This window comes from Panicum hallii, chromosome 6 (genome assembly GCF_002211085.1).
Source record: "Panicum hallii strain FIL2 chromosome 6, PHallii_v3.1, whole genome shotgun sequence".
Lineage (NCBI taxonomy): Eukaryota > Viridiplantae > Streptophyta > Magnoliopsida > Poales > Poaceae > Panicum > Panicum hallii.
In genome coordinates, this window is record NC_038047.1 from 44,371,698 (window position 1) to 44,440,499 (window position 68,802).

General features: G+C 47.0%; 7 protein-coding genes and 2 pseudogenes across 11 annotated transcripts; 3 read left to right on the top strand and 6 right to left on the bottom strand.

Moving 5' to 3' along the window:
• Positions 1–209: 209 nt before the first annotated feature.
• LOC112896786 (large proline-rich protein BAG6-like) lies at positions 210–7,438 on the bottom strand. Its single transcript, XM_025964918.1, has 17 exons — positions 7,303–7,438; positions 6,767–6,896; positions 6,462–6,579; positions 5,787–5,882; positions 5,457–5,500; positions 4,955–5,023; positions 4,729–4,872; positions 4,578–4,647; positions 4,354–4,505; positions 3,525–3,689; positions 3,372–3,443; positions 3,147–3,288; positions 2,067–2,579; positions 1,694–1,947; positions 948–1,559; positions 704–859; positions 210–608 (listed from the first exon to the last, which is right to left on the bottom strand). The coding sequence occupies exons 2-17, from the start codon at positions 6,893–6,895 to the stop codon at positions 534–536; spliced, it is 2,811 nt and encodes a 936-aa protein (XP_025820703.1). The 5' UTR covers position 6,896; positions 7,303–7,438; the 3' UTR covers positions 210–533.
• Positions 7,439–7,489: 51 nt separating this feature from the next.
• LOC112896788 lies at positions 7,490–12,711 on the top strand. 2 transcript variants are annotated; one of them, XR_003229545.1, is made up of 7 exons: positions 7,490–8,406; positions 8,510–8,659; positions 9,842–9,971; positions 10,055–10,126; positions 10,210–10,348; positions 10,917–12,083; positions 12,191–12,711. XR_003229545.1 is itself a non-coding variant. In XM_025964920.1 (6 exons), exons 1-6 carry the CDS (start codon positions 7,517–7,519, stop codon positions 11,621–11,623), a joined length of 2,088 nt encoding a protein of 695 aa, XP_025820705.1. In that variant the 5' UTR covers positions 7,490–7,516; the 3' UTR covers positions 11,624–12,711. The 2 variants fall into 2 exon arrangements, 1 of the variants encoding a protein (XP_025820705.1); XM_025964920.1 differs by having other exon boundaries at positions 10,917–12,711.
• Positions 12,712–16,732: 4,021 nt separating this feature from the next.
• On the top strand, positions 16,733–20,349 carry LOC112897626 (ankyrin repeat-containing protein At5g02620-like). Its single transcript, XM_025965974.1, has 4 exons — positions 16,733–16,927; positions 17,179–17,722; positions 18,292–18,701; positions 18,872–20,349. Exons 2-4 carry the CDS (start codon positions 17,326–17,328, stop codon positions 19,748–19,750), a joined length of 1,686 nt encoding a protein of 561 aa, XP_025821759.1. The 5' UTR covers positions 16,733–16,927; positions 17,179–17,325; the 3' UTR covers positions 19,751–20,349.
• A 1,686-nt stretch (positions 20,350–22,035) lies between these two features.
• LOC112898470 (la-related protein 6B-like) lies at positions 22,036–26,297 on the top strand. Of its 2 annotated transcripts, none has more exons than XM_025966803.1 (10): positions 22,036–22,512; positions 23,641–23,722; positions 24,295–24,389; positions 24,717–24,779; positions 24,852–24,928; positions 25,006–25,096; positions 25,201–25,248; positions 25,332–25,400; positions 25,540–25,674; positions 25,760–26,297. In XM_025966803.1, the coding sequence occupies exons 1-10, from the start codon at positions 22,129–22,131 to the stop codon at positions 26,018–26,020; spliced, it is 1,305 nt and encodes a 434-aa protein (XP_025822588.1). In that variant the 5' UTR covers positions 22,036–22,128; the 3' UTR covers positions 26,021–26,297. The 2 variants fall into 2 exon arrangements, with proteins under 2 accessions (XP_025822588.1, XP_025822587.1); XM_025966802.1 differs by having other exon boundaries at positions 22,037–22,512; positions 25,537–25,674.
• A 194-nt stretch (positions 26,298–26,491) lies between these two features.
• On the bottom strand, positions 26,492–28,451 carry LOC112898471. Its single transcript, XM_025966804.1, has 5 exons — positions 28,342–28,451; positions 27,755–27,959; positions 27,529–27,604; positions 27,320–27,443; positions 26,492–27,200 (listed from the first exon to the last, which is right to left on the bottom strand). The coding sequence occupies exons 2-5, from the start codon at positions 27,933–27,935 to the stop codon at positions 26,571–26,573; spliced, it is 1,011 nt and encodes a 336-aa protein (XP_025822589.1). The 5' UTR covers positions 27,936–27,959; positions 28,342–28,451; the 3' UTR covers positions 26,492–26,570.
• On the bottom strand, positions 28,338–29,528 carry LOC112898385 (annotated as a pseudogene).
• A 15,358-nt stretch (positions 29,529–44,886) lies between these two features.
• On the bottom strand, positions 44,887–55,711 carry LOC112898386 (annotated as a pseudogene).
• Positions 55,712–58,545: 2,834 nt separating this feature from the next.
• Positions 58,546–64,998, bottom strand: LOC112897994 (putative disease resistance protein RGA3). Of its 3 annotated transcripts, XM_025966400.1 has the most exons (5): positions 64,697–64,997; positions 63,718–63,814; positions 60,058–63,652; positions 59,706–59,911; positions 58,547–59,086 (listed from the first exon to the last, which is right to left on the bottom strand). In XM_025966400.1, exon 3 carries the CDS (start codon positions 63,613–63,615, stop codon positions 60,067–60,069), a length of 3,549 nt encoding a protein of 1,182 aa, XP_025822185.1. In that variant the 5' UTR covers positions 63,616–63,652; positions 63,718–63,814; positions 64,697–64,997; the 3' UTR covers positions 58,547–59,086; positions 59,706–59,911; positions 60,058–60,066. The 3 variants fall into 3 exon arrangements, with proteins under 3 accessions (XP_025822186.1, XP_025822185.1, XP_025822187.1); XM_025966401.1 differs by having other exon boundaries at positions 58,546–59,086; positions 60,049–63,814; positions 64,697–64,998; XM_025966402.1 differs by lacking the exon at positions 63,718–63,814 and having other exon boundaries at positions 58,548–59,086; positions 60,058–63,464; positions 64,697–64,995.
• Positions 64,999–65,382: 384 nt separating this feature from the next.
• LOC112897996 (putative disease resistance protein RGA3) lies at positions 65,383–68,708 on the bottom strand. Its single transcript, XM_025966404.1, is given in 4 exon segments — positions 65,383–65,986; positions 66,627–67,298; positions 67,301–68,070; positions 68,513–68,708. Coding segments are annotated over 3 exon segments (1,449 nt in total). The 5' UTR covers positions 68,013–68,070; positions 68,513–68,708; the 3' UTR covers positions 65,383–65,921.
• Positions 68,709–68,802: the final 94 nt, after the last annotated feature.

The following is a 68,802-nucleotide window of genomic DNA, read 5'->3' on the forward strand; positions in this document are numbered from 1 at the left end:
CTGTTAACTTGTTTTTGGCGAGGAATCTTGTGCTCTTTAATTTAGTTTAAAGGAAGGGCACTGAATCCAATCCAAGAAAGAGGTACTACTGGCAGCACAACTATAGGTATATAACAAGAGTACTAAAAGTAATTAACCAAGCCATTGTTAGTTTATGTTAACCTACCAAAGATTTTAAGTACAGTACAACAATCTAAGGAGGCATAAAATTGGGCAAAGCAACAAGAACAAACAAATCTGTCTAAATATTCAGATCCACCATTACATAGATATCCCTTGCCAAATTATCCACAGAATCCAAACAATTCCACCTTTCGAACTAGCTGTATCTACCACTAGCAAAATTGGCGAAAACCATTTTAACCACGGTATGCAATATGCTGCACCAATATCTCAGGAAAAACTATAATGCCACATTTACACCCACTGGGCACCTCATCACGAAAACACCCCCAACAAAGCTTTAGTTCTGCTTTTCCATGTTAGCGAAAAATTTAGCGGTGAAGGGCTACACAACCTTGCCGGTCAATGCTTCAAGACTGGCTCCCTGGCTGCGATTCTGACTGTAACCTCTGCCGAACTTGTTCGACCAGGAGTTTCAGGTAGTCCTAACAAAAGCAGCGAGTTTGGGGGTTATTATATCCAGGTAACGTCAAATAGAAAACAGTGTGATAATGCAATCGAAGCAGAGCAGAATGCATACATTGGTAAGCTCGGGATCACTGGCAAGCTCTTCGAGCATGCTCTGAATGCTGTCATCTTCACCATAAGCCTGAGCAGCAGTCTCAAGGACGGCGCTGAAGATATTCTCTGGAGATTCATGTTGTTCAATGCTTTGTCGAGCTTGACGGAGATTAAGCTGCCCAAGGAATACAAAAGGTGAGGTTCATGTTATTCAATGCAAATAAAAGCTATTAATTTACTCAGCGCTCAACGGAATGACTTACCTGAGAGCTGCTGTTGTCTAATACATTTCCTCCTGCAGTGATACTTGACCGACGCTGTGATCTAGGTTGCCCATTATTTGCACCAGCAGGAGGGGCTCCTGCGCCACCAAGAACTTGGGATACAACGGGCATCATTTGCTGCAACATTCTAGACAAATCCATGCCACCTTGCCCCCTGCCTGAACCAAACATGGCCCCAAGGTCTTGCTCATCCACATTCTGCACAATATTGCTTATTGTATCTACAACAGCAGGGCTCTGTAATCCTTCCATCACGCTCCTCATGTCAGCACTTGAGCCCCCTGCTTGTGTTGCCACGTTTGACAATAGGTTGCCAAAAACTGGGTTGTTGAGCATACCAGATATCATGCTGCCAAAATCATGTTGTCCTTCACCACTCTGTCTTCTTGGAGGAACTCCAGTAGGCTGTGACCTAGAGGATGGAGGACCAGAGGTGGGGGTGTTGCTTCGGCTAGCGTTAGTATTTTGTGAAGCAAAACCTTGCAGAAACTGCTGGGCCACTGAAATAGCATCTTGGCTTTGGCTGACTGAAGATGAATCTCTACCAGAATCAGTTGTGCTCCCAGATGGCTTCGCTGCTCTGCTCCGTCTCTGCAAGTGTTGTTGAAAGAAGCAATTAAACAATAGCAAAACACAACAAACTCCTCAAACATATGACTTGTGGATATATTCAACATCAAAACGAAAACTGATAATAGAATCCCAACAGGCTAAAGAATTAATACCATTGGAATCAGACCTCCACCAAGACCTACAGGTTCTGAGCTACCACTTGCAGAATGCTCAAGAGATTGTGAACCCACTCCATCCGAGGATTTGTTCTTCAGCGCAGAATTTTCTGCTGATGTGCTCGAAGGAACATCAATACCACAGGGGCCTGTGGGGTCTCCTGATAGGTTGGTTCTACCTGCACTGGTATCTTCCAATTGTGGATGCTGATGTAAACCATCCTGAGATGGCAAAGTGGAACCGCACGTACCTAACCACAGGAATGGTGAATACCAGTAAGATGTCAAGAAAGAACTCACAACACCTTTGCCAAAAAGATCACTCATATCTAACTGCACTTTATTAATTAAGTCTGTCCGTGATTCTAACCTGAGGGATCATTCTGCTGTGGCGTAGTGGCTGGGGTTGAAGAACTCAGCACACCAGCTCTGCTGTCTGTGGTCTGGTTAAATCCCTGGTCCGCTGCACTTTGTGCTGATGAAGAAACCTGGCCTGGTGCATTGGCTACCTGTGCTGTCACCTGTGCTACTATAGGTGGAACACCACCTACAGAAGCTTGTGGAACAGCAGGTGTTGAATTTGGTTGAGCTCCATTGCCCGCTGCTGTCTGAGAACCTTGAAAGGAGGCTGACTGGTTAGGTACGGCAACTTGACCCCTCACTTGAACAGGCAGGAAAACACTTAGAACATGGTTTGGAGCCTCCACTGAGGACCGTGCTGGAATAGCTGCAACAACTGTTCTGGTTGGCAATCCACGTGTTCCAGCTGGGTGACCTGGTGGGTTACTTCCTTCAGTTCTTGCTGCATCTTGGCGGTTCCCGTTGGTAGCCCCTTCAGAAGTGGTGGTGGTACCAGCAGATGAACCACTTGTTGCAGATGCACCTAAGTTCGGGAATGAAAAAAGAAATAATAGTTAGGGGAAGCTGACTAGACACCGATGTGGAAGATCCAACAATCTGATAGAAACAAAATATAAATTTCCACGTGTGAATGAACTCCAGGATATACCAGAAGAAACTCAAGAACATACTGATCTAGCAAGTAGCAAGTACACTCATGACGCCTGTCAAATCTGACAGATACCGCACCCAACACTAATGTGAACTTCAAATATACATAATATTACACACTTCTGTCCAATTCATGCCAGCGGATCGGTAATATAGATTTACAAGGTAGATCCAATTCATGATATTAGGATATCAATTATGAGATGATAAATATCTAGCGTCTCAAACAAATTAGGAATAACTGTATAGTGTAATTAAGAAATACATTAAAACAGTTTTTAATGCTGTGAAGAGGCAAGTTTATTTTTAAACACAACTTATGATCATCTAACGATCCAATACAGAAACAATTTGTTCAGAGGAAAAAATTCTGGCAGCTTCCTGCTCTAGCTTGAGACCATAACAGGAGTGAAAAAAAATAGATGAAATGTGACCTTACCACTACTCTGGACATTAATATTCCGAAAAGGATCTCCGAAACCAGATGACCGAGAAGGATCAACTACACCAAAAGCACCAGAAACTCCTCCCAGAACTGGTATGTTCGAAACTCCAAAAGGCGGAGTGTTTTGAAAAGATGGCTGCACAAATAGAGAAATGTGTTGCTCTGATTAGAAGGCTCTGATCATCAAATTTAACATGGAAAAGGTGCAACAATTGTCACCTGAACCATGATTGGATTTGGTCCTGTGGAGTTTATATAAACAGCAGGCCCGGAATTCACAAAAGCTTCAGACTGCAAAATTAAAAAAAATTCAAAATGGTGACGACATACACAAAGTTACATAACACGAAGGAACGGAACAATTATGCATACAGGAGAAAGCCCTGTTCGAAGCATCATCATTGTCCGACCAAGCTCAAAAAACATAGCACCCAAATGTTGCATTGCAATTCCCAGCTGAACCGATTCAGTCTGGATCTCACGACGAATAGATGCATCCCCAGTGCTGCCATCTTGCCGAATACGTTGTGCGACGTGCTGAAATATAATATTATGTATACATAAATGTCACAAATATTTCCAAGGGAAAGTTTTCATCTATCATTCAGGAGTTCCTCAAAAAAAAAACAACTTAAAGATATCCAAAGAAAAGTTTGCATATATCAGTTAGGAAGTCCATAAGGCATCTTTCAGATAAATAAATAGTATCTAAAAATGTCCTAAAAACTGAACCGTGCTACACAACATCACCAAAGCATCCAAAAAGGAACAAACAAAGCCAACATGGAGAAAATGTTAAGGCATACTCAGAAAATCATGCAGACATTAAACGATAAATAGTCTTCGGGCTTCAAAATTTAACCTTGAAGCCCGGACATAGCTTATACCTTCACTATAAGCCAGGGTTGCTGTCCAAGGGTGGTCAAGAAGAGTTTTTTCACTAGTCCTTCAGTTTATATAGATTCCCACAGAATAGCACAAAAAGACAACAACCCAAAATATGTGAAAATTGTAGTAAATGTGTTTGCAACGACCACCCCAGAATAGAATGTGTAAAAAATGCAGAGTATAACTAGGGAGGCAAATATTTTAGATGAACAAGATATCAACCTCAAAGCGTCAAGAGGTAAATCATTTGATGATTGATTAACATTGCAAGGTAAAAAGTACATAGCACAGACACAGAAGAGAAGTAACATACAGAAAGAGCAGAAGATGCGCTGCCACTAAGAAGTTGTTGGGCTCGCTCAATAACTGAAGCCAAAACCTCAGGACTTGGAAATCTTGGGTTAACATTGGCATCATCTGCTGTTGGTCGTTGCTGGCCTTCTGAATCCCTGGATGGTGGAGTACCTTCACAGAAGAAAATATCAAGATCTTTGATGGCAAGGAATGAATTAACCAACTGTAAGAAAAATATGATACCATTATTCTGTAAGACTCGGTCTACGCGTTCCATGTACTCCGTAAGAGTTGTCAGAGAATCCGGAATAACCTGTTACCATTGGTTAAAGTCAACTTAATGCTACACAAACAGAAATACAGGAGCAAGAGCAAGAAAGCACAAAGTATCTACCATGCTGCGAGGAATAGCTCCTGGTTGAAGCTGTGTTACATGGATTTGATGATTCGGAACTAAGAACCCTGGTTGTGCTGGGTTTACTGGCTGAGTTCTTCCAGGGACATTATTCGCCCCTTCTGGTGCAGTAGCCAAAGGAACCTAATAAAGCAGCCATAAAATAACTAAACTCTGAGATGTCTCAGGTACCCAAATTAGATCATGAGAAGAACTGCCTTCTTACCGAAAATGACGTATTGGTAAGACCACCTGACATCGCAACACCCAAGGAACCAAGAAGATCCCGAACACTCTGCAAATAGGAGAAGAGTTAGAGGGCATTGTACCATTTGACAAGTCAAACAATTGGTTTATATTTTGGCAATATACAAAACGCTAGACCAAAGCATAAACCCTAGCCATGTCATCCATCATCCCATCAGAATGCAAAGCCTCTATGGTTTGTTACAAGAGAATTAATTAAAAAAAGGAATTAAAAAGGTACAGTACAAATGTAGACATAGGCCCCGTTTGCTTCAGCTTCTAGCTGCTTTTTAAAGGCTCAATTTTGAGAAATCCAAAAGTCCGATGACTCCTAGAATCCTGGACTCTCGATTCTCGGATTTGGATTTCTCAAAATCGAGCCTTCAAAATCGACCAGAAGCTGAAACAAACAAGGCCATAGCCATGAGCCAAGCAAATCAGGTAGTTTCATGGAGACAAACCCAACAATGAGAGAATCATACCCTGGAAATATCATCCAATAATCCTCCATTTGCAGCAAAATTTACTGCACAAAAAATGAAAAATGTTTTATCAGGCCCATGTCCAGCATCTTATTGTAGCTAAGCACTAACAGGGATCAATTAGGTTCAGCACCAACCTAAGCACTCACTATTCAACATTACTTAACACAACTAGCAAATTTTTGCAGCCCTTAGACTGAAGGTTTATTTTTCTAATGACAGATATGCAGAATAAGGCACCAAGTAGGCAACATATCATGGAAGCATATCCAAATTTTAGAACAGATGATGTAGCTCAGTAGCTGACACAGCAACTGTAGGATGACTTACCATTAGCATGTGTGTTTCCTTCAGAAGTCCCAGAAGAATTCTGGCCCTCAGCTGCACGACGAGCAACCAGATGCAATGTAAATCCATCTTCCAAATCTTGCGGTTGTCAAGGATACAGGTGACAGAATTCAGATAGAGAGAAACAAACACACAGGAAGGTAAACGACGCAACAAAGCATTTGAAAAGCTGGCAAGTAGGAAAATGGAAAAAAAAATGTTTTACACAAATCAAAATTTTCAATAGGAATTTATATGGAGGTAATCTCCTTTATGAAATAACAAATCCAACCACCAGATGATGGAAGACAATAATCTAGCACTAGCCTCCGCATAGTATGAAGCATTCTGCATAGGGTTGCATGAATTTCAGCTGAGAATGCACTTGATATGGCATTAAACAACCTACTAACCAGCTTACAAGCAAATATTCTGATTCTGCAGGTCAGCAAATCACCCTAACCTTACAGTTCAGAACAATAAATTATTTCATTACTAACCGATCATTGCACATAACTAGGCAATTAGGGGGGAAAGGGTAATAAGGAAACATGCACTCAGTACGGCTTACAAAGTACAACTCATCAAAACGATAAGGGTGACGGAAAAGAAGATGGTTCAAGTATATGCTTTATAGGCTTATAGCCTTGGTGCAAGATGCATAAGCTGAAAGGATACGGTATTCTGACAGGAGGTGATCATCCTTCAAGACCCTTCCTCTAAAAATCAACCGCTGCTGATCCAGAGGAACACCAGTTGCATCAACTATCTTCTCCTTAAGGACCGAAACAGGCGCCTAAAATTGTGACGGTAAGTTCTTCCAAAATATTGGCGCTCCTCTGATAAAAAGGAAGAAAGAAGCATCCTAATGCTAACTACATGAACTAAAGTTCAGCATGAAAGGTATGGCCTATTACTCCACAATAGTTCAAACAGACGGACAGACGCACACTAAAATGCCAAGCAGGTAGGAGAGTTCTCACATTCTTGTTCACGCGGAGCTTGTGGACTTGCGAATCCAGGGTCTTGATGTTGATCTCAATGGTGGTCTCTGGATCATCAGCTGGTTTCGCCGTCGAACTGCTGGCGCCATGGGGATTATCATCAGCCATCCTACACAGCAGGAGAGATGGATACACGGATCAGGCGCCGCAAAACCCACAAACAACTCGAATGCTCAGGCGTCCCGTGGAAAAGATCAAACTTTTCGCTAGGCTTCCCGTTCCCCCACGCTAACCTATGGAACCAGCTGCTCCCTGCTACGCGTGAGCGTGACCCCCCTCGAGCCTCGCCTAGATGTATCTAGAGCGCCGACGCAGAGCGACCCGATCGCACCACGGAGGAGCGGAACGGAGGAGATTCCCGGGGCGCCTCCGCGGCGGAAAACACAAAACCCAACGCAATGGAAGTGGAAGCGAGATTTGGATTCGGCCGCCCACGGACGCAGCGAAGAAGCGCGGCACCCTAGAACAAGCACGAGCTCCAGAACAACCCGTCCGAGAAAGGCAGGGCTACTCACCGAGGTGACGAGGGGTCGATCCCAGTCCGGCCGGACGGGGGGATGGGCGGCGGCGGGGAGGATGGCGACTCGTCTCGACGGGGGAGGACTTGGGCGGAGAGAGAAGAGACTGGGTTGAGACTTGTGAGGGAGAGGAGAGGAGTCAGCGAGAGGAAGATAGCCGATACTTGCCTTTGGGCGGAAAAAACTTGCTCTCTAAAAGAAAACAATAACAATGCCCGCCGGCTCCGCCTCCACCTCCACCTCCGCCGCCGCCGCCGCCGCCGCCGCTTCCACGCTCCTGCCGCGCTGCCACTCCCTCGCCGCAGTCAAGCAGCTACACGCCCATTTCCTCTCCCACTCCAACCGTCCCTTTCCCTACAACCACTTCCTCTCCAAGCTCCTCTCTCTCCCCTCCGCCACGGTCGCCGTTACCAATGCTGCCTCCGACTATGCCCTCCTCCTCCTCTCTTCCCACCCGGCCCCCACCGCCTTCTCATACAACGTCACGCTCCGCTTCTTTGCCTCCTCGCGCCCGGGCACCACCCTTCGCCTGTTCCTCCGCATGCTCCGCTCCGGGCTCCGCCCCGACGCCTACACGCTCCCCTTCCTGCTCCTCGCTGCCGCGCGCAGCCCATCCCGGGCGCTCGCTCACTCCGCCCACGCGCTTCTTGAGAAGCTTGGACTCAGGGACCACGACCACACCGTCCACTCCTTGATCACCATGTACTCCTACCTCGGTGATCATCTTGCTGCGCGCAGGGTGTTCGACGGAATTCCCCACCGGGACGTCGTCTCATGGAACTCTATGATCAAGGCATACGAGCGGGCAGGGATGGTGGCTGAGGTGGAAGGGATGTTCCGGTCGATGGTTGCAGAGGGTACGGTGGCGCCCAACGGGGTGACAGTGGCAGTTGTGCTCACGGCGTGCAGGGATGCCGGCAACATGGTTCTAGGGAGGTGGGTGGAGGAGTGGGTGAGGTCTGCAGGGATGGAGGTGGACTCACTCATTGGCTCGGCGCTTGTGGGGATGTATGAGAAGTGTGGAGAGATGGCAGAGGCTAGGCGCGTGTTTGATGGCATCATTGACAAGGATGTTGTGACGTGGAATGCCATGATCACCGGGCAAGTCTATGAAAACATGCTTATGTTCTTATTGCTAGCAAATATAAATCAATAATCACATTTTTAGCTTGATAATTTACAAATGTCCTATCAGATGATGCAGGTATGCGCAAAATGGCATGTCAAATGAAGCTATTGCATTGTTTCATAGCATGAGGGAAGTGGGGATGCGTCCAGACAAGATAACCTTGGTTGGAGTCCTTACATCCTGCGCTGCAGTTGGTGCTCTGGAGCTAGGGGCTGAACTGGATAGGTACGCCTCAATTAGAGGCCTGTACAACAATGTCTATGTGGGGACAGCCTTAGTGGACATGTACGCTAAGTGTGGAGATCTTGATAAAGCCATACAAGTCTTCGGAAGTATGCCATGCAAAAATGAAGCCTCATGGAATGCCTTAATCTGTGGGCTTGCCTTTAATGGTCGAGGCCATGATGCCATTCAGCAGTTTGAACTGATGATAAATGAGATAGGGCTCCAGCCGGATGATATTACATTCATAGGAGTGCTTTCTGCTTGTGTGCATGCAGGGCTACTTGAATATGGTAGGCGTTTGTTCAATTCCTTGACACCTGTGTTTAAAATCATTCCCAAGATTGAGCACTACTCCTGCATGGTTGATTTATTGGCACGTGCTGGGCATTTGGAAGAAGCATGGGATTTTGCTGAGAAAATCCCTGGAAAGGCAGATGCTGTGATGTTGGGCGCTTTGCTTGCTGCTTGTCGGAAATGCAGAAATGTTGAGGTCGGTGAGAGGGTCATCAATAGGATTATGGAGCTGGAGCCATCAAACTCCTGGAACTATGTGGTGTCATCCAAGATATACGCAAACTCGGATAGAATGGATGACTCTGCTAAGATGATAGGGTTAATGAGGGAGAGGGGTGTCAGCAAGACTCCAGGTTGCAGCTGGGTTGAGGTTAAAGGCAAAGTCCTTGAGTTCTATGCAAGCACTGAACTACAACATGGTGCGGAAGATATGTATCAACTCATGGCCATACTGGTAGATGAGATGAGACTTGAGGGATATGCTCCAAACCTTGATCTGGTGTAGCAATGCAACAGAAGTGTTGCCTCTTCTTGAAGCGAACGGAAGGATCTCTAATTTATTATGAAAGGAGAAAAGTGAGAGTGGAGATTATGAAATGGAAGAAACAGAAGTGGATACTATGTTTTTTGAGCTTGGTCGAAGAATGATGATGCTTCGATTTTTAGGATGCTTTGGTGATGTTGTGTAGCACGGTTCAGTTTTTAGGACATTTTTAAATACTATTTATTTATCTGAAAGATGCCTTATGGACTTCCTAACTGATATATGCAAACTTTTCTTTGGATATCTTTAAGTTGTTTTTTTTTTGAGGAACTCCTGAATGATAGATGAAAACTTTCCCTTGGAAATATTAGTGAGATTTATGTATACCTAATATTATATTTCAGCACATCGCACAACGTATTCAGCAAGATGGCAGCACTGGGGATGCATCTATTCGTCGTGAGATCCAAACTGAATCGGTTCAGCTGGGAATTGCAATGCAACATTTGGGTGCTTCGAACAGGGCTTTCTCCTGTATGCATAATTGTTCCGTTCCTTCGTGTTATGTAACTTTGTGTATGTCGTCACCATTTTGATTTTTTTTTTTAATTTTGCAGTCTGAAGCTTTTGTGAATTCCGGGCCTGCTGTTTATATAAACTCCACAGGACCAAATCCAATCATGGTTCAGGTGACAATTGTTGCACCTTTTCCATGTTAATTTTGATGATCAGAGCTTTCTAATCACAGCAACACATTTCTCTATTTGTGCAGCCATCTTTTCAAAACACTCCTTTTGGAGTTTCGAACATACCAGTTCTGAGAGGAGTTTCTGGTGCTTTTGGTATTGTTGATCCTTCTCGGTCATCTGGTTTCGGAGATCCTTTTCGGAATATTAATGTCCAGAGTAGTGGTAAGGTCACATTTCATCTATTTTTTTTCACTCCTGTTATGGTCTCAAGCTAGAGCAGGAAGCTGCCAGAATTTTTTTCCTCTGAACAAATTGTTTCTGTATTGGATTGTTAGATGATCATAAGTTGCGTTTAAAATAAACTTGCCTCTTCACAGCATTAAAACTGTTTTAATGTATTTCTTAATTACAGTATACAGTTATTCCTAATTTGTTTGAGACGCTAGATGTTTATCATCTCATAATTGATATCCTAATATCATGAATTGGATCTACCTTGTAAATCTATATTACCGATGCGCTGGCATGAATTGGACAGAAGTGTGTAATATTACGTATATTTGAAGTTCACATTAGTGTTGGGTGCGGTATCTGTCAGATTTGACAGGCGTCATGAGTGTACTTGCTACTTGCTAGATCAGTACTCTGTTCTTGAGTTTCTTCTGGTATATCCTGGAGTTCATTCACACGTGGAATTTATATTTTGTTTCTATCAGATTGTTGGATCTTCCACATCGGTGTCTAGTCAGCTTCCCCTAACTATTATTTCTTTTTTCATTCCCGAACTTAGGTGCAACTGCAACAAGTGGTTCATCTGCTGGTACCACCACCACTTCTGAAGGGGCTACCAACGGGAACCGCCAAGATGCAGCAAGAGCTGAAGGAAGTAACCCACCAGGTCACCCAGCTGGAACACGTGGATTGCCAACCAGAACAGTTGTTGCAGCTATTCCAGCACGGTCCCCAGTAGAGGCTCCAAACCATGTCCTAAGTGTTTTCCTGCCTGTTCAAGTGAGGGGTCAAGTTGCCGTACCTAACCAGTCAGCGGTAGACACTGCCTGGACATACCCGGCGGCAGAGACGACGCAGACAAGGAGGCGGTGGTGCGGGCGCCGCTCGACGGGAAGACCAGCGAAACTAGCACAACAACGTGGGGAGACGGCTCTCGCCGCCGCCAAGAAGACGACGGCGATGAAGGGCGCATCGAGGAAGTCCTCGCTGACGACGATGGCATTCGACGACCCCGGAGAGCCACTTCGAACTGGTGGCGTGGCGCCGGATGCCACGCGAACTCGAAGCCGCCGCCGCCGCCGCGACATTCCGTCGCCGCCTTGGCTACACTTCATGAGACACATGACCTGCGCAGCGCCCCGGAGGTACCTGCCCGCCGACACACTGGATCACGACGAAGCCATTGGCCGCCGGAAGAGGAGGCGCAAGTTGATCCAACTTTTTGCATTGAACCCCCTGAATCGGATCGCCGACGTTTTACAATAGACTCCCTAAATCGGATAGCGGTTATTAATCGCGATCCGAACTTTTATAGAAAACCCCCCAAATCGGATCGCGACTATTAATCGCGATCCGATTTTTTGCAGAAAACCCCCAAATATTTGCAGATTAATCCCGTCAGTTGCTTCAGCTCTCCCCCATGGCATCCGTTCCCGTCCGCCGGCGGGCGGCGGCGCCGCCACAAGCGGCCGGAGTTCTGGTGGTGGGAGTATCGCCAGATAGCACATCTCCCTCGTGCTCTCCCTGATCCTTTCCTCCGCCCCTTCTCGTCTCGGTACGGCGCTGGACGGAGATCAAGCGCGAGCTGCTGGTGCTGCCGCGCCGTGGCCACCGTGCGGACGGAACCGCACCGACCTGCCCCTCGATCGGGAGTGGGCAGTGGCCCTGATTCACCGCTGCGCCCTCATCCTCCTCAGGCCGCCTGGGGCCTACTCCATCAGTGGAGGTAAAGACTAAACCTTTAATCGATTTGATGCCAAGTGAAATCGCTTGGATTTGGGTGTGTTCTGCATCTTTTGCTTGCCGCTGCTTGCGTCTTGTGAAGCGATGCAGTTAATGGTTGAAACATGGTTGATGGTCTGGCCAATCTCGGGAGCATCTACGTACGGCCACATCAAGAAGCAGTTCAAGAAGATCAACAGCATGGCTGCCTCTGACATAGAAGGGTGCAGGGTGGTCGAGCTTTTGGTTGAAGCAAGAGAGATCGCCATGTCTATGCTCGAGTCGACATTGCACTTGCACCTCCTGTCAAAGCAGATCGCCAGCAAGCAGCAAGTGGTCTCTTGTCCAGAAGGCGTTCCAGAAGAAGAAAATCGTGTGTGCGCAAGGAGGAGCAGTTGCAGATGTTGGAGTCAGACGTTTCTGATCTCGAGAGTAGAGTTGAGACTTTGTTCAGGACACTAATCCATAGCAGAGTTTCTCTTCTGAACACACTCACCTTTTAGACAGATCACAGACTCCCTGTGACTAGCATCCACCTTTTAGAGGATCTGCTGGTCACCGAAACAATTTTGATGTATATATGAGAGAAAGTGTACAGAAATATCCTCAATTGGAAGCAATGTTTTGGACCATTTCCTGCTGTCAATTTTACTGGTTCTATTCTTCTTTTCTGTTTCCTAACTTGGCACGGATTAAAACAGAACTTGCTACTAGATGGCCACTGTTAATTTAAAAATGAGATGCAGCTCAACAACAGGTACAAGATCCATGGGAAGTGAATCTTGCTCTCCTTAACCATGAGATTTGAGCTTGCTATTGATATTTGTTCGAATGTCAGATGGAATGGCCTAAAGGTATACAGTAACTAGCACTAGGGTAAGCTGACATGCTGGTTCTTGCTGCCAGTACTAATTCATGGCCATTTGATTAAGTTAGACCTTATGCACAAGAATATGGAGCAGCTTGCCTATCATCTTGAAACTGCTGACAATGCAACTTGTTGAGCTTTTCGCTTTTTTCGATGAGTATTTTTCTGGACTTTTTGGTGTTGACAGGAAATACAGTAGCCAATTTATTTCTGAATGTTAATCTGCAAGCCATTGAGCATGTCGCACCAATGATGGATCATTTTGATGTGATACCGAATGACATTGTTCAGAAAGTCCATGGCAAGTTCCCTGGTGAGCAATTCTTTGTCTAAGTCAACATCTGTTCTTCACAAAAGCTAATCCAGTAATGCTTCAACTCGAAAGATATACTCACAAAAAAACGAAGCAGCAGCAGCTTTGACTTTGCTTAGCGGTGACAAGCTGACAATAAGCTCTGGAGAATGGCCTCGCGCACTGACCCGGCCTTGTATCCTGTATTCCCCACGTGCTTCGCGTGCCAGCAAGCTTCGCTTCCAGATGATGGAAGAATGAATTCGAGGTAGCCGTACGTGGAATTCCATGGAGCCATAACTGGCAGCATGCTCGATTGCTCGTGATGATGTGTGACCTGACCAAGCCTTCCTGCCTTCAATTCCCCCGCATGGAGGAGCAGTCTAGCAGAGGAGAGCCATCGAGGAAGCGAAACTGACCATGGAACTCTCAACTCTGATGGTTTCCACTCACTGTGCATCCTCCGCCGGATGCAACTAGTCGCAATCATCTTGCTGTTAACTTGTTTTTGGTGAGGAATCTTGTGCTGTTTAATTTTAGTTTAAAGGGCATTGAATCCAATCCAAGAAAGGGGTACTGTACTGGTAGTACAACTAGTTGGGTATAACGAACTAAAAGTAACTAACCAAGCCATTGTTTAAGCCATTTCTAGGGTGATCCGACAAGCAGCGAGTTGACTGGCCCGTTGACTTGTTAGGCGGCACCGCACGCTTTGGCAAGAAACTAAACGACTGCTTCCTCTAATTTTATTTATATATTGTATTAGGTTTGTCCTAAGTCAAACTTAACCAACTTTGATTAAATTTATAAAAACGAATAATAATATTTACAATACCAATTTGTTTCATTGAATCCACCATAAAATATATATTGACAGTGTATAGATTGGATAGTACAGTTATTACTATGTTTTTTATAGATTTGGTCAAAGTTAACCAAATTTAACTTAGAACAAACTTAATACGACATGTAAATAAAAATGGAGAGAGTAGTGGGCGACAGAGAGCAGTAGTGCTACTGTGTTAGGATTAGTGTTAGGATTAAGGAGTTTTTTAAAAAAATTAGGATTAAGGAGTTCATCACCGGCCTCGCTCCCAGGGCCTGCTGCCTGCTGCTGACTATTACCAGTCCACAAGTGGCAGCCAAGATCCAACCGGAACCTAACTGTATTTTTTTTCTTTGAAAGATAAGGATAAAGAAAGCAATAATCCATGGCTAGTTGCTGCCTGGTAGTACAGCCGTAGCCGTATGCAGGGGGCGCGCGTGGGAGTCGTGCTGAATTGACCGAAACCGCGGAGGTCAAGGTTGGCCGGCTACCTCAACGGATCGCCGGTATTCAGTACTGAGTAGTGTCATCAGTGGAGCAGTACGTGGGGGTTTGTTTGATTGCTTCTGACGACGGGGACCTACGCACACCGATGCATGCATCCATCATCAGACACCACCAACTGCAATCCCCCATGGCTCCATGGCCATTGCCCTGTGTCCGTACCTGCCTGTCGGTTCCTGCCTGCATGTGTAATCTTTGCTTGCCTCCTTCCCATCCAATGCATCATGCATCTTTCTGTTACACAAGCAGATTAGTTTAACAGCACTGGATCACTGCATATCCTGTTTTCAAAAAAGGTCTGAACCACTGTCAGATTGGCGTTCTGTTTCCCCCTAGGAAAGATCAGTGTTCCTTCATCAGTAGGTACACGGCACCTCTCCGACCTATCAAGATTATCCGAGATACATAACCACTGTTATCTTAACCTTAGATGCTGCTACGGCCACGCAACAGGTAGCCACTTGCCACAGAACAAACACTGTACTAACTGCTGATCCACGTGTGGCCCTGATTAGCTGCTTTTGGCCGCTTTCCCATCTCTGAATACTATACTGATTCTGCTCATGGGGCGCAGGCAGCAGCCGGGCGTCCTTAAAGAATTGTTGCAGAGTGGCGTTAGGTGCTGCTGTAGCGATGCTAATCTCGCGCATCATGAGTTCATGACCCCTGTCGCCTACATGCAAATGCAAGGATTATATATTAGGTGCTCTCATCAGGGGGGTGGGGGGCACCTGCACATGATGCACCTAGCAGTTATTAGTTTACATGATCCTGCGAGATGTCTGTCACAATCACATTATTTCGTTTTGGGACACAAACATATATGCTCTTCTCATTAATTGTATAAGCCATCAGAATTGCATGAGCCACCCATGTAATATGCAGCAAAAATGATGCAGTCTTCAATCTAATCCAACAAAATTCACACATCCATAACATGTATGTAACTGAATGTACAAAATGTATGTTTCCACTACTTCAAATTATGAAGTACTTCAATTTTACATTAGTTTTGGAAGAAAATAGATAAAATTCTGCCAACCTAAAGGCACACTCCTACTATTTAAAGGAAATACATCTTTTTTTTGTGATGACAGAGGAAAGGAGACAGGAGCCACATGCATTCTTGTACTCTTCCTCCGCCATGAAACCACCACCATGTTCTTCCTTGCTCTTTCCCTATTGATCATGCCTTGGAAGCTTTCGGCTGCAGGAGCCCACACACGTGGGGCCCGAAAATCCAGGACATAAATATACTACTAGCATCACTCACCACGGTGACATGTGGGCCCGGATGCATAATGCTGAGAGCCAATACCCGATCGGCATCACGTGTATAAGTGTGTAATGTATGGTGACTTTGTTTTTTTATTAAATCCCAGTTTGTTTATCTGCTTTTGCTTTTGCTTTTACCCTAACTCGTGAATGTGATGGCCGGCCGGCAACTTCCTGTTTGGATTGTTACTAAAAAGATTTAGAATATGTAAAGAGAGGTTAAAGGGAGAAAAGGACAAACGTCCACTAAATTTTGTTTATGCTTTTGTTAGTGATGTAGTACGTACAATATGGTAGTGTGCTGCTGACCATGTAAACAGCAGCTGTTGCACACAGCTCGCTGTTTAAAACCATTTCTTACACTAATCAGCATTGTTAGTTTACTGTTTCATTGCAAGAGTTACAAATACAGCAGCTAATCTTCAGAGAAAATGTGAGCCAGCTACTAAACCATACTGTTACAACAGTGTACTAGCCTCTCTGAAGTCTGGACAGTGATAGTTGATCTTCCATTGTTTGCAGCTTAAGGTTAATTTGAAACGTTTCCATATTTAAGGACAACACTATACCTTCTTACAGTTACTGTAGTTCTTCTCCACAGTTTCCAATCAAAAGGTATTGTCATACCATTTTGATTTTGTACAGCTGTTTTGTTTCTCTATATTGGCCTTTTACTCTTTTTATTGATTGAGTTAATGACAGAGGCATAGAGCACGAGAAACCAAACTTTATCCGAGAGAACAACCACAAAGTAACACTAATAGGAAACGAAATTTGCAGCCAATAGACAGCTGCCAAGTAGCATAATAATTTATTTCCAGAAAAATTAAAGGACCCAACCCTACCAACTTGTGGTCAGGGTGGCAATTGGCATATTTGTTCGACAGTCTTCTCTCGTCAGCGGCGGCGGCCAGGCAGAAGTGGCGAAGCCTGAAAGTGAGCTCTACGAAAGAGAGAGAGGCCAAACCAAGAAAAGCCAGGAGCAGGGACCCGACCAATATCTCCACCAGCAGTCCAGGACCTTGGTTTCGTTCCCTGCTTCCCTCATTGGGTGGGGGTGTTGCGGTCGCTGGTGCCAGAAAGGTGAGGTTTTGGAGGACTCTTTGGATGATTCGTTCGATTTTTTTCTTTTCTTTGGGTTCTTACATTCTCGAGCTCTCTGGCCTGTTCTTGGTTCAGTGGGGAATGGATTCTGTAATATTCTCGTTTTATTTCCCTTTCGTTATGGATTTCTGCATTGAAATTCATTTGTTTTGCGTCCATTTCAGTTCATGCTCTCAGTCAGGATAACTGTGTAACAGCCGGAATAAATGCAAATGGCTTTTTTTTTTCAGTACCAGGCAAAGTTGCAATCTTTGGGGAGTTTGTTGAGGAGTCGCATAGAGTTTGGTGAAGCAAAGGTTTCCGGGATTCGTCAAGAACGAGGCATCGCAATCTGAAGCCTTCTCCCGGTTCAATCTAGTCTCCCATCGGATTCGGCCATGGAGCGGCAATCCAGCATCCGGTTGGGCGCGCTGGAGAAGCTCAAGAGCTTCCGGGGGATGGAGAAGCAGAAGAGCTTCCGGGGGATCATGTCCCTGGAGCGGCGGAGCAGGGACAGCCCAGGGAAGCGCGGCGACACGCCGCTCCACCTCGTGGCGAGGTCCGGGAGCGTGGCCCACGCCCAGAGGATCCTCGCGGACCTCGACCGGGCGCTGGTCGCCGAGATGGCGGCCAAGCAGAACCAGGACGGCGAGACGCCGCTGTACGTCGCCGCCGAGAAGGGCCACGCCGAGGTCGTGCGCGAGATCCTCAAGGTCTCTGATGTGCAGACGGCCGGGATCAAGGCAAGCAACAGCTTCGATGCGTTCCACATCGCCGCGAAGCAAGGCCATCTTGGTAAATTGTCATCTGCCTTTTGCTTGCCGTCAACGTAAAAAAAAGTCTATTCACAATCAGTTTTCTTAGCCAAAATAGTCAATCAAATGATGATTAGGGGTTATGGAATGTAAATAGAATTTGGACAGATGATGTTGCATGAGTTGAGACTGTCCTGTTGACTGTTGACCTATTTATACATGTGATTATCTAGGCTTAGAAAAGTGATTGTGCTGATCTTGATTGACTCAGAAAAATACATGTGCTCACTTGAAGAATGATTTATTCAACAGTTCTTTTTTGATCCACAGCAGCAGTATGCAGTCCTAACACCTAACATCAATTATACTACTGTGACTACCTTTTTTCATATGGCTGAGAATAAACATCAATCCTTTTCTTGATCTTTCTTTAGTCTGTTCTCCTAAATAAATTTATACTGTGATCTATGCTAAGTTGCTTGTGTTCCTTTTGTGCACGATGATGATGTGACTATTCGTTAGTTGACATGAACCACATGTCAGTGGACAGCGAATTGCAGTGGTACCAGTACTTTGATGGCTAATAGTCTTCCCATCTTGGTTTTGCAGAAGTTCTGAAGGAGATGCTGCAGGCTTTTCCTGCTCTTGCCATGACAACAAATTCTGTAAATGCTACAGCTCTGGACACTGCTGCAATTCAGGGCCATGTTGATATTGTCAATCTTCTACTGGAAACGGATGCTAGCCTCGCCAGAATTGCGAGAAATAATGGGAAAACAGTTTTGCATTCAGCAGCAAGAATGGGCCATGTGGAAGTTGTAAGATCATTGTTGAATAAGGATCCCAGCATTGGTTTAAGGACTGACAAGAAGGGGCAAACAGCACTGCATATGGCTTCGAAAGGACAAAATGCTGATATCGTGGTTGAGTTGTTGAAACCTGATATCTCAGTTGTCCATGTTGAAGACAAACAGGGGAACCGACCTTTGCATGTTGCTACTCGCAAGGGGAATATCATTGTAGGTGATCACATTTTGGAATGTCTTTTTTTACCTTCTACAATTTTCTTTATCATTTGCATACAATCTTTCACTCGACGAACCTTTTTATTAGGATAGTTTTGAGCATAAAGCTCGCCAACTTTTGGCTTTCCGAATTTTGGCTCATATGTGACTGTACTTCCTTACAGATAGTGCAGACTCTACTATCAGTTGAGGGGATTGACGTGAATGCAGTTAATAGATCTGGAGAGACTGCATTTGCCATTGCTGAGAAAATGAACAATGACGAACTTGTTAACATCCTTAAGGAGGCTGGTGGAGTAATTGCAAAAGAGCCAGTACATCCTCCAAATTCAACAAAGCAACTCAAGCAAACAGTCAGTGATATCAGACATGATGTCCAGTCCCAGATCAAACAAACACGCCAGACCAAGATGCAAGTCCATAAGATCAAGAAGAGACTCGAAAAGCTCCATATTGGTGGGCTAAACAACGCCATCAACTCAAACACTGTCGTCGCAGTGCTTATCGCCACTGTCGCCTTTGCTGCAATATTCACCGTCCCAGGAAATTTTGTAGAGGATCTTAGCCAAGCACCTCCAGACATGTCCCTGGGACAGGCATATGTTGCAAGCAACCCGGCGTTCATAGTCTTCCTGGTCTTCGATGCCCTGGCTCTCTTCATCTCACTCGCCGTCGTCGTGGTTCAGACCTCGCTGATCGTGGTGGAGCAGAAGGCCAAGAAACGTATGGTGTTCGTGATGAACAAGCTGATGTGGCTGGCGTGCCTCTTCATCTCGGTGGCCTTCATCGCGCTGACCTATGTCGTGGTGGGGCGCGATGACTGGTGGCTGGCCTGGTGCACCATGGCGATTGGCACTGTGATCATGCTCACCACCCTTGGCTCCATGTGCTACTGCATCATCGCCCACAGATTGGAGGAGAAGAACACAAGGAAGATCAGGAAGGCATCCGCGAGCCAATCCCGAGGTTCATGGTCCCGGTCAGTCGACTCGGATGAAGAGATACTTAACAGCGAATACAAGACGAAGATGTACGCGCTGTAGGATAACAATTACATGATGATGGATTCGTTGTACATAACTGTGCTGTTTTACCTGATGATACCGGGCAGCATTCTCCGGGATAGAACTGAAGCTCAGGATGATGGAGCGGCTGGAGCATGGTATATGTGTTTAGCTGAAGGTACCTCAGTGCCAACACGAGGGCATTACCTTTCAGCTGACTTTGGCTGCCTATTGCATCTGCTCCTGGGTGGAAATCTGCTGAAGCTGTGTAGCTCGCTTGCACCTGAAACAGTCAATGATGATGGAGGTAATTCAGTTAGAGTAGAATAAGAGTTCAGTACCAAAGTGTAATGGTCATGCATTCTGATCTTGTGCACGATGATGTAATGGGTTGCATTCATCGATTGGCTGAACCCTTCTGGGCTGGTTGTTTGCTGCTAGGGGGCCTTGGGGCCTGGGGCCTGTACCTGTAGGTGACACAGGGTCTATGTATTGATGACATGAAAGTGATCAGTGATCGATCACACGGAAGTTTTCCAGGACTTGGCTCTTCGTCACGACTAGCCTAGACGATGATCCTGTAATTTGTCGACCGCAAGAATTAAATGTGTAAGCGCGAATTTGCTGCAGTTTGGTCAGATTTTATTTGGCCAAAGGGAGGATGATTTTATTATGCTGCAGAAAGTCAAATTAACATCAGAGGAAGCAAATCATGCATCTGAATACAAGATCAGGTTTTTTATTCACTCACTCGAACAAGCTATCATGAAACTATAGAAACAAACACATCAGAGACTCTTGCCGCTCCAAGGAACAAGGGGGAAATCTAAAATGATCAAGTCTGACAACTGAAAAAATTCATAGCAACTTACAGACCCCATCCAAAACGTACTGTGATATATCATTAAGGAAAAACTCATCATGCTTAACTGGGTATTCCTATAAAAACATAATGACAAAATAAAATCAGAGCATCGAATGGACATCCCTCAAAGATCCATGAGCCCATAAACAATCAGTGCCGTACAATATCAGCGTGGCATTCACACCAAGCTCCTGCAACGGAGAAGCAATCATCAGTAATGCAACACAGAGACAGAAGTTTGGCACCAACAGTTACAAGGAAAAGGTAAGATTTGGCAAGTCATACCTGTCTGAACTCTGAAGACCTGCATGGCCTGGCCGTCATCGATCGGCTGCATGGAGTGCAGATTTCAGCACTCGAATGGCCATGGGACTGTTCTTTAAGAATGGCCGTGGGTGCCTAGGCACCCGGGCCCAAACCAAAATTCAGTTATTACCATCAATTTTATTTTGACAGTCTCTTGCTCCAATAAAGCAAGCATTTGGTTTCCAGCACTCCCTAGCACCACAGTGTTTCACAAGTCCCATTTTTTCCAGCTTCAAATGTCAAAAACCTGTGCACGTAAGAGAGAGAGAACCGGAGCAAAGAATAGCAGCCTGTAAACGTGGCCTCTTGGGCCATTCCGACCGGGATGGGGGCCTCTTGTACAAGGTTACGGGCCTTCCCGGAAAACAATAAACGGGATGAATACAAGTTTTTTAATCGCCTCAAAAGTGAAAACGTTATCTCACAAAACGGAATTCCTCACAAAAACAGGTACCCGATCCAGCGATTCTTCTGTTGTCGGAAATGCGAGCTTTTTTCTCCCGTAATTTTTCATATCTAAATATTGACATAATTAATAACCTAGATAATACCTTTTGTTACGATGGAGAATAAAACTTTTTGTGAAAAATATGCACGTGATAATCAGCCGCACTTATCAATACCCAACTATCGAACTTATTTCTTTCTTCATGTATTCACATTTTTTTTACTTTACCACTCCACCATAATTGTAGTCTCTATTCATCAGATCAGTAATACTACCATGCACAACTATAACCATCGAATCGGTTACATAAGCTTTAACGTCCATCATAACTACTTGCCATGCAACTACTTTCTATTTCATCCGAAGCGTTTACTTATTACCATGGTAGTTTTGCTTTTACTCACGGTAGAGAGGAAACTACTTCCACCTTAAACCTTATACTCTAGAATGGTAACACCTCCGCTTGCCGCCATGGCTCATCGCCACAAAAAAGAATCAAAACTGCTAGCGAGCTGTCGAGAGGTTGTTCATGTAACCTTTTAAATGTCGTATTTGAAGTAAAAACGGCGCTAGCTGTTACAAATGAAAAACCCTACCACACCACATGGACGGTGTGCGACTCTAACTCTAATCCATCCATGGTTAAGCTAAACCCAGGGTTAGGAAAAAGCCGCCCTTTGGAAATTGGAAACCGCTCCTCCTCTTCTCCCACTTCGTTCCATCCCCAAGTAAGCCTGCGAGCAAATCAGACGAAACCCTCCTTGGCTTCCTCCCCTCCCCTCTCCTCCCCGATCCCCCATGGCCCAGGACGAGACCCCGGAGCCCTCCGCCACCGCATCCGGCTCCTCCTCTGCCGCCGCCGCCGCCGCCGCCGCCGCCCCAGCCGCCCGCCTCAACGCCGCCGCGCCCGAGTTCACCCCCCGATCCACCGCCCAGCACCACGGCAGCAACCCCCACCGCCGCGGGTCTCACCACTACCAGCAGCACCACCACCAGCCGCATCACCACCACCACCACCTGCCGCACCAGCACTACCAGCCGCGGCACCAGCAGCACCACCAGGGCGGCGAGGATGAGGGGAGCGCCGCCGCGGTGGGCGAGGATAAGGAGGGGCCTGCGGGCGCGGGGCAGTCGCAGCAGCCCCGCCTGAACGATGCCGATGCACGGAAGGTCGTCAAGCAGGTAGCTTTCCTTGCACCGCGCGCTCGATTACTTCGCTATCTGCCTGCGCTGCTGCATCTCCATGTCGATTGTGAGCGGTGGGGTGGTGCGAATGTGGAGTGTCGCCCGAACCTAGATCCTTGTGTTGGTGAACTAATCGTAAGGAGTGACCTGATGCGCTTTAGTTTTGATTGCTTGCTTGCTGCTTCAGAACTCTGTTGGAACCTCCCATGTATTGGAAAATTTTGATTTTGAGTTCTAGATGCATTCTCGACTGACATGACTACAGGGTGCGACATCCCTCGATTTTGATATATGGCTTAGAAGAAGTATCTTATCGACTTATCATCATGTTAGGTTTCGTAGCTACTGCTAGCAATATAAGATGATGGCGCAACTGTAGCGTGGCACGGTATTCATTAGTGAGGAGGGGTATTTGGATACAGAAAACTGGAAAATAGTATGTCAGATTCAATTTCTTAGGTAACTCATGAAATATTTTTTTCTTGGCTAATGCTACGTGGTTCATACTTCATGCAAATCCATTGTATGGCGGGAAGGGAACAGGCTACAATTGCGTTTGAGTTTGTTAGGGTCGAGTGACAGGTGGTGGGGGCAAGGCGGGAACTTAGAGCAGTTATAAGCGTGCATGCCAATGCTTGGTAAACACGTGCAAGTCAGATTCATCCGTTACTATTAGGGTATAGCAAATACGACAAACTACAGATATGTCGTGTTTCAGAAATTAATTTAACTTGTATCTGGTGCATGCATGGTACGTGGAAGCGTTACGTTACTGTTTTCTATTTTAGGACAATACTCTGGAAAATAGAAAGACGTTAAAACATGCACGATTTCACGACTTTCCTGCTTTGCTCTTTCTGAAGCGATAATAGAAGGTTGGAGTTATAGATTCAGGTAAAAAGGATCATGAACAATGGGAAACAGCTTCGCTTATTTATTACTGTTTTTATTTTCTTGATTACCTTTTTATTTATCTCTCAAATTACTGGAAACAAGTCGGCTGTACTAAATTCACTTTTAGGCTTTTATTGTTTCCCTTTTATAGTTGCTCATTCGTCGGATGCTTGATTTCCATCTATTTTACTATGTATCCCTTTGATTAAATGTATTTTGACAATGTGGCAGGTGGAATTTTACTTCAGTGATATCAATTTGGCCACAACTGAACATCTGATGAAGTTCATCGCTAATGATCCAGATGGATTTGGTGAGTTCATCTGTGTAATTTCAAATAAGCTACCCAATCAACCAGTCTCGTGGTATATAACAGTTTTGTTAGACAGTTTATTATTGTCAAGACCATTTGAAAATGCACTATAAAAGTAGTGTCTATATGATGTTCTAAAAAAAGAAGCTATTTTTCTGCTATGTTTCTGGTACATGTTCCCATTATCCGATCTTTGTTTGTTAATTGATTATTTTCATGTATTACTGTAAGTTATGAGTCTGGGGGACTACCATTTGCCAATAATCATGTTATGCTGAACTAGCAGCACATTTTTAGAAATGGGCAAATGCTATACTGAGCTATTTCTATTTTTCTCGCATTATTTGCCATTCATTAATGGTAGCTGTCCACCCTTCAGAAAGGTTAAGATGTGCTAGTGAACTATCCAATGCCTTTTCTGCATTCTTTGTTCATCAAACAAAACTTTAATTCTGCCATGTCAGCAATCAATGGACATGAATTGACCAAATGCTCACCTTGATATCTCAGTTCTGTTAGATTTTTATTTTCTGGTGAGTGGTGATATTGACAATTCATTTTGTGTTTTGCAGTGCCAATATCTGTAGTTGCATCTTTTAGGAAAATCCGGGAGATAGTTTCTGACAGATCCTTGTTGGTTGCTGCATTGCGCACATCATCAGAGCTGGTACATCTTGTTCTACTATCATACTTACCACTCTTTCAATTCATGTTCTGCCAAATATCAGCTCACTTTGTTCTTTATGGTACCTTCTTGTTTGCATATATTTTGCATATTCGCTCTCAAGTAATAAGGTTCCATTAGTCAAACCGGATTTGGCTGTCTCAAACTCAATGCAGGGGTAAAGCAGAAAACAAATATCTTTATAAACTTATATCATCCCATGGAAAGAACTTTCTTGTCATGTTTTGTTCTATCCTCCCCACATCCAGAAGGGATGCTTTGATGTTTTAGCCTTCACTAAAATACCGATTTGTATTGTATCAATGATAGGTTGTTTCAGAGGATGGGAAAAAGGTTAAACGCCTACGGCCCTTCAACACTGAAGAAGTTCAGGTTAGCACCAAACCAGTCTAATGATCTATTCACTATGTATAGTCTACTGAAATCTGTCCTTTGTGCATCCAGTCACGCATCGTTGTTGCTGAAAATTTACCTGATCAAAAGTATCAGACTCTTATGAAGATTTTCTCGGATGTTGGGAGGTATGCATATCTGTTAGCACAAACAGTTGGCTAATGCTATACTGAGCTGCTGAGTCATGATGTTATCTACATTGCAGTGTGAAATCTATACGTACCTGCTATCCACAGGATGGTGCTGCAGCTGGTGCTAGCAAAACATCAAGGATTGAGATGCTTTTTGCTAATAAGGTCTGTGCCTGTATGAATACTAAAAGTTGTTCAGTGAGCGCAATCTTTGTGACATGAAACAATAAATAAACTATTTTTGCTATTTTGTTTTGTTTTTCTTGTAGCTGCATGCTTTTGTGGAGTATGGGACCGTTGAAGATGCTGAAAAAGCGGTATGTCAACTTGGCCTTTCTATCCAGTTGAGCTTTCCCACCTTTGGTTCACTAACAGAAGGAACACCCTGTAATATGTATAGGTTGCATTCAGTGGTGAGGGAAAGTGGAGGGATGGTGGGATTAGAGTTCGCTCGCTGCTTGCCTGTTTGGTACTTTGAATTCTATCACTGTGCTGTTTTTTCAATGTCCATTCCATGTTTTTTGTGAAGTTGGATGCAGTCATGGGATGATAGTGAAGAAACGCTTATGCAATTTCCTCTGTTTACTCATCTTCATTCTTCGTAGAAGCATGGATTGGGTCAAGGAAGGAAAGGTGGAGATGAGTATGCTGTGGATGAAGATGGCCCTGACACAACTGGCCACCCACATGACTATGGAACAGATGATACTAACCAGATTTCCGAAGCACATCTTGATCATCAGGTACTGCCGTGGTCCCCAGTTTCATGTTGCTATCACTGGCTCAAACTTCTTAATGATGGATATTCTAACCACGAAAATTTCATAGGCTGAAGATGGCTACTATGACAAGGGAATGAGGCAAGTAAGAGGGCGAGGACGTGGAGGCAGAGGCCGCGGTCGTGGCCAGTACTACGGCCACAGCCGAGATGCCCACCATCCGATTGGCACTCCTCCATCAGAGCACCCAGCTATCCCAAAGCCGCCCCCGGGCCCCCGCATGCCGGATGGCACAAGAGGGTTTACCATGGGCCGTGGGAAGCCGCTCAACCCTATCACAGATGCTGCGCCTATCACAGATGCTGCCTAGTGGTTATCCATGCCTGTGACGGCCTGTTGCTCTGCTCATCGTCAGTCTCGTACAAACCGTGACAGTGATCCTTTGCTCAGGTTCTAAAACCGATTGCTGTGGTGTGTTGGTTCATTTTGATGTGAGATCTAAAAGAGAGAGAAAAAGATATGGCTGGTACCGTGGTACATGCATGTATACCAACACCGGAGGTCTAAACATGTGAACATGTACTGTGATATGTAGTTCTTAAAGTAGAAAAATCATACTTGACAAAAAAAAGGAGGTTATATCATTTACAGAGTCTCCTCTGCTCTAAAAACATTCGAAGCATGTTTGGTTCGCTACCATAGCGTTCCCAAATTGTTTGCCAGTATCCAGCAGCTTTTGGCTAGATGTTGACAGGGATGCAGAAAATCGTGCATAAAACTGTAGCAACTACTGAAGGATTTGGCATAGGCTTGTCTAATTTGTTTCTGCAAAGTTTGGCAATACAAGGGCACCATATAAATTTCAGATTCCCGAAATTTCAGAAGAAGTATATGCTCCCTTCGTCGCCTGGCTTCCAAGCTCATATCCATGCTCTCCCATTAGCTCTTCCTGTGCCCCTCATCAGTGCCGCCCTCCCTGCACGGCCACCGGTGCTGGAAGCGGGCTCACCGCCGCTCCCAGTCACACTCTTCCCTCTTGGCGGCAGCGCATCCCGCCTGTCCTGTAACTGCAGCTCCGTCATGCCCCTTATTGCCGCCGGCGGACGTGACGGCCTCCTCACCTTGCCACTTTCCTTCTTGACATCTACACCGGACCCAGGATCTTTGCTCTGAGCATTCTTCGTCGATGGAGTATGGCGCCAGAATATTGACCTGGTTGTTGTGATCAGATTCTTCGGTGTCTTGAAAGGGATTTCTTGGTCTGTCACTCCCTTGACCGTGCTTGTGCTGCTGGTTTGGGTTGCGTAGCACGTCTCTGAATGTTTCTTCGGTGCGCCACCTATTCGGGTACCTGGAATAGCTGCATCAGCAGCTTTCTGATGCCCATTCACCGAAACCTTGTGGCTTGATCTCTGGTCTTCAGTGTAAGGTTGCTTCTTCTCTTTGGAGATGGCTGGAGAGGTTTTGATGAATGTTTTTCTTGACGAAGTGTTAGAAGTAGGTGGTGCAGACCGTGTCGATGTTTTGGTTGCCTCTGGCTTAGCTAAGAGCTATCACAGATAAAAAGATCAAGAGAAAGATATTCAGCACATTTCTCTAGAGAATATTCTAACACTCTTTGGGAAATGAGTAGTAAATAGATGTCTAGGAGTATTAGCATCCAGTCTACCCTTGAAGCTGACGGTTTAACTTGACGGGGAGGGATTGGTAACTCCCTTTGGAACACCATTTGGGAGGACTTGGCTTCAATCTCAAGGGAAGGAAACAGTGGTGCAGCTGGAGGTGTCATCAACCTGAAATGAACTGTTCTTCATGAAACAATTCCATCCTATGCAAGAATATGTTTGAGGGTATAAACTGAGTTTAATCCTATCCTACCAGTCATAATCATGCTTCTCGTCCACTGGTATGAGGAAGTCTCTTTTTCCTGGGGGAACTTTACAAGCATGATCACCTAGAACATCAATAGGCATACAAACACCGAGTGAGTGGATCCACTTTTGAGGAAAACACTTGCACAAGATTTGCAATGTTAATGGATGTGTTCATGAAAATTCCTGATAAAATACCCAGTAAAAAGGATTGCCACAGCCAAATAGCTCACCTTGAATAGCTTCAAACTCGACCGAGTACATTGGTTCCAAGAGGTTCACATCCCTATCCTTCTCACGCTTGTACAGCTCCCTAAAGAAAACGATGCTTTCATCTTTGTCTTTTTGAACCGCAGAAGGCGCAGAAGGAACTTTAGCCTTGCCGATTCCTGCAATTCTCCTCATGCGTTCCATCGTCAAGAAATGAACGCACCTTTGCTACAAAAAATGAGATGATCAGAGGTTTAGAGACTGACAAAGGTTAAATGAATACTACTCAAAAGATTCCAAATTTGCCGGCAATTCCAAGGCTTGCTGGAATTAACTGCAGACAGGTACAGAGATATATTTGATTATTGGTGAACACAGATTATTGACTGATTCAATGGTTTAATAAGCATAGTGTTTCTTTCTCCTTGTCCTCTAGTGGGCACAATGCCTTCTCTTTTTGTCTCTCATGCTTGTCATTCCGAGTTCTATGTCCCTGTCTAGGTCCTTTTCTTTTTCCTAATATGCTACTTTTTTAAAAGCAAAATATAAACATTTTGATGCAATTAGGAGTTAATAGATACACATAGAAACTTGTGGATAAAAATCTTACTCGCAATGCAGCCTCTTCAGGAAGGGAGAATCTCTTTGCAAACTGTTTGGTGGATCATTTTCCTGTCACATTCTATTAGATACAGAGAGTTAAAGACAAACTTCCAATAGCCCTCTTGTGAACTCTGTTACCAAGTGTCTTATTATCATAACCTTCCAAAGGGACCCTGTGGTATTCTCCCAGAATTCAGTTCCAGGGCATCTGGTTGACCTGCGTCAACACACAGGAACCAATCAAGAACAAGATCCAGCCTACAGACGTCTGATAGGAAAATAGAACCTGGAAGTGGTAATCTACCTTGATAGGCTTGACTGGTTGAGGGCATAATCTAGGCAGTCATGCAGTAGTCTCTTGCACATCTTGACGATGTGTCATTTTCCAATAGTGACCAATTATGCTTGCTCTTGTACTCCTTTACTAAATGCTTTCTTTGAGAATAATTTCCGTGAATCATCTTCAGTCAAGCATGCTAGCTCCTGGGTTGGAAGGGTGCCATTATAGAGGCCAGGACACTTGTTGGCTTCGAATTGTGACAACTATTATGCTCCCTGATCCACCAATAGATGAGCACAGTAGTAGCTTAAGGTCGTCCTCCCACTTGTGCCACTCTTCATTCCACACATTGTCAAGAATGAGCAGGAACCTTTTCTGGCGAATGACTCCTTGAACTCGCGCTCTCCAGTTCTTACTGGTGTTGGGCAGATCGCATCATTCACCTGTAGCCAATTCAATGATGGATCTCATAACCGAGGTGGCTTCAAATTTTTCAGACACAATGCCATATCTTCAAGTGAAATGCTTCTGAATCCTGCGGTCTTTGAACACCATCTTTGCTAGTGTGGTCTTGTCCAGCGCCCCCCCCCCCCCCCCCCCCCATCCCTATAACGGATATCACCTGCACAATCTCTGATCTTGAATTCTTGATGTCACTGGTCGAGCAACAGCTTTACTGCTGCCTCCTTGTTATCATCTCTGCCGAAGATTTCAGTAGGCTTGTCCGTTGGTACATGCGTTTGCCGATATAAAGCTTGTGTTGCCACCCGGCGCTCCACCAGACCTAGCTTGTGCATCTCCAGGACCAGCTCATTCAATTTCTTGAGAACTTCCTTCAGATTCCTACTCACAGTGAGCCGGAACAGAAAAGGGCTGTGGAGGAGGATAAAGTACCTCAGTACCTTGCATGGCATGGACTAGCCGTCCTGGGCATTGAGGCGGTGCAGCTCTTCATACAGGAAGTCATCAAGGATGTCATCTACCTGATAGGCGACGGCCTTAAGTTCCTCCATCCACCTCCTGACAGCAGGGTTGGTCTTGACCTTCACCTCGGCATCAGGCAGCATGCACTGCACAGCCAGCAGCCACTGCTCAAGCTTGTCACGGTCGGAGTCGACCCCCCATGTGTTGGTGACGCTCTGGACGAGCTCATCGGCTGCGCTGCCAGCCACCCTGGTCACCAAAGGGACAAGCAGCGAATCAACCATCTAATTTGTTTGCTCAAGTCTTGCTTGCCGTAATGCAGTGCGTATGGGGTGCTGAAGGATCGGGAACGTAGAAATAGTTCGGAAAGAACAAAGCAGGAAGGTATTATCATGGAAATGCACGTGCCAGCTGCAGCGATATGATTTTATGAGAAACAAAAAAGAATTATGAAAGCGATGCGCAATACACCACACTAATCTATCAAATTTGATTAACTTTTTTAAAAATGACTAGGATGCTTACAATAGGATTAACACATCATGTAGGACCAAACAAAAAACTGAACAAAGAGCGGCAAAATCCTCTCGACAGTCGACAGTATAGAGCAGAAGCCATCCTCGTCATGAGCGTGAAGCCAGCAAAGCAGTTAGATCTTGGCCCTGATTGCAGCGGCATGCCACCGCGCAAGCCGCTGGGCAGGCGATAGAAACGGGGATGGCCGCTGGCTGGTCAAGGTGAGCAACGGCGGGGTTGGCAAGGATTAAAATTGGATGAACCGCTAAGACGAACGGACTTGGCAACCATAGTGAGGACGGCGAGCGCGCTCGATGCCACGAGTGCCGCCCATTCGGTCATTTCCACGAGCACCCCGCGCGCATAGGATAACCAACGAGAGGATACATGCTGACGTGCGAAGGTAGGAATAGAGAAAGAGCGCGACCTGATCGGCTGTCGCCTCCGTGAGCTCCGGCTACAAGCAATGTCGCGCGCGGCGACGGCGTGGCCGCCCCGCCCATGGCCCAACTGCCCAAGCACGCAGCAGATGACGAACGGCCGCACCCGCGCGCGCCACGTGGCCAGCCCCTCGCGTGCGCGCGAGGAGAGGCGTTAGGGCGCCTCCAACGGCCGTCGAAGTAGCTGGCTTGTGTCCGACGTGGAAGAGGGAGAACGGAGAAAAGAGAGCCGCTAGCGAGTCTTGAAGCAGTAAGCTCGCACGTATCCCAATGAGCCCACAGTTACTCTCTCTCATGCTCTAGAGATTAAAGTGTTCATGCTTTTGTTTTTTCAATCTTTCTTTCGTCAAGGCAGAGCTCCTGCCATTGGTTAAAACATAATCTTTCCTATCTCCACGTCAGCGAACGATTTGGTTCACCTGTTGGCCATGCCCTTAGCGTTGCGGGAGGCGAGGCGGCAGACTTGGCCATTCAGCCGGCATACCGCCGATGGCTTCCGTAGTTGTTTCCGTAGTTATTCTCAGCGTATTCGTAGAAGGTCGCTTCGGGTATGTCGTCCATCAGGCCTCCACAGGCACTGCCCGGGGACGGTGGCGGCGGGTAGGCGATGGCTTTTAAGTTGCTCCAGCGCCGCTAGAGATCGCGCAGCTGTAGTGGGGCGGCCAGAGTTTTGGTTAGGTTAGACTTGCTTCCAAAGTGCCGGATCCCACTATTTATTATGGCGCTGGGCGATCTGGGGCCGCAACCATGAGCTGGTTGCGCCTCCGATCATGACGCGGAATGTGACTTATCATGTTCTTATATTCTTCCCATTTCCTTTTCTTTCTCGGTGTTTTGACCACCAAAAACATTCCAACATTCTCCCCTTTAGTCTAAAGGCCTAAAAGTGATGCCATTCTTAAAGTAGAGTTACATAAAGAGGCAATGTATCGCAATAGTATACAAATTCCATTGCAACGTAGCTATCCACAATGCATAAAACCACTCATCTTAATAGGAGATGGTTCATTTAAGAACTTTTTAATTCCAAGATCACAAGCTATCCATTAATCCCCTGTAGGCAATTAGTTCATGAAATATATTGACAGGTAAACCTTACATAAGTGGATCCGCGAGCATTTTCTTAGTACTTATATGCTCTAGTTCAATAGTGCGATCCTGGACTGTATCCTTCACAACATAAAATTTAATGTCAATGTGCTTGGCACCACCACTCGACTTGTTGGTATTAGCATAGAAAACTGCTGCCTTATTCTCGCAGTATAACTTTAGTGGTTTGCTTATGCTGTCTACCACTCTTAATCCGGGAATAGATCCTTTAAACCACATGTTTGGAGCTTTTCCATGATATTGCTCCATTCGCAAGTGTGAAGATATAACCTAATGTCAACCTTTTAGTGTCAACACAACCTGCAAAGTTGGCGTCTAAATAGCCAACTACTTCTAAGTTCTCAGTTTTCTTATATATGAGCATGTAATCCTTAGTCCCCTACAAATAACACAAGACTTTCTTAACCGCTTTCCAGGGGTCCATTTCTGGATTAGACTGATATCTACCAAGCATCCCGATAATAAAAACTAAGTCAGTGTATGTACATACTTATGCATATATAATGCTTCCAACAGCTGAAGCATATGGAATCGACCTTATTTGATCAATTTCTAATTGATTCCTGAGATTTTGAAATTGCCCAAACTTATCACCCTTAACAACTGGACATTGATGTTGTACCGTGTAAGAATTTTCTTTATATAAGCCTTTTGGGAGAGTCCTAATACACTCTTGGACTTATCTCGGTGAATCTCAATGCTCAGTACATAAGAGGCATCACCAAGATTCTTCATGTCGAAGTTTGATGAGTGAAATCCTTTTATCTTATGCAGCAAGTTCTTATCGTTGCTAGCTAACAGGATGTCATCCATGTGCATCACTAAGATGATAAAAGAGCTCCCCTTGACCTTAATGTATATGCAAATATCCACTATATTTTCAACGAAGCCTAATTTCTTAATTACTTCATCAAACTTAAGATACCATTCTCTGGACGCCCGTTTTAACCTATAAATGGATTTCTTTATTTTGTATCACATTCGTTCTTTGCCTTCCACAATGAAACCTTCCGGCTAAGTCATGTATATATTCTCACGCAAATCACCGTTGAGGAACACAGTCTTAACGTCCATCTGATGCATCTCGAGATCAAAATGAGCTACTAGAGCCATAACAATTCTGAACGAGTCTTTCTTTGAGATAGGCGAGAAGGTTTCGGTATAATCGATTCCCTCTCTCTATGTGAAGCCTTTAGCCATAAGTTTTGCTTTGAACCGTTCGATTTTTCTTTTGGAGTCATATTTAATTTTATAGACCCATTTACAGCCTACTGTTTTGGCTCATTCAAGAATTTCTACTAAGTCCCATACTTTATTTGTACTCATGGATTTGAGCTCTTCTTCCATAGCCTCAATCCACTTGTGGTAGTGCTCACTACGCATAGCCTCCTTAAACGAGTTTGGATCATCAACATTCCCCATATCATGTCCTTCTTCACTCATATACACGTAATCATTAGAGATAGTAGTTTTCCACTCTCGTGTTCCTATTCTCAGAGGTTGTGGCTCCACTATCGGAACAGGCTCAGCGATATCCTCTTGATGTGCCTCTTGTGCCCCAACAACAGTTTGATCCTGTACTTCCTCAACAGGTTCTTCCATAATTTTATTTTAGTGCTCATTAGTCACAGGCATATTCTCATGCTCACTTATGGCAGGTGCCGCCTTCATATTTTCTTCTGGAGGATCAGCTACCTGAGACGGCGCTGTAATTCGAAACATGGACACGTAATGATCCTGAGTCATCAACGTCGTGTCATAAGTCCAGATTTCCTCAAGATCGATTTGCCTAGCCTCAGTACATCCATTTTCCTTTAAGAATACCACATGTCTCGTCTCAGAAAACTTAGTAGTACCCTTAGGATAATAAAATTGATACCCCTTTGATTTATCTGGATATCAAATAAAATAGCAGCTTTCTGTCTTAAGGTCTAATTCTCCAAGGGACGGATTAAATAATTTCACCTCAGCTGCACACCCCCAGACGTGTAAATAGTTAATGCTGGGTTTTCTGCCAGTCCAAAGTTCATACGGGGTCTTAGGGACTGACTTACTAGGAACACGATTACTTATATGCACAGCAGTCTTTAGCGCTTCCATCCATAAACTCACTGGCAATATAGAATTACTTAGCATACTATGCACCATATTCATTAGAGTGCAATTTCTTCTCTCAGCTACACTATTTTGTTGAGGTTCATCAGGAGTTGAGTAATGAGCTACTATTCCATTCTCTTGGAGAAATCTGGCAAAGGGTTCGGGGATTTATCCACATGTAGCATGTCTCCCATAATATTCACCATCTCTATCTGATCTTACCACTTTAATCTTTAGCTCATACTGATCTTCTACTTCAGCTTCAAAGATTTTAAACTTATCAAGTGCTTCAGATTTTTTTCTTAGGGGTAAATGTATCCATAATGGGAGTAGTCGTCGATGAATGTAATAAAGTAACTAAAACCATCCACTGATTTAACAATAAAAGGACCGCAGATATTAGTGTGAATTGATTCTAATATTCCTGAACTGCGCTTAGCTCCATCGTTTTTAATTTGTTTTGCGAATTTTCCCTTAATACAATCAACGCATTGTTCTAAGTCAGAGAAGTCTAATTTTGGGAGTTTCTCTTATCTAATGAGACGCTCCATTCTCCCCTTCCAAATGTGGCCTAAATGAAGATGCCATAATTTTGACGAAGTCTCATTATCTCTCTTGCGCTTGTGATTGACATTGCTTACATTTATTTCAGAGACATTATTATTTCTCAGAATGGATGGTACATAAAGGACGTCAAATAAATAAAGTATGAAGCCACTACGAAGTTCTAACTGAAGAGTCCCGATGGCCTCCACTTCGGCTTCAACTCCATTGGCAACTGTAAGACTTGGAGTCCCCCTTCTTATAGTTCGCACACTAGACAATCCCTATGAGGAATTTGTAACATGAATGGTGGCACCAGAATCCACCAAGTACTTAATGAAAAAAATGCATAAAACGACTCATCGACTATAGAAATTATGTCGTCATTACCTTTCTTGATGCACCACTGCTTAAACTTTTAGCATGCCTTCCTTTCATGGCCAGTGTCTCTGCAGTGGTAGCAGAGAGGACCCTTGGAAGAAGACGAACCATCCTTCTTAGGAGCGTCATAGGGTTTCTTATGCTTCTTTGCCCTTTTGGAGTGGACGACCCTCTTGTTTCTGCCCTTATGTCCCTCATGTCTAACGACGTTGGCAAAATCTGGGTTCTGAGAGCGTAGCCTCTCCTCCTCTTGAGAGTGATAACATCACGTGATGAAGCAGAGTGGCATCATTAAGGGGACAATCCAGATCTTTAAGTTTATCCCGGAAGTCAATCATACCCAAAATATGCTCCCTTACATTACCTGCTGTAGGATCAAGAACACCGACTAGAGGGGGGGTGAATAGGCGGTTTAAAACTAAAATCAACAACACTAGAGAAATTTAATTAGTAACAAAAGAAAGCCCTATGTCATGCTACTACTATGTCTAGAAAGGTTTGCAACCTAGGGTGACAAAATACAATTCAAGCTCTAGTAAAGTAAATTTCACAAAATAACAACAATTAAAGAGAGTTAGAGAAATAACCAAGCTTGACACACAAATTTATCCCGTGGTGTCGATGACTTGCCGGTCACCCCTAATCCACGTTGAGGTGGATTCCAAGAATCAACCGCTCCTCTATCAAGAACCTCTTGATCTTGAGCCGGCTAGAATCAAGGAACCACACACACCTCGATTTCACTAGAGTTGCTCTTCACCACTCCGGTGAGGTGAGCACAAAACCTCTCACAACCGAAATCGGGGCTTCTCAACAATCTCCTTCAAGAAGCTCCACGAAATCACCTTCTCCAAGCCGTCTAGGGAGCGGCAACTCCCAAGAGTAACAAGCCAATAATCCTTGCTTGAAGATTCCCTAGTGCCACAAAGCTCAAACTCTTGATGCAATGCACTAGAAAGCACTCTCACTCTCAAAAATGCAAATCCTTAGCAATTGTGTGTGAGAGAGAGGGATGTCTTAGCTCTAGAGGGTCAAGAATGCAGTCCAAATGGCCAAGAGAGAGACCCAAAGGCCGGGCATTGGGTATATATAGACATCCCATCAAAAACTAGCCGTTACAGTCTTTTCTGCGAGATCGTGGACCGTCCGGTTTCAAAAACCGGACCGTCCGCCGTTATAAACCAGAGAGTTAGAGAGCATTTAATGCGTGTCAGAACTAGCCATTACAGCTCTGGCGGACCGTCCGCTCCCAACCAGCGGACCGTCCGCAGTTAAGAGTTCCACAACTCCAGAGACATGAGAGTCTCTGGAACAAACCTGAAATTAGCCAGCGGACCGTCCGCCACCAAAGGGGGGACCGTCCGCCGTTCATCCTAGAAGAACAAGCAGAGACAACAAAGTTTCTGGATCAAGTTATCAGAGAGCCTGCGGACCGTCCGCGCCACAGCCGCGGACCGTCCGCGGGCCACACAATTCAGACAGACCAGAGAACATCCTTTCTGGAACGAAAAAGAGTTAGAGTGGCGGACCGTTCGCCCAGGAGAGCCGGACCGTCCGCCAGCCACAAGATATTTCCACTAAGCCTTCTGAAACGGTAGCGGACCGTCCGCACGCAAGGGGCGGACCGTCCGCGCTTGAGCAGACAACACTCAAACAAGTTCTTTTTCAAAACCCGGCAAGGCGTAGTTAGCCCTCATGCATGCACTTAGATATTTTGAGCAAAATGGCACTAGAGACCTGTCAAGCACGAGTACATGACCCCTCTTGATAGTACGGCTATCTATCCAACAAATCCGGTCACTTATCATCCACTAAACACCTTGTGACCGGTAAAATTCAAAGGACCCTATTTTATACCTTTGCCTTGAGCCCAAACTTTTCTCATTGTCTCCAAAAATCCACACGTTCGCAAATAACTCTCATTCATCCGTGGATCAACCTATACTCATTTTCTCAAAAAGAATTGTTAATCCACAAACCATTGTCATTAATTACCAAAACACGAATTAGGGGCCTAGATGCTTTCACCTGCCCATTGTACTTTATGGACATTAAATTAACTTAGACAAGAGAGTCATGGCATTGGCCTTAGCAGACCCCTTGAAGTACTCTTCAATCTTTTCCATGAAGTCCTTAGCATTCTTAGGCTTCTTCTCAAGTGTTCCCCTGATGGCTGGGCTGATGGTCATGTCCATAATCATGAGGGCCACTCTGTCAGAATGCTCCCAACGCTCCTTCTCTTTCTCATATGCCGCAGTGCGCTCAGCAAGGGTAGCATCTTGCCCCCCCCCCTCCCCCGCAGTAGCTGGAGCAGCAACTGGTGCAATAGGACCGGGCTCTCTTATGGAGTGGTCCTTATCCATCATGACCAGAATGAGGTTTAAAAGATATCTAGACCCCTTAGTGGATTTTGGTGGTAGATGACAAAACACATGTATATTTAATCATGTTATCAAGCATGTGTGCAGGTGCTAAGAGTGATTAAGCAAAGCGTATTACGAAGCATGACCCCTCAAAAAGGAAATGAAAATCGGTGTTTCAAATTTACTTGAAGAATTAGATTTTATTTTAAAATTGAGTATAGGAACGCCGCACTATCAAGAGGGACTTTGATCCACAGGTGTTGACGTGGTAGTTGTGCTCAAGAGACCTACAAAAACCATAAGAATCAAACCTACCACTATAAACAGCCTTCTTATGAAATTCCCTGCTAAACCCAGAATTTTCGAAAACTGGTCCGGAATATCCGAACAGAGACGTTTGGAGTTTCCGGACATATACACGGAGTCTCCGGGTAACTGTTCCCCATCCGTAAAATTCTCTGAGACCGAGGTCTCCGGACCCCAGTGTCTGTAGTATCCGGATATATACCTGGAGTATCCGGGTACCCTTTAGCCAACGGCTAGTTTTCTGTGAGAGGGGGTATAAATACCCCCATACCCCTTCACTCACACTGCTCTTGCTCATTTCGACCAAAAACACCCACAAGCAAAAGAAGAGCTCTCTCACTCCCCCTTTCTTCATTCTTGAGTGATTTTCTTTGAGGATTCAAGTGAGATTGTTGCAAGAGCAAAGATTTGTGTGAAGCGTCCCCCCCATCCGAGAAGACTTAAAAGTGATGATTTATCAGTCCCAGGAGGCTGATAACACTTTTATTATATCAGATGGTACATCACCGTACAACTCTACGCGGTAATGGGCAGTGAAGCGCCACTATCGTGAGGATTACAACTAAAACCCACACTACTACACTAGCTATGAAAAGAGGGTCATCAGAGTCTTGTGCCATGCGGAACTCCAGCGGTGGCCCTAACCACAGGCAAGACTGGGTGCAGGACGAAACCTTACTCGACGTCTTCGGGGAGGTAGTCTGGGTCTTCTGCTATAAAAAGTAAGAATGGGGTGAGTACAAACGTACTCAGCAAGTCCAATCACACCCGGGGGGGGGGGAGGGGCATAACAGAAATCAATGCACAGGACAGTCCAAGGATAAAGTTAGGGTTCATTTGCGGAAAACTCGGTTGTATGCAAAGGTCTGTTTAAAAACATTTCTCAAAACCAGTTTTTACGTACCAAGGAGCACATGATGTTGATCCACCCGGTACACTTTCCAAACAACCCACACCAGTCCAACCATTCCCAGAGAGAAACACTAGTTATGTGACCACACCATAACTTGTCCAATACCGTGGGCACGGCTATTCGAATAGATTTTAACTCTGCAGAGGTGTGCAACTTTACCCACAGGTGGGGTACCACAGCACGATCACCTTAGTGTCGATGCAGATCCCAACAAAGCCATTACCCACCTTAGCTAGACCTGACTAGCCACCACGGGATCCATCAATGGGTCATTCGACCTATCTCCGAGGTTTAACCGGGGCATAAGTCACACAGAGCTTGTCCCTTCTCCTTTGATAACCCGTTGCTCTCAGCTCTCCTGATGGCTATCAGACTAACTAGTGGGATTTATGCTAAGCCGTTGCCCATACAACGGTCAAGTGGTTTGCACGACAGGAAGCTAGGTGAGATGACACATCAACTCGGTCCTTAGGGGTGACAAGATGGATATCTCCCTTCCTTGCTCAACCACGCAGGTACGAGCACACCAACGGCAATTCGCACGGAAATGCCATCCATCCCGTCTAACTCATCTTTCAAAACCACATTTTATCTCTTCCCACACACACACATTTTTATTTATAAAACAGGTGGTCAAGGAATAGTCATCACAAAACAAGGGGTGGTTATCACAAAACAAGGGTGGCTATCTACCATGTTTTCTCAAGCAAAACTATGCATTTTTATAAAACAGGCCAACGGGTTGTGTTCATAAAAATTAGGGTAGAAACATGCATCAAAGGGCGGGATTGAACTTGCCATCTTCAAATCCTTGCAGGAGATCCTGATCGAAGCACTGTCCCTCGGGTTCGGGGTCGCCAAACTAGTCCTCGTTTGCTTGATCACAGGTGGGATCTCCCTCGCTCACATCGTGTTCTACGACGCATGCAAACAAACACACGATCAAGCAAAAGAAATAAAAGCTTTTATTGTTGCGTTTGAATCGGAAACAGCTAAGGTATAGGGCTAGGAGTAATATTTTCAGGCGGTTCCCTGATGGCATGGTCAAAGCTATATTAGAAATGGCGTGGTAAAGTTTCAGGTCGATCGGAGGTCGTTTGGCGCATAAAATGATAGGTTCTATAAAGGTTTAAGGGTTAAACAAGGAGTCAGGGACCTGTTTGTAAATGTTTTAGAGGAGGCAGGGCTTGGTTATAACTCCAGAAAGTACTTGGGATATACTAGAAAGGTGTAGGGACCTAATTAAAATTAAGTTTATGAGACAGGGGTTTTAGTTTCCTGAATAGCTAAAAGCAGAAGGGCCTATAAGCAAAAGTGGCACAAGGGGGTTCTTTTTAGGGAAAAGGGAGAAGGCCAGGGGGTTTTGTGGCAAACCGCCACTTTCTTCCTCCCCTCTCTACGGGAAATAGAGGAGGAGGTGCAGGGCGCCAGCGGCGGTCAATCCCACCGGCCCGAGGCCCGGCGTCGGCCGTGGAGGGAGGGAAAAGGAGGAGGGAGGCGAGCGGGTCGGATTCCCCCACTCACCTTGGATTGGGACGCGGCGAGGAGGAGGGGCCGCGGTGGGGGCGGCGGCCGGTGGTGGCGTGCGTGGCGGCGGTGCTAGGGGCAGGGAGGCGAGGGGCTAGGTGGTGCTGCGGGTTGTGGGGGCACCGGGGGCGCTCCTCGGCCCCTTTTATAGGCGCTCGAGGCGGTGGAGGCCGGGGCGCGGCAATGGTGGTGCCCGGCGGGCACCGTGGGGCGCCTTAAATGGCGCTCCGGCCGCTTGTGGTCGTCACGGAGCGGCGCACGGGTGGCGAGGTGGACGCCAGGTGACGGGACGCCTCGGGCGGGCAGCGAGCGGCGCGGGCAGCATGGTGCGGCTTAACGGCGGAGGGTGCGGCCAGCAGTGCCGCGCGTGGGCGTGAACTGGGGGCAGTCGGCGGCGAAAGCGGGGCGCGCACGCGGGCCTGCGCGCTGGCGGACGCGGGGCTCGGGCGCCGAGGTAGGCGAGCGGCCCAGCGGCACAGCGAGGCGGGGGCGCACGGGTGGCCGGCTCGTGCAGCAAGCGATGGGCAGCATGGCCGCGTGATTCACGCGCGGGTGGGTGCGCGTGTGCATGCGCGTGGCTCGGAGAGCCGGGGGCCGGACAACGCGGCCGTGCGGTGCTCGGGTGCGTGCGAGCGTGGAGGAGGGGATGGCGCGGGCTGAGCAGCGCTCGGGAGCAGAGGAAGGAAAGAGGAGAAGGGAGGAGGAGGGAAGGAGAAAAAGAAAAAGGAAAAAGGAAAAGGGGAGGGGATCGCGTCGGCGCTGATCGCGGAAAGGCGGTCGCGCGTGGTCGACAGACCGCCGAGCGGTGCGGGATGGGACAGCGGTCAAGTTCGGTGTCGGTCGTCAGGATGGCGGGGAAAAATGGAGAGGGTTAGGGCTAGGGTTTTAACGGGCTTTGACGACGAACAGTTTTTGAACGAAACACTCTAGCGCGTGATTTATTTTTGGTGAATTTTCGGGGTGTTACATTGTGCTACTAAGCTTCCATTCCATCTCTTGAGCATATCATCATTGTCTAGCCGGTGGATTCAAGTTTGTTACTCTTGGAGCGTCAAGCTCCTAGACAGCTAGGCGTCGCTCGTGAGTGCTCAAGCAAGTTGTGAGCACCACAAGAAGTTTGTAATCGTCATTTCTCTCGGAGGAACATATAGTATGTAACCTTAGGTTTGAACGTTGGTCTCACCCTTAGAAGAGGAGCATAGGGATTCTTGAGCACCGTCTCTTGAATCCTTCCTCAGCGGAGACGTAGCTTCTTTGAGAGCTAATTTCGGAAAACAAATTCTGTCTCTCTCTTGTGCTCCTTACTTGTTTTATTATTTATTTGCTCGTGAGACTAACTTTCTAGGGTTTGAGATCGATCTACTATTACACGAGTCTCTAGAGCAAGACAACCGGTAAGAAACGCTCCAAAGGTACCACTAGCTTGTCTAAATTTACTCGATCTAAACTACAGCATCAATATCTTTGTTTGTGTGTACATTGTTTCATACCCGGACTCTCCGGACAATATTTCCGGAAACTCCGGACACAAATCCCGGAGTATCCGGATATATATTCAGAGTATCCGGATATCTGTGTAACTGACAGTATTTAAAGTGTTTTAAATTTCAGATTAGCCAATTCACCCCCCTCTAGTCATCTTGAGATCCTTTCAAGGTTTATCTCACTGCTCCACTTAGCAAAGTTATCACCACCAAGCTTTTTCATGACATTGACGTATTTGATGATGGTGGAGGGAGTGGTATCTGATCATAAAAAAAATAAATAAAATTTAATCAGTAATGACAATAAAATAAGTAATTTAATCGGCGTGGGCTAGATTAAAAAATATAAATAAATAAATTTGCATCACGAGTGGGTAGAAATAAATAAACTTAGCATCGCCGTTGGGCAGTAGTAAAATAAAATAACTTAGCATAATTAACGCAGCGGAAAAACTCAATTTTGCATCACCGTTGGGCAGAAGCAAAATAACTTAAATAAAACTAAGTATCTCATGGCAAATAATTAAAATCAATATTGGTCAGAAATTAATTAATTACTCAAAATAAACTTAAACTATTCCGAATAAATTTTGCATTGGATCTATTTACTCAAAACAATGTCTCATAATTTTACTCAGTGTAAAAGTGCTCAAAATGAATTTATATAATGCTTAGAAAAATATTATGAAAAAATACACTCAATAAATGACTAAGAAAAAACTAAAAGAATTAAAACTAAAACTAGGGCGGGTCTCAAAACTCATTTGGGCTCTCAGCCCAGCAACCAACGGCCGGGCCACCAAACCGGCCCGACTGCTGGCGCCCCTCCCCCCACCTGCACAGGCCCATGGCCCGGCAGCCAACAAGCGGGGCCGTCAAGGCGGCCCAGCTCGGGCGCTGCCCCCGCCTCCTCCCCTGGGTGCACAGATCTCAGCCGTCGGCTTGATCCGACGGCCATGCGCGCATCTCGGGCGTATATAACCCTCGGCGGACCCTAACCATAAAAACCATTTTCTTCTCCCCTTCTCAGCAGCCTCATGGGCAGCGGACGGTGCGACGCCACAGCCACTGTTCGGCGTGCAGGTGGGCAGTCGGAGCTGCGCCGTGTGCTCGTCGGCCAGCTCTAGAGCTCCACGGCCGCCGCTCTTATGCACCGTCACGGGGGGTGCGCGCGCGGCCAGACGCCGCCGGCCGGCCAGCGTCACGCACGGCGACCATCGGTTCATGGCGCTCAAGGCGTGTCTTTGTTAGCTACCACTGGCTGTCCTCTTAGTTCTGCCGTTGCGGGGCTGCGGCGGCGTGTCGTCTCCGGCGCCTTCACCGGTGGCCATGGAAGCCGCGGGGACGTTGCCGGTCTGCGACTCCTGGTTCTCTCCGCGGGCCATGGCTGTCGATCGGGCTGGTGTGTTTCCGCTCTCCCCCTTGCTCGTCGGCGGCGATCGAGTCGGTGGAGGCGCAGGGAGAGATTGGAAGAGAGGGGGTGGGGGAGGCGGTGTGGCGCGAGTGGCGTGAGGAGCGGTGGGTGGGGGTGGGGGTGGGCGGATCGGATTCGATTGGGAATGGGAAGTGGGGACGGCGCTGGCCGCGGACGAGCTGGGGTAGAGGGGGACGCGCCGCCGGGCGGGACGGAGAAGGGAATCAGTGGGGGGTCGGGGCCCGCGGAAACCTAGCCGCCTTCACCGCCCCCGGCGGCGGCGGCGCGGCAGGGTGCTGGGGGTCGCCCGTGCGGGTGGGTGGCGCGGGCTCGGGGCGTGAGCGAGTCACGGGGACTGATTGGAACTGAACCGCACTGATGGAGTGTGGTGCTGCTTGGATCCAACCAGCAAAAGGGTAAAATTTTTGCCATTTGGATGCAAACACCTCTAATGGCAAAACTTTTGTCACTTTTGGCAAATGGCAAAAATTTTGCCCTTTTGCTCTTTTGCTGGTTGGATCCAAACAGCACCTTAGTTCTTAACAGGATCCAGCACCTAAATAACATGAGCACAATCTAAAAGTATGAATGAAATTTATATCTAGACCGGGTGCTATGGTTGATGCAGATCCGGCTATGGCCGGTGTCGGGGATGGTGAAGATCCAGCTATGGCTGGTGTCGGGGACGGCGAAGGTGCTTCCGTAGTTGTTCATATAGTTGTTCTCGGCTTAGTTGTAGAAGTTCGCGGCGAGTATCGTTGTGCTAGGGATCGGGTTTTAGCTAGGTTAGACTTTTTCCAAAATGCTGTTTTAGTTAGGTTAGACTGGTTTCCAAAATGCTAGATCCCACTATTTATTATAGCGCTGGATGATCTTAGGTTGCAATTATGAACTGGTTGCGCAATCAAAACGCGGAACTTATCACATTCTTATCTTCTCCCCATTTCCTTTTCTTTCTCGACGTTGTGACCACCGGAAATATACCAACACCATGATGATGAATAAATGTATGGGTCGATGGATGCAGAAACTGAGGGCGGGGTGGCCTGGCTTATATACAAATCATACTCCGCACGGGCCACGCACGAGGGCCCATTTTAATCTAGTTTACCTTCTGCATTATTGCTGCTAGTAAAAATATATTCAGGATCATGCATGCTTCCAGCTAGTGATAGCATCTCATGGTTGACAATCTAATTATAATATAATATTGGAGCTAATTGAATGAGTTCATATTTTCGTTTCCTTAATTAAGACCTTGCAATTACTTTTCTAGCTAGCGACTGAGTCTACTCTCGATTCCCATTAGTGCAAGCACGCTCACCTCATGGCTCGGAAGTGGATATGGAACACGGTTTCGTAGCAGCAATGATAATTCTGTTAGAGACAAGCAAATTATCTGCCACGGTTAATACAAGGCTGCTATGTTTTTCTTTTACTTTCATATTCCAAAGTTTTTTAAGATCCATGACAGATACTTTGTCAGCCATGTTTTTTTTATTTTTTTTAACTCAAATTCCAAAGCTTTAAAATCAACTAAAGTTGAAATTGAAACTATTTAAAAAAAAAATTGATGGCCTAAGGAGCACTCCTCCTCACCACCAATTGGTACCCACCCTACCAGGCTACCAGACAAGATAACCACTACGAATAGCTTGCCCTAGCATAAATAAGTCCTCTGGCTGGCTAGCCTGTTTCAAATTAACCGGACGTTATCACACCATCTTTCTAAATTAGCCTTGCCGAAGAGCAGCATGAATATAACCATGTGCATCATTCATATGAAGAACAATACAATTATATACAACAAGTAGGCATGCAGACTTAGCCACAGTTAGACTGAACGACAAAAAAACATGATTTATGTCTCCTCTTCAAGATATCTACAGGCATGCCATCGTCACCATTCACAGGTGCATTTCCTACTTCCTACTTTTGGAACTTAGAGCCATCACAAATTGGTGTTCTCCGAGTTAATACCTTCATTCATTCTTTGCTGCTACTTCTAGCGCTCATCAAATGCGCAGTCATCCTACACCGCTGCACAAGAACAAATTTGACAGTTACAACCATCACGCAGCTGTAACGGCAGAGCGGCATGGAAGACCACAGATTGCAAGGCTAGACAAAGGCCGTAAGCCCACCACAAGAAACTATAATGCCAACCATGATGGAAACCGGGGAGTGAAGAAGCAAAAGTAACCTTGTTTTATCACAACAGCAATCCAAAAGGAATAAGTGCTCCAAGATGAATGTTTTGCTTGTCGAGGAGGGTTTGGTGCATTCTCAATGCAAGGAAGCAGAGGCACATTGTAGCTGGAGGTGTCTTCGGTCTGAAATGAAGTGTGCATCTAAGAACCACTTCTAGTCATCCCTTGGGGAAGGTTTGCTCCTACGGATCATGCTGCTAAAAGGTACAGGTTTGCCATCCAAAAACAGAGCAGAATTTATGCAGCAAGACCAACATGGAGTAATGGAGTGGCGTATGTGTGGAGCACTACTTCCAATAAAATCCAAGTTATATCTCAGTCTGACATACTGCCCAATAAAATAGAAGGGAATCAATATTTATTCAGATCGGCGCACATTGAGTTCTACTGTGTACTTGAAATGTAAAAACGAATAAATAAAACGACTCTGAACTCTGCTAGATTGGCAATAGAGCAATATAGTGGGAGAGAGGCAATGCAGGAGTATACGCACCTCAGTTGAGACTCAGCAGAAGGGGATTACAAACTTTCTTTCTGTGGGCTCTGTTGCTGGAATGAATTGGAACAGAGGAGACCAAATCAAAATACTCCCCACCATTTCTACAGCATCTTTGAAGGTCAGGGCAGCCATCTATGTACAGGTATTTGAGGGCTGAGAGATGTTGAAGTAGGCCCTGTGGAAATTTCTCTATGCCTGGACACTCACTAATTGATAATCGCTCAAGAGAAGTGAGACCATCCATCCCGTCAGGTAGCTCTTTCAGCCCATTCCACAGCCCAAGCTTCCTCAGCTTGGCCAGGTTTCCTAGGTTTGAAGGAAGCGCCACCAACTTATTGCATAGGAAATCTTCATTTCCTCAAGTGATGCAGGCAACTTTGGAATCTCCAGCAACCTGCCACAAGATGCTATCCATAACCTTTCCAGCTGGGGAAGTGGAAGGATTTCCTTGGACGATGAGCCCTTCCCCTCCAGGTTAGTACAATGCCAAATACGCAGAGATCGAACGCGAGGCATGCATCGTAATTCCTCCACAGGCCTGTGGACAATATTATAGCATGATGAAATAACCAATTCTTCCACAAAGGCAAAGCAGTCATATGGCGCAAGATGCAATTTGGATAAACTGAATATTGATACAAAGCCATTGTCACCTTTTATCTCCAAGCTTCGCAGGGTGTCCAAAGATCTTTGGCCTTGGCTCTGCTGGTCATCTAGGGGTATCACTATGTTTGCCAGCAACCCATCATTTAAGCTGACTAAAGATGGCCACGAGCCTATAGGCATGCTCATGGAAACAAAAGCTTTTAAAGAGTAACTGATACACGTTAGATTTGTGAGAACTGGGCTCTGCGGAAGACTTGCAAGTTTAAAGCAATCATAGATTCTAAGCTCTTCGAGCTGGGGAAACATCAAGAAGCTATTAGTCTCTCCAGCACTATCTTCAGTCCATTTCTCCAAGTTTGGCAAATTATCTAAGGTCATCTTCTTTAACCTTGGGAAAATTTGAGTGTTACTGTATCCTGCAGCTTCATCATCAATGTTCTTACATAATGTGGTCAGGCTGACCATACAGGATAAAGACAAATGCTCAAGAGAGGATGACAACCATACTACTGGTAGATCCGTACACCTTGGGCTGTTGGAAATCCGGAGCTCTCTTAGGCATTGGAACATATGAGGGTCTCGCATCCATTGTGAAATTGCAAGACCAACATACCCGTGTACCTCCAAAATATTGAGTTCACTGTGAGGCACAAGAGAATCCAGCACTTCTTCCTCATTACCAACCTGGCCATTTCTAGGAATGACACTTTCTTTGTGGTTCCAATATAACAAGAGTTCACTTAGGTTCTGTTTTCCATGGATATTGGCCTTTGACCCAGTCTTTACTTTTTCCAAATTGTACAGTTCCAATCTTCTACCAAGATGTCTTAGTTCTTTGAGCTCCTCAATTCCAAAGCCATCTTCTGTGTCCACGACAAATGTTGTCAGTGTCCGTAGGTTGTGCAGCTGGCTAAGATTTGGAGGCATCCGTTCCAAATTATGACATCCTAAAAGATAAATATGGCTGAGCTTCCTCATAGTTGCCATACCTTCTGGTAAATACCGTAGCCCATAGCAGTTATTAAGCCTGAGCGACTGTAAGTTGTACATCATACAGACTGAGTTTGGCAATTTAACAATGGAGTGTGACCCAGAAAGGTCAAGATATCTTAAGTGTGACCCAGAAGGATGATCAGAGTGACAACACAATGCTCTTAATGTCATCGGTTTTAAGTCCGTAAGATCCTTATCTGATGTTGACAGTGTCAACAAGGTGCCAAGAGATATTGTACCTTTGAACAATCGATTGATTTGTTTCAATTCATCAGTGTTAGACATCTGCAAGTGACGGACATCCTTTATAGATACTTTCTGTTGAATTAACTCTTCTGCAGTTGCACATTCGTTTGCTACAGCCTTTGCTAGGTCATGCATCTTACATCCATTTGACTCTCTTTTCGAGCCATAAAGGGCTTGCTTCACTAATTTGACATCTTGAAGAAAAGATCCCCAAACCAAAAATGAATTCAAGCTTTCAAGGATGAGGCCCACCTGTGGCAGTTTGCTGGGGCTAAGTGGCTTGCTACCCTTTGCCTCGAGTTGGGACGAACCTAAGCTTAGGTTGCTCGGTTTTAGTGGTTTGGTCCTACGTATTTTTAGTTTTATGTAATAGCCTTTTATTTGAATCTTGCATTACTCACTCTGGTCCAAGGTGAGGTATGCTATTTATTTTGTAATTGGATCACTCTTTCTCTCTTAATACAAAGATACGCAGCTCTCCTGCGTGTTTGAGAAAAAAAATGAATTCTGCTTTCTTTTCCAAATCCATGGTTCCGTCTTCACAAATAAAACTGTTTGCTATCCATAGTTGGATCAACATATCCTTGTCCATCTCATAGTCCTTGGGGAAAACTGCACAGAAGACAAAGCACTGTTTCATTTCAGGTAATAAGTGTTTCTAGCTCAATTTAAGTATGGATAGGATTTCATCTTTGCCCCTAACAGTATCACCCAAATTGCTTTCTGCAATGGCCTCCCATTCCAGGGCTTGTTGCTTTGAACTCATCAGGCCACCCATTGTTTTTAGAGCAAGTGGTAGTCCCTTGCACTTGTTAACGATACGTCTGCCAATGCTGACAAACCCTGCTTGCTCTTGGTCTCCTTTACTAAATGCCTTCTTTGAGAACAACTCCCATGAACCATCTTCGTTCAGGCATGCAAGCTCATGGGGTGAAAGGGTGCCCATTATAGAGGCCACTTGTTGGCTTCGACTTGTGACAACTATAATGCTTCCCGGTCCACCAATAGAATAACATAGTAGTGGCTTCAAGTCGTCCTCCCACTTTTGCTGCTCTTCATTCCGTACATCATCAAGAATCAACAGATACCTCTTGCGGCCAATGCAAGGACTTCCTGCAGCCTCCCTCGCAATAGCTCGATGGTGTCAGGCAGGTCACATCTTTTATTTGTAGCTATTAGAAATATGTATAGCTGACTTGTACATCAAGCCGCCTCGGCTATATAAATGAAAGGTCACCCCCCACAATGGGTGTGTGGTGTTTCTCCTCTCGCTATCTCTCTACATGGTATCACGAGTCCGGGCCCTAATTCCAAGGCTCCCAACCCCTCCGCTGCCCTAATTCCCGTGCGCCGTCACCCGGCCCGCTCGGCCACCACCCCACCCGGCTACGCCGCCTCCCCGGCCGCCCCGCCCCCTGGCCGCGCCGCCCGCCGCTCCCTGGCCACGCTGCTCCCTGGCCGCGCCGCCCGCCGCTCCCAGGCCGCGCTGCTCCCTGGCCGCGCCGCCCTACGCCGTGCAGCTCCCAGACCGCGCCACCCCCGACGCCGATCCATCTGATCCGGCGCCATGTCGACGGATTCGTCCACCTCGTCGGCGTCCAGCCCCAGCTCCGCCATCGGCACGACGCCCGGCTCCTCCGACTCCGTCCTCCCGGTCTTCATCAATCCGTATGCCTCCGTCAACGTCAAGACCCACGTCCCCATCGTGCTCGAACTCCGGCTGCCAAACTACAACAAGTGGAACGCCTTCTTCACCGCCATGTGCGGCAAGTTCGGCCTTCTAGGACACATCGACGGCACCATCCCGTCCCGTCCAACTGGTCCCACCTGGAATCAGCCGGACGCTTGTGTGCGCAGCTGGATGTACGGCTCCGTCTCCGATGGGGTTCTTGACCTCGCCATGGCGCCAGACCAGACCGCCTGTGTCCTCTACACGGCCATACGTGATCTGTTCCAGGCGAACCAGGAGCCGCGCGCCGTCATTCTGAACCAGGAGTTCGCCTCCTTGTCTCAGGGCGACCTTCCTATCGAGGCTTATGCCTCGCAGCTGAAGCAGACTGCCGACGCTCTTCGCGACGTCGGCCATCCCATCCTGGATCGCCAACTGGTGCTCAACTTGCTGAACGGCATCAACCCACGCCTCGCCAACACCGCCGACATCATCGCCAACACGAGGCCACTACCGACCTTCACCAAGGCAGTGAACATGCTTCGCCTGAAGGAACTTCGCCTCGCCAACGACAACAAGGTCGCCTCCAACACTGCCCTTATTGCCTCCACGACGGCAGCCTGCACCTCTGCGTCCTGCCGCTCGTCATCCTCGACTGCTTCGCAGCCCCGCGGCGGCGGCAGAGGCAAGGGCAAGGGCAAGGGCAAAGGCAGCAGCAGCAACGGTGGCGGCGGCGGCGGCCGCAAGCAGCAGCAACAGCAGACGGGCCAGAGTTCCCAAGGAGGAGCGCGCGGCGGACCCCAGCCTGCCGGTCCATGGGTCTGCTTCAACCTGTGGGCCTGGGGCCCACAGCAACAGTGGTGCCCTCCCATGGCGCATTTTCCTCAGGCTCACACCGCCTTCGCGCCGCCGCAAGTGTCGACTCCTGCGCCCGCCGGCCCTCCTGCATCAGGCCCTTCCATGATGGGCGCATGGGACCAGGCGGGTCTCATCGCCGCCCTCAACCAGATGGCGGTGCAGCGAGACAGCCCTTGGGTCCTCGACACTGGAGCAACATCTCATATGTCCTCCAACGACGGTATACTTCTATCCCGTCTTTCCCATTCGTCGTCCTTCATCACAGTCGGCAATGGAAATTCCATACCAATTTCTTGTCGTGGCACCTCCAGTATTCCTATAGCTGATTACCGTTTTCAACTCAATAATGTTCTTATCGCTCCGCATCTTGTTCGTAACCTGTTATCTGTTCAACAGCTTACTCGCGATAATAACTGTTCCGTTGAGTTTGACGCTTTTGGCTTCTCTATTAAGGATCTGCGGACCAAGACCGTGATTCTTCACTGCAATAGCGGTGGGGATCTCTACACCATTCCACCCGCCCACGCCAGCTCCTCCGCAGCCGGCTGTCACGTCGCCTCTGCTTCGTCCTCGCTGTGGCACTCACGTCTTGGTCATCCTGCACCAGCCGTCATTAGTGAACTTAATAGAATTTCAGCTATTTCTTGTAATCATGCAGCACGTGGTCTTTGTCATGCTTGCCAGCTCGGCAAACACACGCGTCTGCCCTTTACTAGTTCATCATCTCGCACTTATGCGCCCTTTGAACTCGTTCATTGCGATGTCTGGACATCACCGGTGCTTAATATCTCTGGTTTTAAGTACTATCTTGTGATGGTTGATGATTTCACACATTACTGTTGGGTTTTTCCTCTTCGGCATAAATCTGAGGTCCACAGGCATATTGTTGAGTTTGTTGCTTATGCTCGTACCCAGTTCAGCTTGTCTGTCAAGTGCTTTCAGGCGGACAACGGCACCGAGTTCATCAACAACGCCACTTCTACCTTCCTTGCTAGTCGCGGTGTCCTGCTTCGCACCTCGTGCCCCTATACCTCCGCACAAAACGGCAAGGCTGAACGGATGTTGCGCACACTCAACAACATGGTGCGCACCCTCTTGTTTCATGCCTCTATGCCTCCCGCCTACCGGATGGAGGCACTGGCGACTGCCGTTTTCCTACTCAACAGACGGCCCTCCTCATCCATCAGTAACGGTATACCACATCATCTCCTGCATCGCTCTATGCCAGACTATTCCCCTCTTCGAGTCTTTGGCTGCCTGTGCTGCCCAAACCTTAGTGCCACGACACCTCACAAACTGGCTCCCCGCTCTTCTGCTTGCGTGTTCATCGGTTATCCCTCCTCCCAAAAGGGCTACCGCTGCCTCGACCTCTCAACCAGACGTGTGATCGTTTCCCGTCATGTGATTTTTGATGAGAGTAATTTTCCATTTTCGGCTACAAAGTCGTCTGCGAAGGCTCTTGATTTTCTCCTGCAGGATCGTCGTCACGTCTCTCCCTCGCCTCCTGCGACTAGCGAGTCCTCCCAGGCTCCAGTCGTTGGGCGAGATCAGGTCGACCCCGTGGAGGACGACCCCGCCATAATCTGGCGCGGTCCTGTTCTCCCGCCTGCGACAGCCATCAGCGGGCCCTGGCCGCCGGTCCCTGGACCGGCCTCTTCGTCCGCTCCTACGCCGGCCCTGGCCGCCGGTCGTTCACCGGCTCCTGCTCCCACCGCGGCTGCACCCCAGCCGCCCCCTGCAACATGTGAGTTCCGGTTCGTCTACAATCGTCGCCCGCCTCCAGCGCACATCAACGGTCCGCTGCCGCCTCGACGATCGTCCACGACTACCTCGCCGTCCCCGATCCCTCAGGCGTGGGCTCTCCAGACCTCGCCCCGGGTGGTTGTTCCGCGCCCGCCCCCGGATCCCCCTCGTCGTGTTGTGACGAGGGCGCAGACTGGCTCTCTTCCAGGGCCTGCTGATCGTCTGACGCTCTCTGCCGTCCACGCCTCTCCACTTCCGGCTAACTACCGGAGTGCCCTCGCCGATCCTAATTGGCGTGCTGCGATGGAGGACAAGTACAAGGCGCTGATTGACAATGGCACCTGGTGCCTAGTTCCTTGACCACCTGGTGCCAACGTCGTCTCCGGCAAATGGATCTTCAAGCACAAGTACAACTCCGACGGCTCTCTTGCTCGCCAGAAAGCAAGATGGGTCGTTCGCGGGTTCTGACAGCAGTACGGCATCGACTACGACGAGACATTCAGTCCGGTTGTCAAACCGGCCACTATTCGGGTCGTCCTTAGCATCGCCGCTTCTCGCACTTGGCCTCTACACCAGCTGGATGTGAAGAACGCTTTTCTTCATGGTCATCTGGACGAGATGGTCTACTGCCAGCAGCCGCCCGGCTTCGTCGACCCCACTGTACCTGACCATGTCTGTTTTTTGTAGAAGTCCTTATATGGGCTCAAGCAGGCACCTCGGGCGTGGTACCAGCGTTTCGCCAAATACATTCGTGGCCTTGGTTTCGCAGCCTCGGCTACGGATACGTCTCTCTTTGTTTACAAAGAGGGTGCTGCCACTGCTTACTTGCTGCTCTACGTCGACGACATCATCTTGACGGCGTCCTCGACGGATCTTCTTCGCCGGCTCATAGGGCTACTCCACTCCGAATTCTCCATGACCGATCTCGGGGATCTCCATCACTTCCTCGGGATTTCGGTCACACGCTCGTCGGATGGCCTCTTCCTGTCTCAGCGTCAGTATGCGGTGGATCTCCTCCAGCGCGCCGGCATGGCCGAGTGTCACCCCACGTCGACACCAGTGGACACTCGTGCCAAGCTGTCGACCACAGATGGCACTCCGGTGGCCGACGCCACCGAGTATCGGAGTCTGGCTGGTGCCCTTCAGTACTTGACACTAACGCGCCCCGACCTCGCCTACGCTGTTCAGCAGGTCTGCCTCTTCATGCACGATCCACGGGAGCCTCATCTGGCGCTGCTCAAGCGGATCTTACGATATGTGAAGGGTACGCTGTCTACTGGCTTGCACATCGGTGCTGGTCCAGTTTCCTCCTTCACTGCATACTCAGATGCAGACTGGGCAGGCTGTCCAGACTCTCGGCGCTCTACCTCGGGCTACTGTGTCTTCCTTGGTGACAACTTGGTGTCTTGGTCCTCCAAACGACAGACTACTGTCTCTCGTTCGAGTGCGGAGGCCGAGTATCGTGCTGTGGCGCACGCTGTGGCTGAGACCTGCTGGCTTCGTCAGCTTCTTCAAGAGCTTCATGCGCCTCTATCTTCGGCGACGATTGTCTACTGTGATAATGTCAGTGCTGTATACATGATAGCGAATCCAGTACATCATCGGCGCACGAAGCATGTAGAGATCGATATTCACTTCGTCCGTGACCAGGTGGCTTTGGGACAGGTTCGTGTGCTACACGTTCCGTCGTCTCACCAGTTCGCGGATATTATGACCAAAGGCTTGCCTGTACAGTTATTTACTGAGTTTAGGTCCAGTCTTTGCGTCCGGAATCCTCCCGCTCAGACTGCGGGCGGGTATTAGAGATATGTATAGCTGACTTGTACATCAAGCCGCCTCGGCTATATATATGAAAGGTCACCCCCCCACAATGGGTGTGTGGTGTTTCCCCTCTCGCTATCTCTCTACAGTAGCCAACTCAACGATGGATTTCACAATAGCAGTGGCTTCAAAATTTTCGGGGACACAATACCACATCTTCAACTCAAAGTGCTTTTGAACTCTGCTGTCATTGAACACCATCTTTGCTAGCGTGGTCTTACCCAAACCCCCCATTCCTATGATTGGCAGCACCTGCACAATATGTTGATCTTGCTGGTCGAGCAACAGCTTTACCACCAACTCCCTGTCGCCATCTCTGCCATAGATCTCCGCAGACTCATGGGGATGCCATTTCAGCACGATTAAGTTTCTCTACCATGACCTACACAAACACACCACCCCAAAAAAGAACACAGTTTTGCTCTAACGATGGAAAGCACATGCTAACTAATTTTCTGGTGATTAATTAGTGTGCTCCGTGAAGCGCAGTTGCACATTATTTCAGGTTGTGGAATAGTAGTAGATGGGGGCAGAAGAATAGCATGCATTTTGATCACGGCCGGATAACTAATTTTCTGGATCGAGTTGTGATGATGCCGGAACAACGATGCGAGCTGGAATTATATATATTTATAGCAGAATGAGACAGTGAGTTGATGGGAGCATACGCACGAGGGAAGGTCTGGTGCTGGAATGTCTTTATGAGGAATAGAAGCAACCGAGTCAAAGTACTCCCCGGCTTCTCTGCAACGCCTCTGCAGGTCAGGGCAGCCATCTATGCGTAGGTATCTGAGGGCTGGGAGCCGCTGGAGGAGACCCTGTGGAAGCTTGTCTATCCCTGGACAATAGCTAATCGTCAACCGCTCAAGGGAAGTGAGGCCATCCATATCCATCCCATCAGGCAGCAGCGCTTTCAACGCACCGCAACTCCGCACCTCCAGTGTCCTCAGCTTGGCCAGATCTCCGAGGTTTGAGGGCAGCGCCACCAGACTTCTGTTGTCGTGAATTCTGATTTCCTCGAGGGATGCGGGCAACTTGGGGATCTGAAGCAAGCTCTCACAAGAGGCTATTTGTAACGTTTCCAGCTGGGGCAGCGGAAGGATTTCCTCTTCCTCATATGATGATGAGCCCTTCCCCTCCAGTTTGGAGCAACACCCAATACGCAGACATCGAAGGCGAGGCAAACACTGGAGGAGCTCCTCCAGTGGCCAGCATACAATATTGGAGCATGACGCGATACTCGATTCTTCCACGAATGCCAAGCAGTCCCCAAGCCCACCAAGTTGCAGCAGTTTGGGTTTGCTAAATACTGATACGAAGCTGTCATCACCTTCAAGCCGCAAATCTCGCAGGGTGTCCAGAGGTCTTTGACTCTGGCTTGGCTGGCCGTCTGGAGGCATCACCAAGTCCACCAGCAAATATTTTATGTCTAAGCGGACGAGAGACGGCAAACAGCCCAAAGGCATGCACATGGGAACGCGAACACCTCCGCCACGGCATAGGAGCTCTGTCAGAACTGGTGTGCCGGGGTGCGGACTTGCAAGCTTAGCACAGGAACTGATGATTAGATTCTCAAGCCGGGGAAACATTACCGAGCTCCCAGCATTAATCTCTCCCGCGCTGTTTTCTACCCATCTCTCCAACTCTGGCAAGTACGTTAGCTTCATCCTCTTTAGCATTGGGAATATTTGCAGAGGGGTATTATTATTGTGTCCTGCAGCATCCATGTCAACGTTCCTACATACTAGTGTGGAAAGGCTATCCATGTTGGATAAAGACAAATCCTCAAGGCAGGGCAACAGCCACACGATTGGGAGATCAACACACCTTGGGCAGTGGGAAATACTGACTTCTCTCAAGAGCAGTAATACCCGGGGCTCCTTCATCCATTGTGGAATTGCCACGCCACCATACCCACGCACCTCCAAATGTTTGAACGCACCTTGTGGATATGGTATGAGAGATTCCAGAACCTGTTCCTCATTGCTGGCATCAACAACATCTGTAGGGTAGCAAATTTGACCGCGGCCCCAGCACAGCAGTAGTTCACTTAAATTCTGTTTCTCATGGAGATTGGCCTCTGACCCACTCTTTACATTCCTCAAGTTGTACAGCTCCAACCTATTGCTAAGATGCCGCAGGTCTTTGAGCTCCTCGATTCCAAAGCCATCACCAGTGCCACAATAAACTTTGTCAGTGTACGAAGATTGCGCAGCAGGCCAAGTTTTGGAGGCATGCGCTCCAGATTAACGCATCTAAGAAGATAAATATGACTGAGCTTTCTCAAACTAGTTGCCATGCCTTCAGGTAAATACGGTAGCTAGTAGCAGTAGTTGAGCCTCAGCGATTGCAGGTTATACAATAAACATATTGAGTCTGGCAATCTCACAATGCTGGACCCAGAAATATCAAGATATCTCAAATGTATTGTATTTAGGAGCTGGTTATTATGGATGACAGGAGGACATGGACATTGCAAAGCTCTTAATGACATCAATTTAATTTCCGTAGGATCATTGCCCTCTCTCTGAGCGAGTAAAGTGCGGAGAGATGATGATATGGGTTTCAACAATCCATTGATTTCTTTCAATTCATTTCTTGAAACCTGCATGTGACGTACTCCTTTCTTCTTCGAGATTTTCTTGTCAATAAACTCTGCTGCAAATGCACATTCATCTGTGACATCTCTAGCTAGGTCATGCATTAAATCATGCATTTTACATCCAGTTGCCCTACGATATCCACTGTCATAAATATATTTCATTTTTACATCTTGAAGAAAGGACCTCTGAACCAACTCGTTGAAAACAAGTTCACCTTTCCTTGTCAAATCCATATTTCCCTTTTCATGAATGAAACCATTTGCCATCCATAGTTGGATCAACTTATCCTTCTCCATCTCATAGTCCTTGGGGAAACTGCACAGAATGTAAAGCATTGCTTCATTCCAGATGACAAGTATCTGTAGCTCAATTTTAGTATGGACAGTACTTCATTGCCTAGAGCACCCATATTGCTTTCTGCAATGGTCTCCCATTCCTGAACTTGATGCATCGAACTCATCAACCCACCCATTGTTTTCAGAGCAAGAGGTAGTCCTTTGCACCTATCGACGATGCGTTTTCCAAAAGTGACCAACTCATCTGGCTGTTCTTGTGCCCCTTTGTTATTAAATGCTTTCTTTATGAACAATTTCCATGAATCATCTTCACTATGGCATGCTAACTCATAGGGTGGAAGAGTTCCCATTATTGAGGCCACTTGCTGGCTGCGACTAGTGACAACTATCATGCATCCTGATCCACCATTAGAAGAACACAATAGAGGTTTCGGGTCATCATCCCACTGGCGCTGCTCCACATTTCACACATCATCAAGAACCAGTAAGAACCTTTTCATGCCGGGCAATTTTGCTCCTGAACACTCTACAATATTGTTTTTTGCCACAGGACATTATTCAATCTTGCCTTTGCTGCCGGACACCTTTTAAGTGTGCATATTTGCCAATGGACACCGCAGTGATTATAATATTTATTTTGAAAAAAATTAGGGAGAAAAATTTCTAAATACCCAAACTACCCCCTGTGCCCCCCTCTCCCCCCGGCGCTCCCCCCCCCCCCCCCGCGCGCGCGCTAAGCAGGGCCCCCCGCCCCCGTCGGCGAGGCAAGCAGGAGGGCCACCCCCGCCCGCCCCGCGAGAGCAGGAGCCCCCCGCAGGCCGCCGCCCCCGGCCCCCCCCCCCCCCCCCCCCGGCGTCACGGCGAGGCAAGCAGGGGTGCCCCCCCGCGCTCGGCGACGTGGCCGTCAGCGCCGTCACGCCGCATACCTGAAAGAGTGTGTAGGAGCAAAATTACTTAGACTCGTGGGCAGTCTACCATTGCAAGGCTATTTTGGTCAGATTACTTATTTTCTCTATCCTTCCAACCAGAAAATTGATATTATAATCACAACGGTGTCCATTGGCAAAGATGCACACTTTAAAGATGTCCAGCAGCAAAGACAAGATTGAGTAATGTCTTGTGATAAAAAATGACATTGTAGAGTGCCTACAAGCAAAATTGCTCTTTCATGCCAATCGCTTCTTGTAGTTTTCCTCGCAACAGCTCCATGTTGTCAGGCAGGTCACATCTTCCATTCGTAGCCAACTCGATGACAGATCTGACAACAGCTGTGGCTTCAAAATTTTTAGACGTGGCTCGTGGGTATAGCAGGCCGGGCTCGAATTCCGCTGGGCACTCTTAACATACTTGGCCCAGGACAACAATCCTTGCATTTTTGTACCATGAACGCTCTAGCTTCTTCCCTGACGAACACATGTGCCATTGCCTGCCTCCCCGTGGTGCTGCCTGCTACCTGCCCCACGGCGGCTGCACATCTTTTACTAGAGGCCTGGGTGATGGCCAGGTGCCCTGCCAATGCCATGGGCGCCGGCTCGACGCCCATCAGCGTCCCCAACTGACGCGGTACAAGCGGCAGGGCTGCTATGAAAGGTTTGCACGACGCTCGCCAGTATTACCGGCAATTTTCCTTCAAAAAAGAAGTATTACCGGCAAAATTCAGACCAGCAACTGCAGTTGCGGCCGTGGGTTTGTGAAAGAGGTCGCACTGGTGATCAGTATGACTGAGTGGCTGTGCTTCCAGGGAGGACCGGACGAGCCTACCAAGGCTGCTATTTGCAGTGCATCAAAAACATCTCTGTAACTCTTGTGGAAAATGGAGCCCAGTGATTCCGTTCAGTCATTTCTACAAGCGTGATGCGTGCACTAGTAGCATTACCTACTTCCTAGTAGTTTGCTAGAAAGGAGATGCGACAGCATGAGAAGCTAGGAGATACCGTACCTGAGGAGAGAAGAAACACGCGTAGCCTGTCTTGCTCCGCGGGCGTGGGCAACCGACCTACCCGCGCGCGGCGAGGACGCGGCGGCGCCATGGTCCGAACTGCTAGCGGTTGACGGTTGACGGACGAACGGTGGGAGGCGCGCGCGGAACCTGCTTGCCCCTTGCAAACGAACGCTGGGCTCGGGCCGGACCAGGAAGACGATCTGTTGTTATTGGGCCCAAAGTTACTGTAGTAGGTTCGGCCTGGCAACGTGTTGCTGGGCCTAATTTTCTGCGCAACGGGCTCGATAGGCCGTTCAATCGTTGTCTCCATTCTTCTGACTGCGTCCAATCAAACAAAGCTCAGGCTGCAAACCGGTAGCAGCAGTAGGATGATGCTCCGTGGTGCGTCGGATCCTGATGAATCCGTAGTACACGCTGGGGGTCAGCAACAGCTTCTCGTGCAGGCGTACTCGACATGCTTTCAAATCTTAAAACCCCCAGCAGCGGACCTCTTTCAATAATCTAACAGGAATCGTTAGCGTGCTATCCTTTAAAATCAGGTTTGGAGGGGCCAAAAATCTAACCATCTACAGTTGGTCACAGCTGCAGTTTGCTGGGGTAATAGCTAGGTCTTGGACAGGCCAATGCTTTCACAGTTTCTTCAACACTGAACGGTCAGAATGATTTCGCTGCTTCAAATATCACCATTGGAAACCGAACCAGCCTCCCTCATCAGATCATGGTTTTGTTCCCTCTTCAAGACATGTACAGGCATGTCACCATTCGGAAATCAGAAGCGCGTCTGCGCATTACTACATGTATTTTTCACACAATGAGCAGGATCAGAGACATCACGATGTTGCACGTTTTCTTCAGACCCAGAACAATCGCCTTGTTCTTCAGGGAGGAAGTTCCTTTTCATTCTGTACCCGTTCCTTCTCACATTTGGTACTGGTCAGGAACTTCTGATTACGCACATTCATACTCCGCTGAACAAGGACAGTCAAATTATTAAGTTCGGCCACTAGCACCCCCGAATTGCATTAAGGCCTGTTTGGTATCCTGCCTAAGGTGCCACAGTTTGCCTAACTTTTCTGCCTAAGGTTAAGGCCTGTTTGGTATCCTGCCTAAGGTGCCACAGTTTGCCTAACTTTTCTGCCTAAGGTTAGTTCTTCAATTTGGACGACTAAGGTTAGGCAAGTTGTGGCGCATTAGGCAGGATACCAAACAGGCCCTTAGTTCTTCAATTTGGACGACTAAGGTTAGGCAAGTTGTGGCGCCTTAGGCAGGATACCAAACAGGCCTTTACTGTTGCAGATCCGATATTTCAACACATGTTTCATTATATCAAATGTAACTGACAACAAAAGCAGCATGATGAGGACCTACAAATTGAAATGCTTGACAAAGTCCATAAGCACACTACAGGAACCTATATCTATATGGCCCCAATGTGGAAACAGGTAAGAATGTAAAAGGCAACATCATTTTAACACCACAACAATTTTCTACAAGTGACAAGTGCGCGGCGAAATGCATTTGCATGGTTAACAGGTTTAGTAATGCAGTACCGTAGAAGCAATAGCAGGCGGTGAATTGGAAGTTTACCTTTGAATGTTGTTTAAGCTCATGAGAGACGACACATCCAGTTTAGGTAGCCCAAAACTATTGAGAATAGTTTGTTCTCAGATCATATCGGTTGCGCATCCAGTAGTATTAAGCTTCAGCAGCAACCTAATGAAAAGTCATGGAGGCCCGTAACAAGTACTTCTTCCCATGCATCAAACTAAACTTGGAATCTCAGTCTTAGACAACTGAAATAAGGGAGAGAAAATGCATTCAGATAGACGCAAGTTAACTATACATGAAATTTTGAAAAATAATAGATAAAATGCTGCTGGACTCTGGGTTAGAAATAGAGCGAGGTAGTGGGAGAGAGTTGATGCAGGACCTTACACACCTAAGTACTTCATAGTTTCGCGAAGTGGAGGCACGTTTTTATGAAGTTCCTAGTTTCAGGGTTCTTTGTTTCAAGTTCTGCTGTGGGAATGTTTTTCTCTGGAATAGAAGAGACCAAGCCAAAATACTGTCCCCCTTCTCTGCAATGTCTTTGCAGGTCGGGACAGCCATCTATGCCTATGGATTTGAGGGCTGGGAGCCGCTGGAGGAGACCCTGCGGAAATTCCTTTATGCCTGGACACTTACTAAGCACCAGTACCTCAAGGGAAGTGAGTCTGTCCATCCCATCAGGCAGTGCTTGTAGCCCACGGCAGGAGCTTACAGATATTTTCCTCAGCTTTGGCAGATTTCCGAGGTTTGAAGGCAGCGCCACCAACCGTGGACACCAAAAGATATTCATTTCCTCAAGGGACGTGGGCAACTTTGGAATCTCGAGCAAGCTGTCACAACATATTATCCTTAACCTTTCCAGCTGGGGCAGCTGAAGGATTTCCTTGGATGAGCCCTTCCCTTCCAGCTTCCTACAATCCGAAATACGCAGAGATCTAAGGCGAGGCAAGCATCGGAACTCCTCCACCGGCCAACAGACAATATAGGACCATGATGAGATAGACAATTCTTCCAGGAAGGCCAAGCAGTTCTGAAGCCCATGTCGCAGTTTTGACAAGTTGAAAACTGAAATGAAGCCGTCATCATTCATTAGCTCCAAGGATCGCAGTGTGCCCAGAGGTCTTTGGCTTTTCCTACAGCCTTGCTGATCCTCCAGAGGTATCCACACGTCTGCTAGCAACTCAATCTTCAAGTGGACAAGAGATGGCCAAGAGCGCAAAGGCATGCTCATAGGAACAACACCGTTTGCAGAGTCACCCCTACACTCTAGACGTTTGAGAACTGAGCTCTCCGGAAGACTTGCAAGTTTATGGCAACGCCAGATTATTAGCTCTTCGAGCTGGGGAAACATCACCATGCGTCTAGACTCTCCTGCACTGTTTTCTGCCCATGTTGCCAACTCCGGCAAATCATTTAACTCCATCCTCTTTAACTTTGGGAAAATTTGAGGAGAGGTATTGTGTCCTGCAGCACCCACATGGGTGCTATTGCATAATGTGGTCAGGTTGTACATGTGGGATAGAAACAAAAACTCAAGAGAGGATGATAACCATACTACTGGGAAATCCATACATCTCGGGCAATTGGAAATACGGAGTTCTCTTAGGCATTGGAACATTTTAGGATCTCTCATCCATTGTGCAATTGTGGGGCCACGGTACCCATGCATCTCCAAGATTCTAAGCTCACTATGTGGATGTGGCACAAGGGATTGCAGTACTTTTATCTCATTAGGGACAGCAGCATTTGTGGGCATGTAAGTACAGCCACGGCCCCAGAAGAACAACAGTTCACTTAGATTCTGTTTCTCATGGAGATTGGCCTTTGACATACTCCCTACGTTTCTCAAGTTGTACAATTCCAACCTGTTGCCAACCTGCCGCAGGTCTTTGAGCTCATCAATTCCATAGCCATCTTCAGTGCCCACAATAAATGTTGTCAAAGTGTGAAGGTTGTGCAGGAGACTAAGTTTGGGAGGCATACGTTGCAATCTATGACATCCCAAAAGATAAAGATGGCTAAGGTTCCTCATAGTTGCCATACCTTCTGGTAAATATCGTAGCCTAGAGCAATTGTTAAGCCTCAGCAACTGTAAGTTATACAACTTACATACTGAATCTGGCAATCTAACAATGCCTGACCAGGAAAGATCGAGATATCGCAAATGTGTTGTTTGCATCAGCTGGTCATGGATGACACATGGACAGCACAACACTCTTAGCGACACCAGTTTTGTATCCACCAAACCCTGACGTGAATTCGATGGCATAAACAAAGTACGGAGAGATGTTGTGCCTTTGAATAAACCACCGATTTGTTCCAAGTCATTAGCGCTAGAAATGTTCAAGTGGCGAACATCATTTATTGATGCTTTCTGCTGAATTAACCCATCTGCTGTTGCACATTCATCTGAGACATATATTGCTAAGTCATGCATCAAGTCATGCAGTTTACATCCATTGCGTATTAGATATCGTGTTGGGCCATCTGAATCAGGGATTCGCTCCACTAATGTTACCTCTTGAATAAATGATCTCCAGATCAAATGATTGAAAATGAATTCACCTTTCTGGTACAAATCCATGGTTCCCTCTTCATGAATGAAATTGTTTGCCATCCACATTTGGATCAATTTATCCTTCTCTATCTCATAGTCCTTAGGGAAAACTGCAAAGAAGGCAAAACATTGCTTCATTTCAGGTGACAAATGCCTATAGCTCAATTTTAGTATGGACATTATTTCATCTTTCCCTCTAATATTATCACCCATATTGCTTTCTATCATGGCCTCCCATTCCTGGACATCTTGTTTTGAACTCATCAAACCACCCATTGTCTTTAGAGCAAGAGGCAGTCCCTTGCACCTTCTGACAATGTATCTTCCTATTGTGACGAGTTGTGCTTGCTCTTGTACTCCTTTACTAAATGCTCTCTTTGAGAACAATTTCCACGAATCAACTTCACTCAAACATTCTAACTCATGGGGTGGAAGGGTGCCCGCTATAAAGGCCACTCGATGGCTTCGACTTGTGATAACTATCACGCTTCCTGGCCCACCAATAGATGAGCACAATAGTGGCTTAAGGTCGTCTTCCCACCTGTGTCGCTCTTCATTCCACACATCGTCCAGAGCCAGCAGGAACCTTTTCCGGCCAATGACTTCCTGCAATTTTCCTCGCAACAGTTCAATGGTGTCAGGCAGGTCACATCTGCCATTCGTAGCTAGTTCAATGACAGATTTCACAACTGCAATGGGTTTAAAGTTTTCAGACACACAATGCCACATCTTTAACTCAAAGTACTTCTGAATCCTGCAGTCGTTGTAAACCAACTTGGCTAGAGTGGTCTTGCCCAAACCTCCCATTCCTATGATGGGGAGCACCTGCACATTCAACTGAGCTTGCTGGTTGAGCAACACTTTGACCACCATATCCTTGTCATCATCTCTGCCAAAGATCTCTGCAGGCTCCTCCAGTCCTGAGTGTGTCTGCCGACAAAGAACTTCTGGCACCTCTGTGTGCTCCACAAGACCAAACGTGTTCATCTCGGCAACAAGATCATTAATCTTGTCTAGCACATTCTTGAGTTTCCTGCTCATTTTAAACCGGAACAGATGCGGGTTGTGGTAGGTAAAGTACCTCAGTACCTTCCACGTGGTGGAATCCCCAGCATGAGCCTTGTGGCGTAGCGCCTCATAATGGAAGTCGTCGAGGACATCATCGGCATGGTAGGCAACAACCTTGAGGTCCTTCATCCACCTCCTGATGGCAGGGTTGGTCTCACTCTTCACTTCAGCATCTGACAGCAAGGACTTCACGGTCAGCAGCTGGCGCTCCAACTTGCAGCGATCGTCGTCAACACCGCAGATGCGAGCAAAACTCTGGACAAGTGCGCTGGCAGCCTTGCCAAGCACCCCGCTCACCACAGGTAGAAGCAGCGATTCTGCCATCTTACAAACCTTCAAGGGGATGGTCAGCTGCTAAGTGCTAACAACACCAGTTGGTTAAGGTGGGTACCAATAAACAAGGCAACAAAACCCAAAATGCCAGACCTAAGAATGCACCTAGAGAAACTTGTTCACCGTGATCACACGCCTTAGTGTGCACCCTTGTGTTTTCAATGAATTTGTTCAGGCGGGCTGCTTGTCCCTGGTTGGTTCGTCGAAAAATAAATCAGATACACCATTTCCTGGAAAATGTTGCTGAACCTCAACCTCAATTAAACCTGTGTTTCAATGATAGCGGCGCAAAAACATTATCCTTCAAAAAAGAAAATGACGGGAAGAATTGGTCTGGCCACTAGTGTGTTTGTCTGATCATCTATTAAACACTAGTTGACTTTAAGAAGCGTGTTGCCCAGACCTACTGAACATATCGTACAGACTAGAACAACATGGTTCTTACTGTACTAGGTCACTTGTTTACTCAAACAAAATCTGGTTTGTCCGTTTGGTCAGGAACCATCCCAGAAATTCTCCCTCAGGCAGCCCTGAGTCATGGGGAGTGATATTTACTAAGTCAACTTGGTTCATACGAGCACCTACAGTGCCTGGAGATTTTTGCTTCAGAAAAGATCTTGAGAGGTAACTGGTGCTGCAAGATGGGCAACATCCTGGAAATGGTTCGAAACCAATTTATGGAGGAAAACAGGTTTGACTAGTCACTAACCCCTAAAATGTATACATAGCACTTACGTGTATCTGAATTTCATGATAGCACATGGTACAAGCAACTAAATGCAGCAGGGAACTAGTCATGTATGGCACGGACTATGGACACTATGTAATGGTCAGAAGGAAGGCTACAGCAACGGAGATGAACGATCAACATGGGCAAGCGGCAACGGCCAGCAAATGAAGGGAACGATTGAAGTACGCAGAAATACAGGAGACAGCCAGCGCGCGCGCTCATGTCACGACAACTGCCCGCTCGCCCGCTGGGTAATTTCTACGAGCACCGCGCGTGCATAGCACACCTACGTGGCTACACTATGGGAGGCGGCATGAGAAAGTGAGACGGAGAGTGCAGGACCTGTGGAAGAGCGAAGCACGCGTCGTCGCGGTCGCCCCGCGGGCTTGGGCAACCATCCGGCCGCCGGCCGCCCACGAAGGACCAGCAGGTGTGCGAGAGGCGACGGCGCGCCCAAGGTTCGAGCAGCAGTTGACGAACGGACCCGCTCTCGCGGCTCGGTCAACCCGCCGTGAGCACGAGAGGAGAGGTGCTCGCGCTGCGCGGACCCATGACGGCGGCGGAGGGGAGGCCATGCTGCTGGCCGGTGAACATTCCGGTGAATTCGAAATTGGGCCTCGCCATTTGCTGGGCCGGAAAAGTAACGGCGGACTGTACTTTCTCTTGGGCCGAAAGACAGGCCGCTTGGCCATCTTCACGATGGCATGCTCTCGTCGTCAGTTTATCGCAAACAGTTTCCTCAATTTTTAGAAGCGGCAAACAGTAATATTCTAGTGTAATATTTTACATAGATATGTGAAACAAAACCCGGCTTCCTCAAAAGAAAAATTGCAAACAGCTTCAGTGAAGGCTTGCGCAAAACTCCAAACTTCCTTGGATCTCTTGTAGCAAAATTTTCCTGTAGCTTCTCGCAAAAATCGTAGGCTATGGCTTTGCTGGCCAAAAATTCTATCTCCAAGTGGTGCAGAAGAGACGACAAACAGGCCAAAGGCGTGCACATCGGAACGAGAGCAGCTGTAGCAGAGTTATTCTCAGAACTGGTATTTCTGGGAGACTTGCAAGTTTATCACAATCCCTAATTGTTAGCTGCTCAAGGCACCAAAGCTAATAGTCTCAAACTCTGGCAAATCCACTAAAGACATCCTCTTTAGCATTGGGAGTATTTGCACATGGCTATTGTGTCCTGCAGCTTCCACACCAATGTTCCTACATAGAGTGGTCAGGCTATACATCTTGAATAAAGACAAAGCCTCAAGACAGGGCAACGACCACACTATTGGGAGATCAACACATCTTGGGCAGCGGGAAATTATGAGTTTCCTCGAGTGCAGGAATATCTGGGAGTCTTTCATCCATTGTGGAATTGCCAGGGCACCATACCCATGTACCTCCAAATGTTTGAGCTCACCTTGTGGATATAGTGCGAGAGATTCCAGAACCTGTTCCTCATTGCTGGCATCAACAACATCTGTAGGGTAGCAAATTCGATCGCGGCCCCAGCACAACAATAGTTCACTTAAATTCTGTTTCTCATGGAGATTGGCCTTTGACCCTCTCTTTGCGTTCCTCAAGTTGTACAGCTCCAACCTATGACGTAGGTCTCTGAGCTCCTCGATTCCAAAGCCATAATCACTGCCGACAAATAATTTTGTCAGTGTATGAAGATTGTGTAGTAAGCCAATTTTTGGAGGCATGCATTCCAACTTATGACATCCAAGAAGACAGATATGAATGAGCTTCTTCAAACTAGTTGCCAAACCTTCAGGTAAATACTGTAGATCGTGGCAATAATTGAGCCTCAGCGATTGCATGTTATACAATAAACATATTGAATCTGGCAATCTAATAATGTTGAACCCAGAAATATCAAGATATCGTAAATGTATTGTATTTATGAGCTGGTTATAGATGATAGAATAACATCGACATTGCAAAGCTCTTAATGATATCAATTTAACTTCCATAAGATCCTTGCTCCTTGATTCAGTGAGTAAAGTGCGGAGAGAGGATATGGGTTTCACTAATCCACTGATTTCTTCCAACTCATTACTTGAAATCTGCATGTGACGTACTCCATCTTTTATTGGCATTTTTTTATCAATAAACTCTACTGCAAATGCACATTCATCTGCGACATCTTTAGCTAGGTCATGCATTAGATCATGCATTTTACATCATATTTTCCTATAAGAAACTCCAAGATAATAATCCTCTTTCACATTTACATCTTGAAGAAAGGATCTCTGAACTAACTCGTTGAAAACAAGTTCACCTTTCTTTGCCACATCCATATTTCCCTCTTCATGAATATAACCGTTTGCCATCCATAGTTGGATCAACACGTCCTTCTCCATCTCATAGTCCTTCGGAAAAACTGCACAGAAGGCAAAGCATTGCTTCATCTCAGGTGACAAGTGTTTGTAGCTCAGTTTGAGTATGGGCAATACTTCATCTTTGCCTCTATTGGTATCACTAATATTGCAATCTGCAATGGCTTCCCACTCCTGGACTTGATGTTTTGAACTCATCAGGCCACCCATTGTCTTCAGTGCAAGAGGCAGTCCCTTGCACTTGCTAACGATTCGTCTGCCAATCGTGACTAAATCTGCTTGTTCTTGCACTCCATCACTAAAGGCTTTTTTTGAGAACAGTTCCCATGAATCATCTTCACTCAGGCACACTAACTCATGGGGTGGAAGGGTGCCCATTATCGATGCCACTTGTCTGCTTCGACTTGTGACAACTATCATGCTTCCTGATCCACCAATACAAGAACACATTAGCGGCTTCAGGTCATCCTCCCACTTGCGTTGGTCTTCATTCCACACATCATCGAGAATGAGTAGGAACCTTTTACGGCCAATAGCTTCCTGCAGTCGCCGTTGCAGCAGCTCAATGGTGTCAGGCAGATCACATCTGCTATTTATAGCTAACTCAATTATAGTCTCACAAGAGGAATAGCTTCAAAATTTTCCGACACACAGTGCCACATCAGCAACTCAAAATGCTTCTGAATTCTATGGTTGTTGTACACCATCTTGGCTAGTGTGGTCTTTCCCACACCCCCCATTCCAATGATGGGCAACACTTGCACATCCTGTTGATCTTGTTGGTTCAGCAACAGCTTCACCACAACTTCCTTATCATCCTCTCTGCCAAATATATCCTTGGATTCGTGCAGCGCTGAGTGTGTCTGCCGATAAAGAGCTTGTGTTGGCGCCTCCACCCGCACCACCAAGTCAAACTTCCGCATCTCGGTCACCAGCTCGTCAATCTTTCCGAGCACGTTCTTGAGGTCCCTGCTCGCCTTATGACGAAACACAAGTTTATTCTTTGAGGTGAAGTTGCTCAGTACCTTGCTTGCCAAGGACCGGCCGCTCAGAACCTCGCGGAGCAGCGCCTCATACTGGAAGTCGTCGAGGACGTCGTCGGCCTGGTAGGCAGCGGCCTTGAGCTCCTTCATCCACGCCCGGACGGCGTGGTTGGTCTCGCTCTTCGCCTCGGCGTCAGCCAGCAGGGACTGCACGTACACCAGGTGGCGCTCGAGCCGGCCACAGTCCTCGTCGACGCCCCACATGCGGGTGACGCTCTGCACGAGCGCGTCGGCCGTCTTGCCGACGACGCCACGCACCACTCCGAGAAGCAGCGACTCAGCCATGTTCGTTGCTTGCAGGCCTTCCTTGCACTTCCTCAGCCACAGGGAGAAGAAGCAACAGCTGATGGCAAGAAAGAAGAAATTTATCACTAGGAGCGGAAAAACACGCTGATATTTCTGGTCGTCAGCCCCAAGCAATCAATTCAAGCTGGACCGAGTCAAGTGGGTAACAGTGACGGGGAAGTCAGCAGGATGCACGCGCAAGTTGACTGACTTGTATCATTGCGTGGCAATAGTGCTTGATTGATTGCATCGGCGCCCACAGCTCAATCAATCAGTCGGTTTTCCAAGTTTCTGTGATCTAAATATCAGAAAAAGGGTGTCCATGTTCACACGAATGAGAGGTGGAAAAATGCAGACCAAAACAAACCACAGGCACTTAAGCTAAAGGCAAGCTCGCTCTCTCGATGTAAATGCAACCCATTCGGTCAGGCATTTCTACAAGCACCCCGAGTGCATGGCTAAAGGAGAGGTGAACAGAGGTAAAGGAGAAAGAATCCGACCTGGTGAGGCGAAGCACAAGCAGGTGCGGCCGGCTTGCTCGGTGCGCCCCGGGGGTCGGGGCCGACGCCGCCGCATCGCAAGACAGGCCAACGGAGGCGCGTAGCGCGCGGCGTTGGCGTCGCCGAGCCGAGCAGTCGGGGCTCTAGCTGGCGGCGCCTCATCTTCATGGCAGAAGGCGGCACTCGACTAATGCCAGCACACACTGCCACCGATGACCGCTTCACCGTTGTTTACCGGTCACAACTGCGCAAATGCCACTGAAATTTGCTTTCACAATAGGTTTTGTAGA

Excerpts from the sequence above, each read along its gene's own strand:
- LOC112896786 (XM_025964918.1), bottom strand. The coding sequence starts at position 6,895 with ATGGCTGATGATAATCCCCATGGCGCCAGCAGTTCGACGGCGAAACCA. Across the intron at positions 860-947 it reads TAGACAACAGCAGCTCTCAG|CTTAATCTCCGTCAAGCTCG; the intron begins GTAAGTCATTCC and ends TTCCTTGGGCAG. Across the intron at positions 609-703 it reads GTGATCCCGAGCTTACCAAT|GACTACCTGAAACTCCTGGT; the intron begins GTATGCATTCTG and ends TGCTTTTGTTAG.
- LOC112896788 (XM_025964920.1), top strand. The coding sequence starts at position 7,517 with ATGCCCGCCGGCTCCGCCTCCACCTCCACCTCCGCCGCCGCCGCCGCC. Across the intron at positions 8,407-8,509 it reads TGGAATGCCATGATCACCGG|GTATGCGCAAAATGGCATGT; the intron begins GCAAGTCTATGA and ends CAGATGATGCAG. Across the intron at positions 9,972-10,054 it reads TTCGAACAGGGCTTTCTCCT|TCTGAAGCTTTTGTGAATTC; the intron begins GTATGCATAATT and ends TTAATTTTGCAG.
- LOC112897626 (XM_025965974.1), top strand. The coding sequence starts at position 17,326 with ATGGAGCGGCAATCCAGCATCCGGTTGGGCGCGCTGGAGAAGCTCAAG. Across the intron at positions 17,723-18,291 it reads CGCGAAGCAAGGCCATCTTG|AAGTTCTGAAGGAGATGCTG; the intron begins GTAAATTGTCAT and ends TTGGTTTTGCAG. Across the intron at positions 18,702-18,871 it reads CTCGCAAGGGGAATATCATT|ATAGTGCAGACTCTACTATC; the intron begins GTAGGTGATCAC and ends ACTTCCTTACAG.
- LOC112898470 (XM_025966802.1), top strand. The coding sequence starts at position 22,129 with ATGGCCCAGGACGAGACCCCGGAGCCCTCCGCCACCGCATCCGGCTCC. Across the intron at positions 24,780-24,851 it reads TCAACACTGAAGAAGTTCAG|TCACGCATCGTTGTTGCTGA; the intron begins GTTAGCACCAAA and ends TTGTGCATCCAG. Across the intron at positions 25,097-25,200 it reads AGATGCTTTTTGCTAATAAG|CTGCATGCTTTTGTGGAGTA; the intron begins GTCTGTGCCTGT and ends TTTTTCTTGTAG.
- LOC112898471 (XM_025966804.1), bottom strand. The coding sequence starts at position 27,935 with ATGGAACGCATGAGGAGAATTGCAGGAATCGGCAAGGCTAAAGTTCCT. Across the intron at positions 27,605-27,754 it reads CGAGTTTGAAGCTATTCAAG|GTGATCATGCTTGTAAAGTT; the intron begins GTGAGCTATTTG and ends TTGATGTTCTAG. Across the intron at positions 27,201-27,319 it reads TTAAACCGTCAGCTTCAAGG|CTCTTAGCTAAGCCAGAGGC; the intron begins GTAGACTGGATG and ends TATCTGTGATAG.
- LOC112897994 (XM_025966401.1), bottom strand. The coding sequence starts at position 63,615 with ATGGCAGAATCGCTGCTTCTACCTGTGGTGAGCGGGGTGCTTGGCAAG.